The sequence below is a fragment of the Coenobita brevimanus genome, chromosome 54 (genome assembly GCF_032717465.1).
Source record: "Coenobita brevimanus isolate Jiangsu-jjx chromosome 54, ASM3271746v2, whole genome shotgun sequence".
Classification (NCBI taxonomy): domain Eukaryota; kingdom Metazoa; phylum Arthropoda; class Malacostraca; order Decapoda; family Coenobitidae; genus Coenobita; species Coenobita brevimanus.
In genome coordinates, this window is record NC_137007.1 from 13,178,736 (window position 1) to 13,250,824 (window position 72,089).

General features: G+C 41.4%; 1 protein-coding gene and 1 pseudogene across 1 annotated transcript; one reads left to right on the plus strand and one right to left on the minus strand.

Moving 5' to 3' along the window:
* Positions 1-8,813: 8,813 nt before the first annotated feature.
* On the plus strand, positions 8,814-56,882 carry LOC145401034 (cytochrome P450 2L1-like). Its single transcript, XM_080273411.1, has 9 exons — positions 8,814-9,196; positions 47,133-47,266; positions 47,574-47,792; positions 48,909-49,078; positions 50,366-50,483; positions 52,605-52,785; positions 53,750-53,867; positions 53,983-54,127; positions 56,698-56,882. The coding sequence occupies exons 1-9, from the start codon at positions 8,814-8,816 to the stop codon at positions 56,880-56,882; spliced, it is 1,653 nt and encodes a 550-aa protein (XP_080129537.1).
* On the minus strand, positions 50,013-50,131 carry LOC145401164 (5S ribosomal RNA; annotated as a pseudogene).
* Positions 56,883-72,089: the final 15,207 nt, after the last annotated feature.

A 72,089-nucleotide genomic window follows, 5' to 3' on the forward strand; every position in this document is an offset into this window, starting at 1 on the left:
CTACCTACTTACCAATCTACCTAATCTACCCACCTCCACAGGGCACAGTGGTAGTTCCCCACCTAGAGTGCTGCCACAAAGACCCTAAGTACTGGGCCCAACCACACCACTTCCACCCCAACCACTTCATCAACCCAGACGGATCCTTCAATGCCAGGAAGGAAGGATTCGTCCCCTTTTCTGTCGGTACGTACAATAAAAGTCCTTGTTATAATGCAAGTTGGTAAGAGTACAGCATAAAATCGATATGTGATGTTAAGCAGTACAATTTTTCCTCGTTATATGATGGTAGGTACAATATTTCTTCGTTATGTAACGGCAAGTATTATATTTCCTCTCTATAATGAAATGTAAAATTTATCCTCTTTTTGTGATCATCGGTCCAATATTTTCTTGTTATTCGATGGTGGGTACATCATTTCATCGTTATGTGTTAGCAGGTATAATAGTTCTTCATTATGTGACATTTTTTTTAATGGTGAAGGGGTTAGTGTAGGCCAGGGATCGAGGAACAGGGGTAAATTACTCCAAATGGGGGTCTATCTAAAAATTTAGGGGGTAATACGTGAAGTATGGGACGTAATGCGTGCGGTATATTACTGATTTTTCAAACATATGATGCAAGTTTTAATAAACAGGATGTAAAACCATGTGTCATGCATCATGATATTTGTTGCTTAGCTGCCGTCCTATCGACAGATGGGTACATAGACATAGCTATTTTTGAGGGGGGAGAGGGAATATTTTATTTTACTCAAATAAACTATGGGTAATACCCCATAAAAGTTTCTCAACACTTGGTGCAGGGTATCTTTGACCCTTCCCTCTTTCTTCTTTTAAACTCTTTGGAAGGGATTCTTTTTCCTCTTCCTTTCTACCTTCGCTTCCACATAAGCATAAAAAATAAATTCTACCTCTCAACATGTTGGAATTAATGAATCTTCAGTTTGGGGTTTACTTCTTATATACTCCTTAGAGGGGATACTTTTTTCTGTCTGTCAGCCTTTGATTGTATATCACTGCATAAAAGTCAAACTAATAATAAGAGAATCCTCCACTTCCACATCACCAGGTCGACGGTCGTGTCCTGGTGAGAGTCTGGCCAGGATGGAATTGTTTGTGTTCCTGACGGTGCTCCTTCAGAACTTCTCTTTCGCACCGCCACCAGGGCATGAACTCACTATGGACAAGGACCCTACAGATTTCCTCATCAACACACCCAAGCCCTACAGGGTCATCATCACTCAGAGGGTGTGATGTTGAAGTAAAAGTGAGAGGAGGGAGTGGTGAAGTGAAACAGAGAGGGAGTGACTGAGGGGGTGATGAAGTGAATGTGCGAGAGAGGAGGAGTAAAGGAGTGGTGGAGTCAAATAGAGGGGAGGGGGTGATGGAGGGGGATGGATGGAAAGAATCTGAGTTGATGGAGGGGTTAGGAGAAAGCGGTGAGGTGAAATAGAGGGGAGGAGTGTGAAGGAGGCTCTCTCATCCACCGGTTCCCTGGGCATAAGAACCGGCAGGAAAAAATAAGAAGCAAAACATGATCACTGGAAAGGAAAAGCATGGAATTTATTAAAAAAAAAAAAAAAACAGGAGAAAGTAAATAGACAGATGAATAGACAGTGAGAGAGAGAGAGAGAGAGAGAGAGAGAGAGAGAGAGAGATGGTGTTAAAAAAAAAATGGTCCCTGGGGTATTCTGCTACTTACATGCCACTCAGAACATTCTCTATTTATTACTACTCTCTGATTGCATATAAATATGAGTCTCTGATTCATGGACAAAATTTTTCCCACATGTCACGAGATTTTATTTTGCTTATTTACGTGTAGTTTATCAAAATTTTCCTGGACACCTAAATAATCTTTGAAATGTTGGATGGTATTGTATTACCAAGGAATAACAATATATTATCTTAGACATTATTATTTTCAACATCCTTTTTAAATATTATTAAGAAGCGAGATTTGCTAGTTAAGGAGTACTGGAAGGTTCTCAGTCTTCTTGTTTTTTTTGTTTTTTTTTCAGTTGGCAGTTAGCCTGCTGTTTGTGAGTGGAGGTATTTTGTTAGACATTAATTTTTATGCTTTTTTTTTTCTCTAATGTTTTATTTATGAGATTCATTGTTAAATTAAGTAATTTTATCTGTATGCCAAATAATTTAGTGTTATGCAGTGTAAGAAAACTATGGCATGTTTTGGATGTCTCCGCATTGGCAACTGTTGTCTGTTGAGAATGTACTAGAAGATTCGAGTATAATGCAGACTTATGTGGGAATGGAGATGAGAATAGAGCAGTTTCAGTCAGCTTTCAGTTCAGTTTGAGTGTAGTTGAGTGTAACTTGCCGTTAGTGAAATTGTATATCTTCGATGCTTGTTAACCTGTCACGTCCCGAAGTTTTCCGTACCTCCGACATCCCCCAATCCCGAGGTATTTTCGATTTTTTTTTTTTTTTTGCTAAAACCTTCGCTTTTGGTGAGAAACATCGAAAATTCATAGAGAAATCGCTCACCTGAGGTTTAAAATACTCAATCCAGGTAGGAGTTCCTCCTTACCTGACTGGATTTTCTAACATGCTGGCACCAAAGAAAACGAGTTCTATGGGAGGATAACTATTTTATCCACTCATAAACAGTATTTATTTATTTACTTGGTACGAATTTATATGTAGTACAAGAGTATATTGGTTTTTAAACAGTAATATAGGCATTATAAGCATTGTTTCACTCACTAACTCATCACCATTCATGACCTTTTTTCCCACATTATCTGATCATCATTTCTGACTGTTTCTTCCTCTAATGCTATGTAAACTTTGTCCTCCACATTGTCATCGATTGGGGAATTACTCTGGCCCTGAATATCTTTACTGGCCAGGTCACTGGTAACAGGTGAATTGCCAAGACAATGGCGTGAGGGGGGGAGGGGGGAGGTTATGCGGTGTAAGGCATTGTCCCTGCTTGGCATCTTGTAGAGGAATAGAGGAAGGTGTCCCGTGTATACGTACGAAAAATCATGTGCGAAAATTGAAAATTGTGCAAATTAGGGACCTTGCAATTGCATGACGTACCGGTACGTCGCCGGGACTGGCAAATGCAGATCATTGCAACATACCCATACGTTGACAGGATGGGGCGGGTTAAAATAGTGAAGTGTTGTCGGCAGGCATTAAGTGTAATTACTTTGAAAATAAAGCCAGTGAATTTAAGAAGCCAGTGATTATTATGACACTTGAGCTGGTATTGTGTGCTGTATACCGAAAGGCTGACCATTGGATGAACAACTCACTGGGCAACGTTCTCCCTATACTATACTACTGCTGTTGGAGCCTATGGCAGTGTGATATTAGGACATAACAATGGTGTCAGGAGTGTGGATCATTAAGGGCCCCAGTGAGTCTAACCTTTGACATGGAAGCAGAATGTGCTCAGAAAAGAGGCCATGCTGGGCAGGAGGAGGTAAGGCTGGGTGCAATTATGAAACTATTATGAGCACAACTACAAGCACAGAAGGAAGGACAGAAAGAACTCAAAGAACAATTACAGGCTCAAAATGAAGAACAAAAAAATCTAAGAATAATTATGGGGTCAAAATGAAGGACAGAAAGGACTCAAAGAACAATAATTACAGGGTCAAAATGAAGGACAGAAAGAACTCAAAGGACAATTACAGGCACAAAGTGAAGAACAAAAAGAGCTGAAGAAAGAAATCAAAGAATAATTGCAACCACAGAGTGAACAGCTTCAAGATGCACTACAGGAGCAACATAGGAATTACAACTGAGGATGCAATGACAGCAGATGCTTTCATGAGGGAAATGAAGGAAGGACAGCAACAGGTGGAGGAGGAAATATATGTTGAGCTACAGCAGCAGAAGTGTGAGGTAAACAATAACGTGATGGAGTTCAGACAGCATCTAGATTACCAGCTGAGGCATGTAGGCGACCAGCTGAAGATTAGTGAGGGAATAGTGACGAAGTGCAGATAGTAGGTCGACAAATAGCTGAAGCTTAGAAAGGGAGTAGTGATGGAGTGCAGAGACCATGCAGATAACCAGACGAAGCATATACACCCACTGCAAATTGACTTAGAAACAGAATTGCTAAGGGTGAGTTGTCTGTCTTTACTTTGTGTTTCCACCTCTACCAAGTGAATCTTTTGGGCAAGAAGTACCTGGCAACTCTCCTGGTGTTGTCGGGAGGTGGTGAAACACTCAGCACGTCAGTGGTTGCCCAGAAGCGAGAGTGGGAGTATATGTTCCCGTTGCTCCGAGCTTGCACCTCCCTCTTTATTTGTATTCATTACTGTTTGCCCTGTTATTTTCCTAGAGTCGAGTTGTCATGCCTGAAAAGTACTGCTCAAGGGATGAGAGGGTCTGTATAATTGCTTGGAGGCAGGATATTATCCCTATCAACACGATTTGTGAATGTACTGATGCACAAAGTCAACCGTTATGAAGATTCTTAATACTGCACATGGCCTGCTACCTGATGTCGTACCAGAGCACAAGCATGGTGGTGGAAAGAAGAGAACGACCTCCAGTGGTACAGATACGCTTCTGAAGAGGGAAGTAATCAAGAATCCTCGACTGACAGCAGCAGAATTGAAGAGAATGTATCCCCAGCTGTTACAATGTCTCAGTTTGAATTATTCAGCACCGCTTGCCAAGCCGCACCGCAGCCAGGAAACCACTTCTCACTGACCGCATGAAGAAGCAGCACATTCAGTTTGCCAAGAAGTATGCACACTGGACAGCGGATGAGTGGAGAAAAGTTATGTTTTCCGATGAAAGCACATTTCAAGTGTTCCAGGTGCATTTTGCCAAGGTTCATCGCCCTGCCTCCCATAGTTGATATGACTCTGCTTACACGGTGCCGACTGTTAAGCACCCACAATCAATAATGGTATGGGTGTGTTTCTCAGGTGAAATGAGAAGGGGAGGCCTCTACTTTTTTCCTAAGAACTTGATGATGAATGGTGGCCGATACATTCAAGTTATGAAAGATCATTTGTTAAACTTGTTTTCTATTCATGGGTGCGACTTTTTCATGCACGATTCAACTCCATATCACAAGTCAAGAAAGGTGACAAAATGGCTTCAGGATAATCGGATTGAGGTCCTTGACGGCCTGGCAACAGTCCGGATCTAAATCCGATAGAAAACTGGTGGGCAAAGATGAAGAAAATCATGGCAGAGAAGAAGACACCCAATCTGGACAACATCAAGACTGAACTGACAAATGTTTGGTGCAAAAAATGTCCTTAGATTACTTTGGAGATCTAGGTGATTCCATGCCAAAACGCATCCAACTGGTCCTGAAAAAGGGAAACATGATTTCATATTAATGAATGGCATTTCATGAACAAACATTGTGATATACTATAATTTCTGTCTTTTTTACTACCTTGTGCTGGGAGGCCCTAGGTCAATTTGCGGTAGCTGTAGTCGACCAAGTGAAGATAATTAGTGAGAGAAGTGAGGCTGTAGAGAAATACTGCACTGCTGAGCCTGAGGTTAGTGTACAGGGAGCATATGAAAAGAATGGACAGTGTATGGTGAATCATGATGGATCCCAGGCATTTAAAGGTAGCATTACAGGGTTGAATGATCAGAATGTCAGTGATTTAAGCCCTGCCTTTAATAATGATGCCCCAGTTTTTAGAGTCCAAACTAGTAAAGTGCATGACTGTAATGGGGGTCAAATTAAAAAGAACCTCAGGAAATTGATGGTAGAGTATCTTGGGAAGCTTACCGTGCACAGTTTGAGTTACTTGCTGATCAAAATGGTTGTGATGATAGGCAGAGGGCAGTTCAGCTTGCTAGTACCCACAAGGGTGCGACAGTGGAAATACTGAACCAGATGTTAGTAGAGGAGAGGAACAGTTATCAGTCCTTAGTAAAAGTACTGGAATGCAGATATGGGACAATGTACCAGACTGAGGTTTACAAAGCAAGATTCTGGGGCTGTGTATGGGCTCGAGGCGAATCCCAACATTAGCTAGCTCATGACCTAGAGAGTATGGCATACAAAGCTATCCTGGAGCAAAACCTAACCTAATGGGTATTCTTCTTGGGGACCAGTTCAACGATGCTCTTGACAATGCAGAGTTTAAAGTGCAAGTAAAGCAAGCACAACCTAGAAGCATGCAAGAAGCACTAGCCAGGCCTCTAGAATTTGAGTCCTTCATCAGGTCCAGTACTTCCACCTTTCAGGCAGGTTGTAGTGCAGGATTCACGGCAAGAAAGAGGCAGCTATGTGAAGTGGAAAAATTTGTAAGGAAGTTGCTGGACATAGAAAAGATGACTGCTGGAAGTGGAAGAGGAAACAGGAGAAGACCGGAGGAGGTTGCTGGTTGAACGGGAAGCTGGGACAGAAGAAGGACGATTGTTACAAATGAAGAAAGGAGCAGGAACAAAGCAATGTAAGGAAATCTACAATTGTAACAAAAGCATGTTGAACAAGTACTGAGGTGGGACACTTCAATTCTGAGTGCCCAAAAAAGAAAAGGGAGGATAAGAAGAAGGCTGCAGAAGACAAGAAGAAGCAGAAAACTAGTGGAGGCTGGTGCCAAGGGGCAGCCACCAACCGGCTTTTCCCACGTAGCCCCACCACAAAGAAAATGCAAGAGAACTGCGATCGACAGTGTGTGAGTAGACAAAAGAATGGACAGAATGAAGTGTTCCCTGGTGATTGATTCACCCTCAGAGCAGACTTTTGTGAGGCCTGATGTGTTACATCATTGGTATCTGCCTGAGTCATCAGATTGTGTGGCACACCTGGGCACCACGCAGAACTGTAGGGACCCTTGGATTTTTGGACTGAAGTGGCAGGGCAAGAGGCCACACTTCCAGTCTATGTAGCTGTGATGCAGGATCCTTGCCTTCTGGATCTGAACTATCTGATGTCCATGGGATGGGAGCTGGAGTTCTGCTCCATGAAGCTGAAGGTTTGAGGAAGGTCGGCGCCCGTCATGGCAGTGAGATGTACCAGTTCTGGTGGCAGGGTGAGGGCACTCCGCACTAAAGTGATACCCCCAAAATCAGAACCATTGCTCCAGTGCAAGGTGAGTGGCTCTTTTGACAGCTGTGTAGGGGTAGTGGAGCCTGGTGTACGGTGCAAGACGAAGGCTGGGGTGATGGTGGAGAAAACTTGAGTGGAAACAGGTGCAGGTGAAGTGCCGGTTGGGGTGGCCAATTTCTCCCATGAGCCACAGAAGATCAATAAGGGAGAAATTCTGGGACTGTGCCAGACGGTGGACCCTGAATGGCATCAGAGGAAGGCCTGTAAAAGGAGTGTAGTCAAATAAGGTGGGTTTCTGCCAGACCACTTACAAGACCTATTTTCAAGGAGTTCCTAATGCCTGGATGGCTTACAAGTGCTGAAGTTGAGGCAGCTGCAGACGAAGTTTGCTGATGTCTTTTCCACTGGAGACCTAGAACTGGGATGCACTGATCTGATGGAGCATTGTATAGACACTGAGGATCACCACCCAATTAAACAGCTAGCGTGAAGGATTGCGCCAGCTCAGCAGCAAGAAATGGAGAAGATGATGAAGAATATCCAAAGTCAAGGATTGACAGAAGAGTCCAGCAGTCCTTGGGCATCAACAGTGGTTCTGGTAAGGAAAAAGGATGACTCAGTAAGGTGCTGTGTAGATTATCGAAACCTGAATGAAGTGACAGTGAAGGATGCATACCCCTTATCAAGAATTGACGACACCCTGGATGCTTTGTCAGGTGTCAAATGGGTCTCCACTTGGCACCTGACAAAGCATCCAAGGCAGGATACCACCTGGTCAAGGTCTTTTCATATGGGTGAGGTTTATTGAAGTTTAACCCCTAAAAGCCTAATTGCATCAACTGATGCGATTTGAGTTTTATGCCAAAATGTCTAATCACATCAATTGAGCAGGGCCTGTAAAAAACTGTGGACCACTTCCTCCACCCCAATTATCATGTACATGCCTTCAGGCTGATGAGAAATCACCCCTAAGGTGGCATAAGGGAGGATCGGACCAACCCGGACATTGGGGGGCACCCTCCCTCTGGGCTGCATCCTTGCCACCCTCCACTCCCTCACTCCCTCCTTGTCCCCTATCACCCTCCCACCCCTCCATGCACCTACATCTCTCCTCCCACCACCACCTGTGTCCCTTCCCACCCACTCTCGCCCGTCCTCCCAATCTGCTAGCGCTATGTCCCCCCCAAACTCCACCCTATCCCTCCCTCCTCGTCCCTCACTACCCTCCCACTCCCTACAAACCCCCGAGAGGTATCAGACCACCAAGATGTTACGGAACACACTGAAGTGCTTCCTTTTCATGCTAAAAGCTGGTTATTTTTCCAACCGCCGCACCTATAGACCTACTTCCCACAGCTACTTTATCTCCCCACAGCCTAGTAATCCCCCCACACCTACATACACCTATTTTCATTGTTGATGTGACAAAACACTTTGAAATGACCTGTTTCAATAAGAAAAATAGGTAGTTATCAAAATTTTCACGTTTTACATTGTTGTCAACGGGTTACTATTATAAACTTTTTTAACTTTGACGTGCGATTGTGCAATAACCATTAGGCCTATGGGGGTGCGGATTGTGTTGTCAGGTGTGTAAATTCTTTTTTTTTAGCCAGAACACACTTTGCCCATGGTGAAAGTCGCCAAAACACCCTCATATTGCAGCTGGGGGAGGTACCCTGCCTGAAATAATTGTTGTCTTTAGGGGTTAAAGTAATGCCTTTTGCCTATGCGATGCCCCAGCGAGCATCTCATGGATCGTGTACTGGAAGGCCTGCACTAGCAGACAGCTCTCATGTATCTGAACAATGTAACTGTGTTTGGACGGACTTTTGACCAGGAATTGGAGAGGCTGTTAGAGGTGCTCAACAGGATCAGGGCAGTGCACCTCAAGATGAGCCCCAAGAAATGCTACTTGTTCCAGAAGAAAGTGAAGTACCTGAGACACATTGCAGGCAAGGGCGGCATCAGTACTGATCCAGAGAAAGTGGCAGCTGTGAAAAACTGGCTGGTTCCAACTTGTGTGAAGGAACTATGGATTTTCCTGGGCTTGTGCACCTACTATAGGTGTTTTATCAAGCACTCTGCAATGATAATTGTGCCTCTGCACAAGTTGTTGTGGATGAGGCAGAAGTTTATATGGATAGTAGTGACTCAGAAGGCCTTTGATGACCTCAGGCAGGTGTTGGCAAGCTCTCCAATGTTGCCATACCCAGACCAGAGTCAGCCATTTATCTTGGATTGTGATGTTAATGATCATGGTATTGGTGGAGTCCTGTTGCAGAAGAAAGACGAACTAAGAGTATGTGGTGACATATTACAGCATGAAGCTCAGCCCGCCACAGTGAAACTATTGTGTGACCCATAAGGAGCTCTTGGCAGTGATGAAGAGCCTTGATTTCTTCCATCCCTATTTGTATGGGTCATACTTCATGATCAGGACAGACAATGCAGCACTGAAGTGGCTGAAGACATTAAAGAATCTGGAAAGACAACTAACACACTGGCTTGGGAAGCTGGATCAGCACAATTATGAGGGGCAGCACAGTCCTGGGAGGGTACATGACAATACTGATAGCCTGAGTCATCGGCCTTGTGATTCAGAGTGCCTGCAATGTAGTAAAACAGATCACAGCAAGAAATGCAGCCGTACTGCAGTGACAGGGCCAGTGTCAGATGAAGAAGACCTGAAAAGGATGCAGTTGGAGGATGCAAATTTACAAATGGTGCTAGAGTGGCTGCAGCAGAGTACAGTGCGACCATCTTGGGAAGAGGTTTCCAGGTTCAGCCCTGTGACCAAGAGCTACTGGAGTCAGTGGGACCTTCTTCATTTGAACACTGGACTACTGGAGCATCAGTGGGAGACACCCAATGCAAAACAGTATTCGCAACTGGTTGTTCCAAAGAGGATGAGGCCCGAGATCTTGGATGAGTCCCATAACCAGATCACTAGTGGGGACCTGGAAGTGAAGAAAACTCTAAGTCGGCTGAGATAGAGGTTCCATTGGACTAGCATGCGTCAGGATGTTAAAGAGTGGTGTTGGGCCTGCGTTGTATGCTGTGCTGAGAAAGGGCCCAAGAAACGTGGACTCCTCTTTCCAGCTGTACCAGGTGGGTGCACCGATGGAAAAAGTCGCGGTGGACATTGCTGGACCTTTGCCACTCACTGAGAGAGGAAACTCGTATATATGTGTCGCCATGGACTACTTCACAAAGTGGCCAGAAGCCTATGCCATCCCTGATCAAGATGCTGTGACTGTTGCTAAGGTGTTGGTTGATCAGTTTTTGTGTCATTTTGGGATGCCACAAGAGCTACAATCAGACCAGGGTAGAAACTTCGAGTCTGCTGTGTTCCATGAGTGCTGCAGTTACTGGGAATCAAGAAGATCAGGATGACCCCACGAAGGCCATAATCAGAGGGGATGGTGGAGAAATTCAACTGGACCCTAAGACAAGAACTGGCCAAGTACTGTGTACAGGAACAAATGGAATATGACCAGAAATTAACTGCATTGTAGATGGCACATTGATCTGCATCCCAAGAGTCTACCGCCTGCACACCTGCAAAACTGATGTTGGGCCACGAGTTACACTTACCCATTGACTTGCTAATGGGAAAACCACCTGGTGAAGAGCTGCCTACAGATACCTCCAGCTATGCGAAACATCATCAGGAAAGACTGGCTGAGGTATATCGTCAGGTGTGACGAGCCCTAAAGAGGCTCCTTGCATTTGAGGTGATGAAGTGCGATACAATGCCAAGGCAAGTGAGGTGAACTTCAAAGTTGGTGACAATGTTTTGGTTATACAATCCTCAGTGGAAGAAGGGGCAGTCACTGAAGCTGCAGAGCACTTTTGACGGGCCTTCCACTGTGTTGGACTACTTATCAGAAGCAATGTATCGGATTCGGGGAGGCAGGAAATCTCGCCCAAAGGTGGTACACGTGAATCATCTGAGGCAATACCATGGGCCAGGATAGAACAGCTGGGAGGTCTTCAAGGAATCGTGCTCACCCACAGCCGAAGATGTTGAGGAGGACCAAGGAGCTGAAGTGCAAGAGGATAGTGACAGTTTCCTAAGAGAAGTGCATCAGGAAGAAGACCAAGACACTCCAGGAGGAGTGGACTGTGTGGAGGAGCAGGGACATCATCGGAAGCCGCATAGTTGAAGACCTGATAAGTTGAAGGATTATTTTGTGTATAATTTAATGTTTAGTTTGGATTAAGAGTTATGTTTGTGTAGTTTTGTCGAGGTGACAAAGGACTAGGGAGGGGGTTGTGTTAAGAAGCAGGATTTGCTAGTAATGAAGTACTGGAAGGTTCTCACTTTTTTTTTTTTTTTTTGTTACATGTCAAAGTTGCCAGTTAGCGTGCTATTTGTAAGCAGAGGTATTCTGTAAGTTATGCGTTAATTTTTATGCTTTTTTTTTCTCTATAATGTTTATTTATGTGATTGTTAAGTTAAGTAATTCTATCTCAGTTTGTATGCTAAAAAACTTAGAGTGATATGCAGTGTAAGAAAACTCTGGCATGTTTTGGATGCCTCCGAGTTGGCAAAAGTTGCCCATCGAGAATGTACTTGAATATTCGACTATAATGCAAGCTTCTGTAAGGATAGAGAAGAGACTAGAGCAGTTTCAGTCACTTTTCAGTTCGGTTTGAGTGTAGTTAAGTATAATTGCTGTTAGTTAAGTTTGTATATCTTTGGTACTTGTGAAAATAGTGAAGTGTTGTTGACAAGCATTAAGTTTAAGTACATGGAAAATAAAGTCAGTGAACTTAAGAAACCAGTGTTTATTATAACGCCTGAGCTGATCTTGTGTGCTGTACACGAAGAGGCTGACCATAGGAAGAACAATTCACTGGACAACGTCTTTCCTATACTGTACTACTGCTGTTGGAGCCTGTGGCAGTGTGGGATGGGGACGTAACAATATTGAAGTCAGTTCAGCAATAGTGTCCGTTTTTTTCTCTCCGTCTTGTTGTCTCATTTATTCATTTTTTTCCCCTCCGATTTAAGCTGATGGACTCTTTTCTATCATCACATTTTCCTCTCATTAGTTTTTTTTTTTTTTTTTTTTTTTTTTAGGGTGATCGATGGATTTTTTTCGGATCATCTACTGTACAATTATGTAGTAGTAGTAGTAGTAGTAGTAGTAATAGTAGTAGTAGTAGTAGCAGTACAAGTAGTACTAACAGTAGTAGTAGTAGCAGTCGTAGTGGAGGTAGTAGTAGCAGTAGTAGTTACAACCCGAGGCTCATCAGGACGTGAACCTGGTGGACTGCAGGCTCAAGTCCCCGTTCTCCTGCAGTCCGCCATCCACCTTTCGGAGGATGAGGAAAGAGTTGAGGGACGCTTTTACAACCAGGCAGAGGAGCCGTCCAGCTATACTGGTGCCACCGCGTGAAGGCATCCCTCTCCAGCACCAGGGTGACCAGGTAAATAGACAACACACTTTGTCCAAGAGTCTGATGGGCGGGTGGAGTTAGAGGATGAATCACGCATATTTTCTGTTAGAGAGAGAGAAAGAGAGAGAGAGAGAGGGGGGGGGGAGGTAAAAAAGGGAGGAAGATAATGAAGGGAGGAAAAAGTAGTCCATGCATAAATGGAAATGACCCTAAGTTGCCTAAGAGTTTGCGGAATTGCAGTGGTGGGGATGGTGACGAAGATGTTGTCAGGGCTGTTGCTGTTGCTGCCATACTTCGCTCTTAGGAGCCCACCCGGGAAGCCCCGTCGTTAGTACTGAGGCTGTTGGAAGGGTGAACTGTTGGCGGTGTTCTAGAAGTAATCAAAGTGACCATGAAAATACAGTAGTAGCATCTCTTCATGGCCGATTTCATCCTCTCTCTCTCTCTCTCTCTCTCTCTTCTTTGCCTGTTACACCTTCAAGTCCTCTTGTGTGTATGTCACTGCGACATACACGGGCGATATATATCAAATGATTATCCCGTCACTAACATACGAAAGGATAGTATGATATAGTGACTCAAACATAGCGCTAAGGAAGACATACTTACAACACCCTTTTCTATGCCACCCATAACCATATCTTAGGTAGCATAAGACGCCTTTTAGTGTCTTCCGATCCACCTTAAAATCAAGCCAACTCTTCCTTAATTCACTGCCCACCTCTTCACCAAATTTTATATTAATCCGATATCAGGTTTTTGACCTATATTGCACACAATGCTAAAAAAAACATTGCACGGGTTGCACGGATGTGGGTGCTGCCGAGGGTGGGTCAGGTGCCTCACTGACACTCATGTTGTCGATAGGGCCTTGTGCTTGTACCATGTGTGCCTGCAGGGATCTGGGGGCTGCCGGGGGTGGGCTGGTTGCCGTCGGGGTTAGTCTTTCTCATCGACCAAGTGATGAACCTCAGGAATGTGTATGGCGATATTGTAATGTGAGTACACACACACACACATACACACACACACACACACACACACACACACACACACACACACACACTTTTCCATGTATGTGTCCTAGCTGGATTACATCCCAACATTCCTTTAGGTATATTGAACAATAATATATTTAAAAATGAGTTATTAGCTTCAAGGGCTAACTATGCTGTTACCATAGCAACTGTAAGATACTAGAATGCTTGCACTACCTTCTGGATGGAAAACTCTTTTCCTCAGCCTTTTTTATATCTATATTTGAAATAGGAACAGGGATTGCAAACTTTATGGCTGCAAGCGATGGTCAGGTGAATGATATGGGCTAGGGAATATTGCAACGTCTGCCTTAGTTAGTTACTTAGACACTTTGTCAGTTTGTTAGTTAGTTCAATCCCAGGATCATCTGAACCTAAAGCCATTGGACTACAAGCTAGTTGCCCTCCTCCCATTGTGCACCATCCTTCTTTCGGGAGTTCGGGAGGTAATTGAGGGACACTAGTACAAACAGGGAGCTCCACCACCCACTCACATCAGTGTACCACGTGAAGGCATCCCTCTCTCGATTCAGGTCCACCTTAATGACCTTAATTTCATATATAGCCTATCATTAAAAACAGATAAATGCATAAATAAATAAATAAATAAATCTGTAAACATCTGTCTTCTTCGTCTTCGTCTCCTTCTTCTTCTTCCTCTTAGGCGGCACGCCTTCCTCTGTAACGACGACCTGCTCAAGAAAGCCCTTTGCAGACCCGAGCTATCAGACAGACCAGAGTTCTTAACCTATCGAGTTTACGGAGACTGGAAGATGCTGGGTGAGGATGTGGGAACCTCCTTAAGGACATACGTATTCTAGGTGGCGTGGGGAATTCTCAATATATTTTCCTCAGCGACTTATTTTACGTATTGCACCTTTACATTGTCTTATATGGTACTTAGGCTATGGGAACCCCTTTAGGGACATGCATATTCTAGGTGGCATCCGTAACATCATTTCGTCCTCCAAGTCTTACCCAGATCTCCACTCTTGACCAATTTGCAGGGTTGCCAGATTTTTTTGATCGAGTTACGTACTGATGTTTCAAAATTATCGTTTTTCCACCGAAATTATCGTAAAAATATATCGGATGCCTGTGAAAATTATCTTATATTTTTTCTGCTACTACTACACTACGCTCTACACTGTTACAAGTTGCAACTAGCTGCAAGCAGCACTAGTTCACTGTCACAATGATCGAAAACTGTCTGCTATAGTTCTGTTTTAGGAAATGTATTGCATGCTAGCAGCCAGTCACACAGTGTTTCCCTATGACAGTAACTAGTTCCTATCAACACTACCTCATAGTGACATACTCACATTAATTGAAAAGTTTGTCTGCTCCACATATATAACACAATTTAAACTTAATAAACTAAGTCAATAAACCATGCATTTTTTTTTTTACCCTTCCTGATGCTGCATTGTGGGTAAGGGGTACGTGACCAATACTGAAAGACTTCAAGGGGTACATAAGACTAAAAAGGTTGAGAACCCCTGTTGTAACTAGTAACAATGATAGGTAAGTCACTGTGTGTGTGAATAGCATAAAAAAAAATAATAATAATAATAATAAAACAGAACTAAATCAGACACATTTTTCCAATAACTGTGACTGTGAGGTAGTGGTGCTATATACAGCTTATAACTAGTTACTCATGGGGAAATTACTGTGTGCGTGACTAGCGTCACTAGCATGAAAAAAAATTAACAAAATAGAATTAAGAAGGCATTCTGTTCCACTGACTGCGAACTAATGCTGACTGTTAAGCCTCGCATCTAGTTATTAGTAACTAGTTACTTACTCATAGGGAAGTCAGTGTGTGTGACTGCATTAAAATACAAGTATACTGTATACTAATTCAGTGAGATGGTTGGGCCTGTTTCTTTGCTACCAAGTCAATCCTCGGCACAGTCTTTGAAAGAGCCACTCTTATGTCGTTTTTGACTGCAAGACGTGAACGTAACTTGTTTTTAATGAAGCACAGTGCTGAGAATCCCTGCTCACAGCGGTATGTAGAAGGAAACCATTACCAGTTATTATGGCTGTAGTGTAGGCACATGACTTCGTAGCCGCAAGCAAAATCCATGACAACTTAAACGAGGAAAAAAATCAGACTACAAATACACTGGAAACCATGAAGCAGATCTCAATGTACCTGAGGGTGAGGGTAGTGAGGGAACAGTGGTGAGTGGGTGACAGTGAGAGGCGAACAGTGCGTCTCACTTTGATACCTGTTCGGTACGCTTGAGGAGAGATGTGATCGATAGAAAACGAGCATGGGTGACTACTGTATTATGGGTTTGCAAGGTTGTGTGGCAAGTGTAGTCCAAGAGAGCTTTCTCTCAAATGACATAACTCCAAGAGTTTCCTTGTTAACGTTGTCACTTAGTGTCCTGGTTCTAGTGAAGGACACATCTATCCTAGCATATGTAGGCCACTTTCTACAAACAGGTTTGCAGTTATTCAAAACCGAAGTATTTTGAGAAACCTGTCACGTGCCCACAAAATTCCTCTTACGTACCCCTGGGGGTACGCGTACCCCAGGTTGAGAACCCCTGTTTTATGACATGTCGGCGGGTCGTCTGGTAGATCAGAAAAGTCTGCTTTTCATGAAATTCAAATCCTTAAACTGTTCCTTGCCCCAGCGGGGATTCGAACCTGAGTCCCTTAGGACTGTAGACCACCTCTCTACTGATTCAGCCACAGCCTTCCCCAAACACCATAAGAGCGGAGTATATTTACTTCATATTAAGTTTATATTCCCCCCCTCCCCCCCAGGCTTGATATTCAGCAGTGGATCCAAGGATCATTGGTAGACATCAGGATGGCATCCGGTAACAAAGTGCTACACGCTGCAAACCAAAGTCCTCCACCTAAGGGCAATGCCTTAGCCCTTATGAAGAAAAGGGGACACGGTGTAAAATTTTATATATATATATATATATATATATATATATCACTTAGTTTTTTTCCTCGTTTAAGTTGTCATGGATTTTGCTTGCGGCTACGAAGTCATGTGCCTACACTGCAGCCATAATAACTGGTAATGGTTTCCTTCTACATACCGCTGTGAGCAGGGATTCTCAGCACTGTGCTTGATTAAAAACAAGTGAGTGTAGCCTATACACTGTATATACACTGTATATGGCTAGTGAGGGAGTGATCGCCCTCTACCTACACAGATCAAAAGCCCTCGGGAGCAGGGGGGTGGTTGCTTTCTCAGGCAGAGGAACTCCTTGAGAGTGAAATGGCTGGGAAGCATGCCGGCACGTGACTGGCTACAGCATAGCTGGGTCTTTCGGGTGTGGGCAATCGGGCAAGTTAGCTGCCTACTGCGACTGCAACACAATGGCGAGGTGTTCAGGAAGTTAGCCAAAGAAACCTTGATGGACTCTGAAAGAACAATAATGGCCCCCAGTCCCGTGCAGCCCTTAAATGGGCAGGGGGTGCTAAGAATCTCACGGTTGCCTCAATTACAATCTAATTCCTTTGTCAATGCAAAAAATACAATTAAAATTGGTAACTGGAATGTGAGAACGCTAAATCATGACGGTAAAATCGATGAGTTAGTGAAGGTTTTTCAAAATTACGGACTTGATATTTGTGCTCTGACAGAAACTAGATTAACTGGAGTCGATAAGTTGGATTTGGAGGATGGTATACGTTTGTTGATATCTGGCCGACAGGACGGAATGCATTATCAGGGAGTAGGATTGTTGCTGGGTTGTAAAGCAAATAAGGCTTTATGTGAGTGGGATCCTATAGATGAGCGATTGCTATACGCACGGTTTAAATCAAATCATGGCAACATCAGTCTGTTTGTGTGTTATGCACCTACTAATGATGCACTCGATGAAAGGAAAGACACATTTTATGAAAAGTTGCAAGAAGGAGTAGGAAGGGTACCTAGACATGATGTTTTGATCTGCGTTGGAGACTTTAATGCAGTAATGGGCTGTTCAAATGAGGGATTTGAGGCATGTATGGGTAAGATGGGAGTTGGTAGTAGGATGAGTGAAAACGGAGTGAGGTTTGGAAGCTTCTGTCTAGCAAATGACTTAGTCATCGGGGGCACACTCTTTCAGCATTGCAATATACACAAGACAACTTGGGTGTCGCCGTGTGGAAAATATAAAAATCAGATTGATCACATCGCTATCAGTAGGAGGCATAGAAGTTCTCTGCTAGATGTTCATGTTAAACGGGGAGCGGATATTGGTAATGACCATCAACTCAGCATTGCAAAAATAAGGTTTAAACTTAAAAATCAGAAGAAGGAAAAATCTGGTGTTGGTAGATACGATATTGTTAAGCTTAGAAGGGAAGGAGAAGAAAAGGAGGAATTCAGATTAGAATGCAGAAATAGGTTTTTGGTGTTGGAAACGTTGGAAGAGGGGGAGAGAAGTGTAGATGAGATGTGGGAGGATGTGAACAAAGTTTTGCATGAGACTGCTGAATGTACGATTGGAAGGAGACATAGATTCAGGAGAAAGAAATGGATATCAGAGGAAACGTGGGATATGATAAAAAAGAGAGGTGACGCTAAACTGAGGAGTGAGATGCAATGCGTTGATGAACGAGAGATTGAATTAGCAAGAGCTGCGTACTGGAGTTTGAATTCAGAAGTAAGAAGGTTAGCTAGGAGAGATAAAAGAAGATGTGTGGATGAAAAGGTTGCAGAGACTGAAATCCTAATAAACAAAAATGATGGACAGAGTCAAAGAATAGCATATGAATCGATTAGAGAACTGAGTGGTAATGCAGGTAAACGCAAGGAAATACCAATTAGAGACAGGGAAGGAAATTTATTGACCAAAGATGGAGATATTAAAAATAGATGGAAAGAGCATTTTGAGACAGTTCTTAATAGACCAATACCACCAGAAGAGGATAAACCGTCTGCTCAGGAAGATTTAAATATAGAAACAGGAGAGTTGAGGCTTGCAGAAGTGGAGAAAGCAGTAAAACAGTTAAAGAATAATAAGGCACCAGGGGAGGATGGTTTATTTCCGGAAATGTTTAAAGTGGAGGGGGATAGATTAATAATGATCTTGACCAAGCTATTCAATAAGATATGGGTGACGGGGTTACTACCATCAGTTTGGAAGAATGGTGTAATTGTTAAAGTTCCGAAGAAGGGAGACCTGAGTGAATGTGGTAATTGGAGGGGAATCTCTTTGTCACCGATAGCTTTGAAAGTTTTCAGTAGAGTGTTGTTAAATAGGTTGGAGCCGGTGGTTGAGGGTATTCTGAGGGATGAACAGGCTGGTTTTAGAAAGGGACGTGGTTGCAGTGATCAGATCTTTATAGTTAGGCATTTGATGCAGCAAGTTAATGAAATGAGAGTACCGTTAAGTCTTTGTTTTGTTGATTTTGAAAAGGCTTTTGATTGTGTTTCGAGAGAGTCTATGGGGAAGGTCATGAGACATTATGGAATACCAGAGGAGTTTGTGAGGGTCATTATGAACATGCATGAGGACACATTTTGTAAAGTGATGGTTGATGGTTGTCTGAGTGATTCGTTTGAAGTCAAGTCCGGAGTAATTCAAGGTGGTGTTCTATCGCCTTTACTATTTATATTGGTCATTGATTACATTATGAAACGTGTTGGAACAGAAACCGGTGCAGGTATACTTTGGGGAGAGAACAGGAAACTTTTGGATTTAGATTATGCAGATGATATAGTTTTGATTTGTGATGGGCCAGAAGAGATGCAGAGAGTGTTGGACTGTTTGGTGAGTGAAGGTCGCAAGGTGGGTTTGGTTATTAATTGTGGAAAAACTGAAATAATCAATATGAATATGGAAAATGCGCAGGAATGTGTAATTGGAGGTATGGTTGTAAAGCAAGTTGATAGGTTCAAATATTTAGGTACTCATTTAGCCAAGGATGGTTCTTTGAACTTTGAATTCGAGGAAAGGTTAAAGAAGGCTAATCAGGCAATGGGAATGCTTAAAAATATTTGGAATAATAACAATTTCTCTGTGCATACAAAAATCAAACTTTATAAGGTAATGGTTAGGAGTATCTTAATTTATGGACACGAGTCTTGGTACAGCACAGTGACTATGGAAAATAAATTCTTGGTGTTTGAAAATAAAGCACTTAGAAGAATATTAGAAGTTAAGTGGTGGGAAAGGATACCAAATAGTAGAATTAGAGAAATAACGGGAGTGCAGCCGATCGATGAATATGTTAGATTCTCACGATGGAAGTGGCTAGGACATGTGTATGGGAGACAGGGAATAGTACGAGGTACACCAGGGTGGGTGACACCTGGTAGGAGAGGTAGAGGAAGGCCAAAAGAGACGTGGGTGAGGACAATGAGACGGGAAGCTGGAGATGAGTGTTGGGGAGATCTTGAGGAGTTAGCACAAGATAGGATGTGGTGGTGTGAGTTCATCGAGGCCCTATGCATCCCCGAGGGTGCCACAGGAAATGATTGATTGATTGATATATATATATATATATATATATAAATATATATATATATATATATATATATATATATATATATATATATATATATATATATATATATCATCAGCCGTTTGAGTATCCACTGCAGGACCGGCCTATCCCGACTGAAGTCGGGACGATACAGCCAATGTATCTCTACCAAGTGGCTTAGGCTGTCTAGTAGAGATTGTATGTAGGGTGAGAAGTGCTTGTAGGTAGTGTTGCAGTGGCTTTGGATGTGTGTGTAGTCTGTGAACCAAGTGTAGTCGGCCTGCGCAAGCCGACTGGGTTCAAGCATACTTTGTAGTAAGCGACACTGGTTCAACCACAGCACCCCTTGTGTCCGCCAAAGTAGTACGTGGCTGGGTGAACACTCCCAAAGTATATTACCCTGGCGGGGCGCGAACCCTGGCTCACCCGAGTACGAAACGCACACTCTACCACTGAGGCTTACATATATATATATATATATATATATATATATATATATATATGATTGTATCTATTTATCTATCTATCTATCTATCTATCTATATATCTATCTATCTATATATATATATATATATATATATATATATATATATATATATATATATGTATGTATATATATATATATATATATATATCCATCCACCATCCAATCCTACGTTGCCCCATAAGGAGCGTAGGAGCCCGGGGCTAAGCAAGTTGGTCCTGACATTTAAGTTGAGAATGACCAGCCTCACTCATCCCTGAGCGGCATTAAGTGAGCAATAAACCCCAACCACCCCTTGGATATAAATCTTCACCAGTTCAATCCGATTGGAGCCTTCTGAAATTCGTACGTGCACTGCTTCGGTAACTCATGAACTTGTATGTGACAGGGATGTGACCAGGTAAAGGAATAAACAGACATTATCAATTTCCCTCATCTATGCATATGTGACCGAGATATGACCAGATTAACATGTGATTTAGCAATGACACATCCCTTCACATTGCATTTATGATAGAGATGTGGCCAGGCTAGCTGTCGCACTGGGTGTGTGGCATATCCTTAAACCACGCATATGTAGTAGAGATGTGGTCAGGCTAGCGTTCGGACTGGCAGTGACACATAGCTTTCACCCAGGCATATGTTGTAGGGATGTGGACAAGCTAACGTTTGCTCTGGCACTGACACATCCTCTCACTGACAAATATGTTGTAGGCTATAGAGAAGAAATTATTGATATGAATACTTATCTGAGCAGACAAACTCAGCTCTTTAGCTTCAAGCTTTGGGATCACAGTCCATGACGGAGATTGCAACCTCCAAATTCAGTGATATTATCTCCACGGTTATCTGACATTAAAATTACAGTGTATGGTGAAGAACAAACATAATGTATGAAATTCGGGGACTGAGATGATAAAGGGAGCATTTGCATTACAACGCAACTCGTACAATGTTGCGTAACCGTGCTACTCTAAAAATTCTTGTATTTCATGATCATTATGGCGCCATCAGTGAAATGCTAAAATTTTGAGTAAGATATTCAGACGATGCATTATCTAAGACTTATTGCACATAAACATGACACTGATATAGTTACACGTTTCAAATATGTCATTATTTATTACTCTTCTGGAGGAACATGAAATACCTAACCATGAATATAAGAAACAATAAACGAACGGTAATGCAGAAATTCATATTCTGTGAAAATGTCACGAGGCACGTAATGCAGTATTTCTATTGTACAGTGATCTGCAACTCTAAGCCTAACAGAAGTATAACATTCATCTTTATATTAGCAGTAAACTGCTGTTTTAGGTATAACATTATCATCCCCACTGTAATATATTTTGTTCAGTAATAAGTCATAAAATCGGACGTAGATTATGCATCTTTTTGTCTGACGAGGTCATCGAGGTCAGTTATTTTACAAATCTCGTCAGAACAATGAAACCATAATAATTCTAAGAATTGTCCCTATTTCACCATGATGTTGTAGCCTACCTCGAATATACACATCATGAAGATATGTCGGCTTTAAAATTTAGCAGTCTCATGTGAATGACAATTTATTTTTAACCTCAAGATGTTTATAATGTACTGCTGAGTACATGATTAATTACTGGTCTTTCCGGGATGTGTACCGACATGGCAACTACCAGTCAGTAATGTGACATTAAATTTTTATACGAAATGTCACAGGTTAGGGTGCGAGGTGAATGTTATAATAATCACTTCAACGGAATGCTTTGAATTGTGTGGAGGGAATAGTTGTGAATCATTGGCAGATACGACATCGCAATTGTGTTTGCGCATCCACCCATCATGTTTTAATGTGAATGATAGTTGCTACATTGTGAGTGTTCGACATTAGAGTATCTACTGAGGTCAAAGGGTTTGCCACTCGCACCATGATGCGATTATTTAGTATACAAAGCAATATTATGAAAAGCATTTTCGCACACGGCATAATTACATTAGTTCATCTGGAAGTGAAACTAAATTCGAGTCTGGGTTCACTCAAGCATTGTATTTCAAAGCCCAACTCGAATCATCTGAAGTTGTAAAGGTTACAGTGTTACCCTCACGAAACGCGGAGGGGTTGACAAGCTAGGTACAGTACAGTACATGATGGTGGTAATAAGAACGCTTTTCGTAATCGCGATCATGATGCCGACATAATGAAAATTTAATTGGGTATGATTTTTTATAAGCAAATTGGGATAAGTGTGATTAAAACACAAATATATAAAGAATGATTGAAAACTAAATAATAAATGGTAAGACAACGGTAACATTCACTCTGTGTAGTGCGTAGACTCTGAAAAAGAAGTTGATTGTCTGGAGATGAAGGGTCCGAGGTAACGCTAACAGTCATTTGATCGTCTTCGGATTCATCAACTTCTACAGATGATGCCAGGTTGTTGATAATTTCATTGAGGAATGTGAGTTGGTGCTGTGCAACATACTCACGATGGACTTTCATGTCGCTGAGCTTCTCGTGCGACAACTTTACTGGTTCACTGTACTTTAGGGGAAGGGACATTAGGACGAGATTAAAGGGCTGGTTGTACACAGTAGACCTGCTCTTTTGTAACCGAAGTTCCTTGACAGCCATAAACGAATAAGATGAGGAGATGGTGAAGCCTTGCTTGTAGGTAGCATCGTACATATTTTCCCATCTTTGAAGTTTGCACCACGCAATTTTTTTTTTTTTTTTATCATGTTCTGTCGTACACTAAAATCAAGGACCTGATAAGCATCCTTCAAAACCACAATGAAAGGTTGTGTTGTTCTTGACGTCTTCATTATTTGCAAATGGTATTCCTGGGAAGAACACGTCAATGCCCTTCTCTGTGTAATCAAAATCACGGTCACAAGGAAGGTAAGAATGTCCAGGAATCATAAGTATGTGTTCAATACGGTTAAACCTACAAGCACGGGTTTGCCGAAAACAAGCCTAGACAACATTGTTTTAGTTTTGTCCACCACAGTTATTACTTTAAATTAACAAGTTTTTTCATATTGGTATCAGTTTCATTCAGATTAAAGGTTTAGACAACTTGCGATCTCTATAGACCCATGTTTTGCAATAGTTTCATTCCAGACATACATCGAAGCTTTTCTTGAAAGTACATTTTGAATACCAAGGTTGTACGTCTACAACTAACGGCGGTAGTATTGCACACCTGCAAGAAGTTTGAGTGTGGGCAGAGCCTGTGTAGGTCCATAGCAATCACTGCAAGTGTCTTTGGGTCACTTTATTCTTTGTGGATTTTTTTTAGCATATCATAAGCTGCTTTAGCACGCCTTCAGTTTCTAGTTTCTAGTTTCTAGTTTCTAGTTTCTAGTTTCCGTAATTGTTCACTGTCCATTTCACAGTCTAAACCACTTAATTCGGCCTTCACTTTATCACAATAGTTGCACGTATCACGCTGAGGTGCTTCAAAGCCTACATTGAAATTTCTATTAAAATAAACTGCGGTAGTATATCCTTTCGCTTCCTCCTGGCCAGGGTAATATTCCTTTAACCAGTCACAGTACAAGGTGTACCTTTTTTTTTTTTTTTTAACAGGCGAATACTTTTTGTAAGGGCTTTTGGCGCAACTGTAATGGCTTGATACAGTGACTAATGATGTTATGTGTTCTCTCACAGCATCAATCCTTTGAAGTGCCAACTTGGCAACAGGTTTGGAACCACGTTTGTCCTTTTCTGCTGTCCTAGTCGAGGCCTTTTTATCCAGCACGACACGCACACGCCTCCCTGCACTGCCGTGAATATTATGAAAAGCACCACCACACATGCTGTACACTGCATTTTCGTGCTTAACACTGTACGAAATATGGCGATTGGTACGAAGAGGACTATCCTTTACTCCACTTCTTGACTTGTCATTAATGATGAAATATAGGAAATTTGTAACTCGTAATTACCGCGCTTACAGAAATTATCAAAGATTTCACAAATCTTTACCATTTCCACTTTATCAAAACAAAGCATTCGAGGTCCAATCTTTCGTTCTGGCACTTGCTAATATGTTGTTAGTCTGGGGCCGGACACTCAAAACAAACCTTTAGCCACGACGCCAATTGACGGAGGGTCAAAGGCGCCTATGATGGTACCCGATTCCCATAACCAAACAATTTTAATGGCGCCTTTGGTGTGCCTTTCCGCGGAAAGGCAACTTTCCCTCAGAAGGCGCCTTTTGATACCCCAGCCAATATAGCAGCTTTATCGTAATACACTTCGGAAGTGTTTGCCAGTCACAAAGCAGCATTTAGTATCAGCTGACGGAGATAAACAAAACATGAAATGAGGGTGGAATGCAGGAGTCCCAACATATTTCCGTTTTCGTAGTGAGATTTTGTGGGAATGGATAATAAACATAAGCTGGAATTCAATCCCACTGACTTCAAAGCCATATGCAGGATCAATAACTAACTGGACAAAATAATATGCGGTCTCTTCATGTGTGTACCTTCAATAACACCTTCCTTTAAAATTACTACACACACACACACACACATACACACACACTTTCTAACTATCTGTCTATCCATCTTTCTATATCTACCATATCTATATGTATTTATCTATCTATCTATCTATACACAGTATATATATATATATATATATATATATATATATATATATATATATATATATATATATATATATGTGTGTGTGCGTGTGTGTGTGTGTGTGTGTGTGTGTTAAAGGAAATTTGCCTAACCAGTAATTTCATGAAATCACTAGTGAATTCGTGAAATGAGTTTAAATTAGGATGGCTTACCGGAAACTAAGGTTAGGTTAATCTATGCTGCGGTGGGTTTAGGCCGAGGTAATCTGGGTTAAATTTAGATTTGTTAGGTTACGTTTATTTAAATGAATGCTTAAAATATTATAGCATTTATCTAACCTAGCCTAACTAACCTAACCTAACCTAATTCAAACTTAACCTAGACTATCCCAACCTAACCTAACTGCAACCTTAAAAAAACTTAACCTGAATTAACCCAAACAAAGTTAAACTCAGTCCACGAATTTCATATACATATAACAATATATATATATATATATATATATATATATATATATATATATATATATATATATATATATATATATATATATATATATATATATAAACAAGGTATTTGTCTGTCCACTATTCCTCTTTTCTAAGCAAGAAAAATAGTTGCTATTTCATTTCCTAGACCTACTGGTGGATCAACATCTGCTATCCATAGGAGAGAAATTACGGTAGGTTTAGATGGGAGAAACACCAGAATTACTGCATTTCATTTTCAGGACAAATTTTCCTTCATTTTGTTTGCGTTGTTGTTTATGGACTCAGCTACAACAGCAGATTTGTCTCATGCACAACATTTTCGTAATGCTGTATCTTTTCTCTCATAAATGATTAAGAATAATTAGGTTAAGTTGTTTTGACTGAGTTCAGTTGGTATAACATAAGAGGAAATATGGGGGATATTTTTGTAGTTTTGGACGACAAACCTTGACATAACCTTCTAGTATCCTAAAATGGTCTAACCTATCATAACCTTGGCTATCCAAATCTAATCTACAGTATTCAAAGCGTAATAATGGGGCAACCCGCCATGGATGGATTTTCCACTGCTGCATATTAGTGTAAGGGCCATTGCACCTCCAGTTTAGGTGCTGTGCCCTGAACACAATGAGGATTTGGTTTAATGCTCAAGGGATATAAACGGGGTGACGTGGCTGACCAAATAAAAATGACCTGAGCTAGACAAACCAAAGTTGGACTGCCATAATCTTCATTCCTAACCACATACATTACAGTACTTATTTAACAACCAGAACAACAAGAAACAGTAGGTTATAGCCTATAATGTTAAGGGAAATCTATGAAAATAGTCGTTTTGTGAAATCACTAGTTAATCTGTGAAATGGATTTTTAGATCAGGATGGTTTTGGCTAGATTCCAATTAAACTCGTTAGGTTTGGTTTAAATCTGGCTAGGTTTGTGTAATTAGATTAATTCAGATATATATATATATATCTTTGTTACCATAAGCTAGTCATAACTTTAATTAAACAAACCTATACTAGCTACACCTAATATCATTCTAATATTACCTAACCTAACCTAACACTTCCATAATAAGTGATATTGTATATTAACCTCACCTAACTACAACATTCATTTTTACTACTATAACCGAGATCAACCCAACGGATGTTGAATAAAACCCACTTCACAGTTGACTAGGGTTTCATTAAATAACATTTTCCACACGTTGTCTGGAATATAAAATTTACCTGTGAATGGGCAACCTGACTTACTTCAGGAGATCAGCAAGTATAAGAGTTAAATCTGAATATACCCACTAACTAGTAAAGGAAGTACAATATCGCTAGCTGAAGCAGATGGGTTAGGTTTACACTAGGAATGACTGGACCTACAGAAAACACACTGATTTGTTCATATATCGCTGAATATAATTCCTGTATGTATTGAACAAAGAAATGAAACATTAGACACATACTGGGGCAGTATGAATTGCCATATTATGGCTAAACGTATTGAAGAAACAGCTTTCAACAGTAAGTGCCTCTATCGCTGAGTTGTCACGCATATTTCCAATTTACGTCATTGTTACTGGAATATGAGATCTTGCTACCCATTAACTAATTTTCATGCAAACCATTCCACTCAAAACAAAGAAATGAGGTTGTAATTCATATAAATAGGAGCGATCAGCACCACACACATAATCCACGAGTTGCTGTTGTTGTTCATCAAAGGCGCCTTTTGATCACAAGGGCTCCTCCAACTCCAAAGACAGTATAATAACATGCCGGGACACTTGCTGATAAGAACGCGTCCGTGCTGCACATCATGTGTTATGACGTCACATGGCGGTTTTTAAACTAGTAGCTCACGTGCCACTGTGAAGGATGGGTGTGCATGAACTGACGTCGTGATATATATATATATATATATATATATATATATATATATATATATATATATATATATATATATATATATATCAGAGGAGAGATTGAGACAGTTGGTAGGGGAGTTTGGAAGGGTGTGTGAAAGGAGGAAATTGAAAGTAAATGAGAATAAGAGTAAAGTGATGAAGTGTACGAGGTTGATAGATGGTAGGGGGATGAATATAGCTTTGAATGGCGAGTTGCTTGAGGAGGTAGAGTGTTTTAAATATCTAGGGTCACATGTTGCTGTGGATGGATGAATAGATGCAGAAGTGAAGTTTAGAATAAATGAAGTAGGAAAGGTGCTGGGAGGAATGAAAAAAGTGTTTAGATGTCGTTTGCTTAGAATGGATGTAAAGAGAAGGTTGTATGAGGGTGTTGTGGTACCGACTGCGTTATATGGGGCTGAAGCATGGAATATGGGTGTAGCAGAGAGGAAAAGTTTGAATGTAATGGAGATGAGGTGTCTGAGGAGTATGTGTGGAGTGACGCGTATGGATCGAGTGCGAAATGATGAAGTACGAAGGAGAACTGGAGTTGTTCGGGAGATGGCTGGTAGAGTTGAGCAGAGGGTGTTGCGATGGTTTGGGCATATGGAGAGAATGGATAATGAGCGATTGGTGAAAAAGATAACTAGATCTGATGTGAGAGGTGTAAGGCTGAGAGGAAGACCACTAATAGGATGGATGGACAGTGTGAAGAGAGCACTGGATGCGAGAGGGATGTCTGTTGAGCAAGGAAGAGTGGCTGTGCATGACAGAAATAAATGGAGAGAAATTGTGAATGAATAAGTGATGATGCAGCCCTGAGGGAATATTCTCCCGCATTTGGTCTGATCAGCTAGTCAGGTCAGGTGCGGGTAAGGGGATGGGTCTGTTATGATGTGGCAGGGGTAAACCAGCTCTGCTGTTGGGCCCTGCTGCGGATGTCACTGACTGCATTGCGCAGTTGACCCTTGTGCGGTGTGGTGCGGTGAGGATCTGTTTGTTCTCCCCTTGGGGCTAAGATGTGAATGAATGTTTGAATGGATGAGTAATTGGGGAGTGTGTCGTCCTGTCTCGGCTACCTCCCTTTCCTTGGGGGAAGCAGCCTAGGTATATATATATATATATATATATATATATATATATATATATATATATATATATATATATAATACTCACATGCACTCAGTATATAAGTCTGATAATGCAGTTAATAATATCTCATTTTGTAATAAACGATTGGATGTAAAAATTTTTTTCTTTAATTCCTTCCTTTTTCTTCATATTTACTGAATAGTGTAACTCGTGCCCCAGTTAGGAAAAAAATCCTTCATCAACCTCTTTCCTACTTTAAACCAACTCCTCGTCAACCCTTCATAAACTTGTCAACTCCTCATCTCATGAGTATCAACCTTTTATCAGGCTTTCACCAGCATATTATCTACCCATCAGATTATTAGAAATAGTGATGAAAAAGAAAACGAAATAGAAAATTTATATTTATATGCTTGCACGGTAATTAACCCGTCACGTCCCCAGCTATTTCGCACCTCCGACACCCCCCAATCCCGAGGTATTTTCGATTTTTTTTTTTTTGGCTAAAACCTCTGCTTTTGGTGAGAAACATCGAAATTTCATAGAGAAATCGCTCATCTGGGGTTTAAAATACTCAATCCAGGTAGCAGTACCTACTTACTTGACTAGGTTTTCTAATAGGCTGGCACCAAAGAAACGAGTTTTATGGGATGGTAACTATTTCACACCACTCATAAACGGTATTTACTTATTTACTTGGTACGAATTTATATGTATTACGAGAGTATATTGGTTTTCAAACAGTAATATAGGCATTATAAGCATTGTTTCACTAACTCATCACCATACCTGACCTTCTTTTGCCACATTACCTGATCATCATTTCTGACTGTTTCTTCCTCTAATGCTATGTAAACTTTGTCCTCCACATTGTCATTGATTGGGGAATCACTTTGGCCCTGAATGTCTTTATCGGCCAGGTCACTGGTAACAGGTGAATTGCTGAGACAATGGCATGTGGAGGGGGGGGAGGTTATGCAGTGTAAGGCATTGTCCCTGCTTGGCATCTTGTAGAGGAATAGAGGAAGGTGTCCCATGTATACATATGAAAAATCACACTCGAAAAATGAAAATTTTGCAAATTATGAACCTTGTAATTACGCGACGTACCAGTACGTCATCGGGACTGGCAAATGCAAAATGTTGCGATGTACCCATACGTCGACGGGATGCCTCGGGTTAATTACAGTTCCAGTTCAAATATCGTGGGATCCATTTTCTGTGTTAGCGTTAATGCCATGTTACTTCACGACTGTATCTCCCCCCACCCCTCAAGTGCATGTGTCCCGACCTTTTATTATAAAGGCGAATTCACACTGGATGCTATGCGAGCTATGCTAACTACGCTAGCCACGTGGCTGTGAATTCTCTTGTGTTATTTTCATCAGGATTGCCTAGACCAGATGCAATGCTGTGTAAGCGATGCTTGTGATATTGCGGGCATAGCTCTGAAGATCGCTCCTCTGGCGATTTTCCTTGCCATAGTTAACATCGCGCATGCACACTAGTGGCCATGCCGACGCCAGCCCAGCCCCCCACGTCAGTCTCACGCCACTCAGTCTCCCTGCCCTTTGGACGCGTACAGTACGAACAGACGGCTGCTGCAGGACGCAGTGGAGCAACTTATTGAAGAGGTACAGAAATATCCGTGCTTATATGACATGACTTCCGAAGATTATCGGGATGTGGTAAAGAAGGACTGCTGTTGGCAGGAGATTGCTAAAGCCATTGACAAAATACATATCATGTGGCATATAAATGATGTAGCGTATATAATAAGTTATGTTGTATAACATAAACCACATTCTCTGGCACATTCCATACATGAATATAAATACAAGGTAATGTAAATGATTCTATCAACTCACTAGGTTTACCTTTATGTATGCTCTCTCTCTCTCTCTCTCTCTCTCTTCACATTAGTCTCGTGTACCCATTTCCTTTTCCTTTTTATAGAAAGGGCTAAAGTAAGCAATAATAGCTCCTCCTCCTCCTCCTCCTCCTCACAGAACCACTTCGTACTCTCCTCCATAGCTGCAGTGAACCAAATGTCAAAATCAACTGACCGTGACCAGTATCTTTCGTAACTTTGTGACGAAGCTAGCTGGCATGGCTTACAATGTAAACAGTCAAATAGCAAGCATAGCTAGTGTGCGTCCATAGCATAGCTCGCATAGCATCCGGTGTGAATCCGCCTTAAGATGCTATTGAGGAATGTTTTCCAATATGGCCGCACTGATTATTAGTCTTTCACGAAAAGGCGATGCATAAAGGCGCCTTTGGCACAAAGGTTGCTGTTAAATGGTTTGGGTATGCAGCCCCTGGTGTAGGATTTGTCAAGATTTCTTCTCCTCTTTGCCTTGTTTTTTTTTCCTCTTGCCTACATTTCATACCCTTTTCCGCATGTACCGTGTGGTACTAGACTCTGTCTGAATAGCACTGGTACTCATTACTGAAAGTATTTGTCAAAAAACTGATCCAAAAACAGAGCACTTTCTGTTACACGTGTGTCACACGAGGGTAATGTAAACACGCTGCCAAGATGGTTTGTAGGCGAGGTGCTTATTGGCTGCTACAGCCTGCCACGGTTGCTGATTAACTGGAGGATGTGTGTACGCTACTGGATTGGTCAGCCGGCCGGAAGCAAATTTGCTGTTGTGGTGCAACATGGGACCCCAAGATTTATCACAGGCTGCGGCTATTCCGGCGGTTTTTACACCATAGACTTATCCACAGATATTGGGTAAAAATATTGGGTATAGTCAGCCAAAGAAGTCGTGTCTTCTTTCCGAATCCAGCAACTCTAAGTCTACTAATACCAAGTCGGTTCACTTTCCATCAGGGCGGAGGGAGGCGTGGCTTGTGTGTGACGTCAGTTGGCTTAAGTAACAGAAAATGTACTCGTATAAAACCGCAGACTCAAATTAAACATTTATAACAAGGGAAAACGAAGCAGGGGAAGAAGTGCTTCTCTCACCCCCTACACCTTCCATCACACCCCCACACCTTCCCTCACACATTTCAGTCCCTTCCCTCACTTCACCAAACCGAAAAAAATGTCATAGTCTGAGTAGTGGAGCAAACATCCATCCTCCATCATGGTCAGGAGTCAACTGAGCTGGTGTAGTGGTGTTTCGTGACAGAGCCAGTCGACGTCACTCCGATGCTCCACCCCCTGCGCGAGCTTGGAGCCGTTTTACAAGGAAGTGAATCGACTTGGTATTAGTAGACTTAGCCAGCAAATATTTGAACAGATTGGTCGAAGCAGCAGAGACACCTTCACAAGTCTGGCAACTGTGTCAGACCAGACCTTGGTGGGGGTGAGTGGTTTGAGGGTGGTAATGGAGGATGCATGTGCTGTAGTTGTTGTTGGCAGTGTAGTCTATCATTACACCGCAGAGTAAAGGTGCTAAATGTGATATTACACCTGATTTAATACCTGTAAATAATGTAATATATCGTCAACCTGAAATAATGCCTAGAACGTGTAGCCAATCATGCGTTAGATGAAATGACAAGGTGCAACCCCACACCCTCCCCACTTTCCTGCCACACCCCCTCCGCCGGGTATCCTATCAACTAGCCACATGACATAGGAATAAAGGACAGATAATTGTGTTTTTACTGTATGTTTATCTTCTGAACACGACAGGATATATTATATACTATGTGTGGTGTGGCAGAGGCATGCGGTGCTTACACAGTAATAACGAGAAAAGCATTTCACAATAGGTTAATGTTTTGGTAAAGGGGTGAGGGAAACCTAGCCACAGTTTTTTTTTTTTTTTATAACAGAACAGAGGGTGAATAATAAATGAATAAAAAAAATAATCCATACAACAGATTACTGGTGTCCTCTGTTCATAAAATATCTGTAACAGTTAGATTTGAACAGCTGTAGTTTGAAGTTTGAAGGGAAACAACTCTGGGGAAGCGAGTTCCAAAGAGATGCAGTACGGGGAATGAAAGAATTCTGATAGACAGAAGTTCTGCAATATGGCTGAGTGACATTCCAGTCATGAAAGCTACCAGATGCCCATGTAGCACAATGGAAGGCATGGAGAGGTGGCACCATGGACGCAACTTCGTCTGAGCATTTGCCATAAAAATATCTAAAATAATGCAAGGGAGGCAACATTCCTTCTTACTTGTAGGGGAGCTAGTTTATTAGTAATAGCAGGGTTGTTAATAATTCTAACAGCCTTGTTCTGAATTTTGTCTAATTGTTTTAATGCAACCACTCCACATCCATTCCACAAGGGTGAGCAATATTCAAGCTGAGAGCGCACATGTCTCTTATAAATTACAGCTAACTGCTCGTCAGTGAGGAAGTTACGGACTCTGTACATAAGTCCAAGTTTCTTTGAGGCGGTTTTAGCAAGTGATCTAACATGCGAGGTCCAGCTGAGGGCATTGTTAAGTGAGACGCCGAGAATTTCAATACTTTTGGAGATGGAAATGCTAGTAGTGCTGAAGGTAATATACGAATCTGGCAATATCTGTCTATTAGTAAATTGTATATACTGTATTTAGTTTTACTAGCATTAAATGAGACAAGGTTGTTTTATCCCTATTCACTGATCGTAGATAGGTCTTGATTTATGGGGATGGCTGTACTGATTTGAGAGGTAGAGATATTTGACTTAGTAAACGGGTGTCTGAGTGTGAATGAACTATGTAGTGTTGAGTCATCTGCATATGAGTGGATGGGATTGTGGGTGACAGATAAGAGATCATTAATATGAACCAGGAACAGGGTTGGCGCTAGAACCGATCCCTGCGGCATACCAGCGTTAATTGAGTGGCAATTGGAATATATATCATCTACTTTTACTCTTATTTTCCTGTCACTGAGATATGAGGAAATCAATGGAACAAAAGACGTTAGTCCATTGCAAGGCAGTTTGGACAGCAGGGAACGGTGCCATACTCTGTCAAAAGCTTTAGAAATATCAAGGGCTGCTGCATGAGTTTCTCCATGTAGGTCAATTGATTAATGGATGGTATGAGTTAGGAGACTGAGTATGTCAATGGTGGATCTTTCGTGGCGAAAACCATATTGTCTATCACTAATGAAGTTGTAGGATTCAAGATGTTTAATAATGTGCTTATTAATTAAAGTTTCAAATACCTTACCAAGAGATGTGACTGCTATTGGTCTGTAATCAGAGGGGTCAGAGGAACTTCCTTTCTTGGATATTGGCTTCTTTCCATGAATTTGGGAATGAAGTACGTATGCATAGTCTGAATAATGTATTTAGAACAGAGACAAGTTCAGGGAACACTTTTTCAAAACAATTGGCGGAATTCCATCTGGGCCTGGAGCTTTGTTTGTAGGTAAATTGTCTAGGATGGATTTTATGTATCTTGTCTGTATTTTAAATGGAACAATTTCGGGAGAGTCAAGTTCTAGTACTGGGACGTTCTGGCTGGCATCCTCTATGGTAGAATTTTTGACAAATGTGTTATGTATGATGATAAAACCAAGATACTGTATATTTCCTCCAGTTTATAGTCATATCATCACATTCAGGTATCAATACTGGGCGACAGGAAATACAGGGGAGATTCTAGTTATCATTTATAAACGCTGTTTTATATTATCATAATCATGACGTTTCATTAAATTCTAAACACTCGTTATGAAACTTATTCCACCGTTTTTCCGTCCTCTGAAGTATTCCAAAAATCAAATTGAATTGAACATGACAACCCATGTGTATGAATCTGCAGTATATTTTGATTACATGTAAATATGCATAATTGTGTAGACATTTAGTGAAATAATAGTGATAAAAGTTTACTATAACCATATTACCCAGTATGTTATTCCCAACAATTTCCATCCGACAGTAATACATGGCATCCCAAACCACTCACTCCCACCACGGTTTGGTCTGACACAGTTGCCAGACTTGTGAAGCTATCCCTGCTGCTTCGACTGATCTGTTCGAATATTTACGGGGTTCAGAACGAAGACACGACTTTTTTGGCTGACTATACCACAAGGGTGACCCAACCATCAGATAGCAGAGATAATGGAGATTTCAGTGATGTAGATAACGGATTTCCGAGGGGGTGGCGAGTTCAGCCTTGTGGATGTTTACACCTACTCCAGGTGAATTCATTCGTGTTGTGGGAACGGCTCAGTCAGAGTTATCAGTGTCTAACCCTGCATCATTTCTTCATTTCCTACTGCTACTGCCACACCAGTGCCCAAACCAGCAGGCAGAACCTTCCCTGCAATAAACAAGAAATGGTCAGTCAAAGGACCATTTAGAGGTATGGGGCAGTGCCTATAAGTCTCTCTCTCTCTCTCTCTCTTATGGAGGGGTTAGTGGGACGAGCAGGGGTTTGGTAAAAAGAAAACAGTGGATGATACAGGAAATGACATTAGAATACAGGTGTACACTGTAGATTACATGTTATTAGTGTTTGAGTTGAGTATTTTTTCTCAGCTACCTCTCTTACCCCTCCCCTATCCACCATCTTTACCTCCTATGGCACCATCTGTGGAGAGAATGTCAAATTAAGTCAATGGCATTGATATTACCTGTTGGGGAATTTCGCAGTTAGCGGAAAAGGCGCCACGAATTTTTTTCCGCAACAGTACTAGGATGTTTATGGGGCATTGCATTTGTCAGCAGGTATGTGAGGGATACTGTTGGTGGGTCAGGTGCTTTAATGACGCTCGTGTTGTCGATAGGTGCTAATAATTTTACCTTGTTTGCCTGCAGGGATATGAGGGCTGCCGGTGGTTGGCTGGTTGCTGTCAGTGACAGTCAGTCTCAGCGACCAAGTGATGAAACTCAGGAAGGTGTATGGCGACATTATTATGTGAGTGCACACACACACACACACACACACACACACACACACACACACACACACACAGAGGGATTCAATCTAGGCAGACGTGCGTCACCGGCGCTCCGTACCAAATCATCACGGCCAGTGGCATTACCTAAATTTGTATCTTTGTATGAGTCAAGCTCAGTACCAGGTTAGACTAAATGATTGTTCATTATTAAAAGGAAAAAAATAATAAGTTTAAACAAGACTTGTTCAAACAGGAAATAGAACCAAGACGAAAGAATATGCTGAGTCATCTCTGAGGTTTGTTTAGACTACAACAACACGGAGATTGTAAGTACATGCCCTGCACTTTAAGTATTGCAAAATGGATACATACTTTAGTAAAGCAAATTTGGAAAAGAAAAGGGATAAAGGTAAAAAGCAAAATGGTGATTTCTACCAAGAACTGGTTAAAGTAGAGACTCACAATAGACTGGTCGAACGTGTAAACAAACTAGAAATGGCTTTCAAAAATGAAATTGATGAAATAAAGAAGCAGATGCACTTGCAAAAGGAAGAAATAGAAAAACTAGGAAGGGAGGCCAATAAGAAAGACACAACCATCAGTGAACTAACAGTGGAATTGAGTACACTTAGGAAGAAAATGAGTGAAATGGCAAGTACTGTACAGTAGTCAATCACGAAAGTGTTATGGAAGAGTTCAAAAATGACACAGAGACAATTAGGCACGTTAGCAGTCTTATTGACCAAAGCAGTGATAATGAGGAGAAGATAACACAAGTGAATGACGCTGTGCAAAGCTACAAAAATGATGTAGAAACCACGTATGCTGAAATGGTGAAAGTAAAGAAAGACTTAGAAACAAGGGTGGAGGAAAAAAGCATCAAAAAGGAGGTGAAAAGAATAATCCAGAACAATCCAAAGTTAGTCAGAGATTCAGTAGAGATAAACAAATCAATAGTAATCACTGGTATAGAAGAGGAAGAAGTTAAAAACAAGATCACAAGAGACAAAAAGGAGATGACAAATGTAATGAACTTACTGAAAGAAGTATCAGAGGAAATCTGTAGTAAAGACATAGAGGAACACAAAAGGTTAGGGAAATACGAGAAAAGCAAGACAAGACCTCTAAAGGTGACTTTCCAGAGTGTAAACACTGTGGAAGAGATACTAAAAAATGCAAAGAATCTTATGGAAAAAGGAGTGTTCAAAAATGTATGGATAAAAAGTTGCCTGACACAGGAGGAACTGGAATTACTGAAAGAGAAAATGGAGGAAGCAAAAACAAAAAATGAGGGAAGATCAGAAGAGGAGAAGAAGAATTTTTTTTTACAAAGTAATAGGATTCCAGGTACGAAAGTGGTACACAAACAGGATGGAAGAAAAAGGAGGAAGGTAGTAGAACCATGTCATGACAAGTATATAAACAAGATGATAAAGTTGATGTACACAAATGTGGATGGAATGGTATCTAAATTACTAGAGATGAATGATTATGTCAGAGAAAATGAACCACAAATAATATGCCTAACTGAAACAAAATTAACACCAAGGATATCCAATGACATACTAAACTTAGTGGAATACAATATATGGAGAAGAGACAGAAATTTAAAAAAAGGAGGAGGAATTATAATATTAACTAAGAAAAATCTAAAAGTCAAGGAAATAAAGCTAGATATACCATCACAAGTAGAACTGATTGCAGTAGCGATCGACACATCTGAAGGTAAAGTAATTGTAGCCAATTTGTACATGCCACCCAGATCAAACACATGGGAAAGAGACGAATATGAGAACCTGGCAGAGAGTACAATTCAGCGTATAAGATCATTGTTACATAAAATGGAAGAGAAATCGGAAAGAATTACACTAACTGGGGACTTCAATACAAATATAAATTGGAATACTCTAGATATAAATAGCCAAGAAAGCTGTTGGGACCAAAAGCTCCTGGATCTCGTACAAGAGTTTTTTTTTTTTTAACGCAACATGTGAGGGAAACCACCAGAAAAAGAGGACTTGATGTACCTTCAGTGCTAGATCTAATATTTACTAGGCAAGAAAATGATATTGACAGTTAAATATATCACCCTCCACTCGGCAAAAGCGATCATGCAGTACTAAATTATAACTTCAGGATAGCATATGACATAGTAAACAGCAATGACAGTTACAAAAAGAGCCTAAACTATAAAAAGGGGAAATTATCAAGACCTAAAGAAGTATTTCTTAGAAGTTGATTGGGAAAATGAGCTTAGAGGACAAGATTTAAATGCTGTATATAAAAAATTTTGTGAATTTTATGAAATAGGAGTCCAGAAGTACATCCCACAGCACAAAGAAGCAGATAAGAAAATACAGAAATGGTTCAATACAGAATGTAAAAAATCAAAAGAAAGAAGAGATTTGTTGTGGAATAGATACAGAAGACACAATAGTGAAAGGGCGTATAATAATTACAAACAGGCAAGAAATGACTATACAAGAATAAGGAGGGACGCCCAAAAACAGTTTGAGGAGGATATAATAAATAAAAGTAGTGATCAACCAAAGCTGTTTTACAGCTATATCAGAAGCAAAACCAAAGTAAAAGATATAATACAATCCATTACGGACGAGGGAATCACTTATACACAAGAGAAAGATATTTGTGAAGCACTAAATAAGAATTTCCAATTAGTTTTTATAGAAGAAAAAAATTTTGAGAGGGACTATGTGGAACACGCATGTCCACACATACTACCAGATATATAAATAGCAGAAAAAGTAATACAGGAGGAGTTAAGTAGATTAGACAGAGGAAAAGCAAGTGGTCCTGATGAAATTTCATGTTGGGTATTATGAGAATGTGCAAAGGAGTTAAGTAAACCATTATTTTTAATTTTCAAGAAATCCTTGAATCAAGGTAAACTACCTGATATTTGGAAAAAAGCAAATATTGTCCCCTTATTCAAGAAAGGAAATAGACAAAATCCACTCAACTACCGACCAGTATCACTGACCAGTGTTGTAAGCAAGGTATTAGAAAAACTTATAAGAAAAGCTTGGGTAAATCATCTAGAAGAACACAGTATGATAACAGAAAGACAGTTTGGTTTCAGAAAAGGAAAATCATGTGTTACTAATCTGTTGAGCTACTATGACAGAGTAACAAACACAATACAGGAAAGGGAAGGATGGGTGGACAGTATCTATTTAGATTTCAAGAAAGCTTTTGACACAGTACCACACCAAAGACTTTTATGGAAACTGTACCATCAAGGAGGAATTCGAGGCAAACTGTTTTGTTGGATGCAAGACTTTCTCATAAAATGAGAAATGAGGACAGTACTAAGAGGAAACTACTCATCATGGAAAGAAGTGACTAGTGGAGTACCACAGGGTTCAGTGCTGGCACCAATCATGTTTTTAGTGTATATAAATGATATAAACAGTAACACTGGAAATGAGAGCTATCTGAATATGTTTGCAGATGATGCAAAAATACAAAGGAGAATTACTAACACAGACTCTTGTAAAGAGCTACAAGAAGAATTAAATAAACTTCATGAATGGAGTAGTACATGGCAAATGGAATTCAATGTGGACAAGTGTCATGTAATTAAGTTTGGTAAAAGTGGAAAAAGACCTGATTGGGATTATAAGTTAGGAAATAAAACCCTATACACATCAGAAAGAGAGAAAGACCTAGGTGTGATTATCAATAACAGACTATCTCCGGCTGACCACATGAGCGAGAAGGTACGGAATGTCACGAATCAAATTCGCGACATTTCCCTTTTGTGAGAAGCCACAAACTATTAGTGGAAAACTCACTGTGTATCGCTCAGTTAACCGTTTCTCTCTCCACTTCGGTGGTATACTTTTCAAAACATTCGTCACTGTTTCAAAAGTGACCGATTTAATGCACGTCACTAAGTGCTCTACTGAGCGATACTATTGTTTCTTTATTGTTCGCCCCTGCTTGCCTCGACCGTTAGAAAAATGCGGCTTAGTGCTCTGCGTTTCTTTCCCACGACTTACTCAGTCGAGTGTTTGTTATGACGGAGAGAGGTCCTGTGCTCCAGCAGTGGAGGGTAGAGAGAGGTCAGCTAGCACCCAAACTCCACTAGACCACGGTTCCCCAGTGCTCCCACCTTAGTGGTGGTACACAGCATTCATCGACCAGTATTTCTTTTCCTTTCCTAGTCTTAAGAGTTTAATTAAGGTGTTTTTCCTAGGCGTAAGAATTTAGCTCGTGTGTGAGTGAGTGAGTGAGTGCGATCTCATTAATTTGATTTGAAATGTAATGTTAAATTTATTTTTGTAATCAATAAATTTAACAGTTCTTTTCCTTGAGCTTCATGTAATGTAAACTCTTGTTTCATTTCTCCACAGTTAAGCTTATTTTCCATATAGCTCCTAGCTTGCATAAACGTTTTGCTATTCATAACTGGTACTTAGGCCAGTCTTGTTAAATCCGTTGTGCCTCCTAGGAGTTAAGCACCAGCAAGAACCTGATACTATTATTAGTATTTGTTATTTATTGTCAGGGGTGATGTAACTTTCTCCAGAGGCTAACAGTAACAGCAATCGAGTAATTAGTCTCTGCTGTGTACTGTTGAGAAAGTTTATAAATTCTCGTTCTTAGAGAATCGCTTGAAGAAGTCAGCGTAAAGTAATCGTTGCTTGAATTAGTAAGACGATCATTGTCCCTGCTCTTCAATATTATTGAATATTAATATCAATTAAAATAATATTTAGCATTTATTTTAAAAAACCCGTGATATTTTAAAAACCCCGTGACAATTGGAGACCTCATTCCAGGATATTAACTCCTAGCTCTAAAGCTATTCACGAGATAGTGCTCACTCGTTCATATTTAGGTATTTATAATTAAAGTTTATAGGCACAAGTTTACTGGTGTTTACCGTTAATTTAGCAAGTGAATTTTTGCTTTATCACTTCATAGAGTACTTAACTCTATTTAGTACTTTATTTTTGGTAACGCTAGACGATTTTATTCGCTCCTGGGTAGCCGCCATACCCATAGCGTTAATTATTGAGTCTTCTCAGTTATTGGCATTTTTGCTTTATTCTTTTCCAGTTAACTAGATAAGACTGGTCACCACTAGCTTGTGTCTGTACTCTTTACTTGTGTTATTAGCATTCGTTGCGAAGCAGTCAGTACTCAGTGTCGGTTTGTTTAATAAATTAGCGACATGGCTACCACCATATTTTTACAGGAAGCCAAAGATATGGGTCTTACAGACCCAACTGAAATTAAAGAGTACATACTCTCACGGCATAATATGGACCAGCAGCGCGAGAATGATGCCCATGAAGAGCGTAAGATTCAGCGCGAATAAGAGCGAGAACAGCGTGAGGAACGCGAAAAAGAACGGGAATACGAGCGGGAACAACGTGAATATGAACGTGCCGAACGTGAGGCACGAGAAAAACATGAGCTTGAGGTTTTGAAGCTCAAGCGAGATTCCTTGGCTTCAGGCACATCTGCTGCAGCCAACCCAAGCTCCACTTGCGTTCTCCCTGCACATGTCCTGGCGACCCCACGCATCAAGCTTCCCCCATACAAAGATGGCGAGCGAATCGAGCCATACATAGCTCGATTTGAAGACATGGCTCAACTTTACCAGCTCGATGATGCAGCTAAGCGGCTTCAGTTTCTTAGCCTATTTGAGGGCCCTGCCCTCGATATTCTCCACAGAATTCGTGGAGACAATCTCACATATGAGATGATGAAAGCTGCACTCATTAAGGCGTATGGTCTCACAGTAGACGACGCCAAAGTTCAGTTCATGCGAGCTCGTCTCCAAGACAAGGAGACAGCCGTTCAGTTCCTTGATAGTTTCACAGCTTACTTAAATGAGTGGATGGAGAAAGATGAAACTCTTTCCACGCGTGAGGGGATAAATGACCTTATGCTGCGTACACAGCTAGAGAGGTCGTGGCCTGCTGAGCTCATAGCACAGCTTAAGATCTGCCAGGTGAAAGATGCCAGCCAAATGGCAGAAAAGGCTGACGCATTCTTTACTGCATACGGGTATCAAACTCGTAAGCAAAACACCTGGAACAGAAAACCTGATAAATCTGGGAAATTGTCTCAGACTGAATCCCAGCACCAAGGCCGTTCTCAGAGTAATGGCCAAGGTCCAAGCAAACCGCAGAAGGACCAGGGGCAAAACACTCAGAAACCTGAGTGGAAGAGGTACAACAAGTACCCTAACCAGCAGCAGTATCAGCCACACAACCGACCGTCGGGACAAACTTTTTCACCACCAGCTCAAAAGAGGCAGGAAGCGAACGCAGCCTTCATTCCTCAGCAGCAGCATGGTGGTCACGTCCCTACCAGTATGGGTACTCCCCCACAGTTCACTAGTCCCACAGTGACAGTGAACCCCCCTCCACAGATAGCCAATGTTCCATCTTCCCAATATAATTCACAAGGCACAATGTTTGCCGCATCAATTCAGCAGCCTCATGAGTGGCTAGCTGCTTCCTCCACAGGCCCTCCCACAGGTGACAGTACCTTCCTTGTTCAGCCAGGGGTTGTGGGAGGCATTCCTGTGAAGGTCCTGAGAGACAATGGTTCCTCAGGTTGCTCTGTTAAGCAGAGTTTAGTTCGGCCTGAGCAGTACACAGGTCGACAGATCCATGCAAACCTTATTGATGGATCAGTGAGATTGTTCCCTGAGGCATGTATCCAGGTGGCATCTCCATTTTATACTGGTATGACACTTGCAGTTGTCATGCCAGAACCTCTATTTGACCTCATTGTAGGAAACATTCACGGAGTAATGGATAGTTGCTCTGATGATGACGCTACTCAGACTTCGGCTGCTGCGGTAACACGAGCCATGGTTGAGGCTCCAGACTGTGTCACCCCAGTGATCATTGAATCTCCGCAAGATCTGATGTGTAGTCAACTTGTTGTACAAGAACAACATTCTGACCCGACACTTGCTACCGTGCGGAACAAACAAAAGGGTCGAGTGATAAAGTATTCACGGGGAGGTCGAGCCAAGCTCCTTGGTAAACAAGGACGGCTCTGCCGTGAGTCACGAACACCCGAGGGCGAGGTTCGACTGCAGTTTGTCGTTCCCGCCAAGTACCGCCTAGCAGTGTTACAATGGGGTCATTGTTCAGCCTCAGGAGGTCACATGGGCAAAAGGAAGACCCAGGGCCGTATCCGAGCTGACTTTTTCTGGCCAGGGATGGGACGGGACATAGATAGTTATGTCCGTTCCTGCAGTGTGTGTCAAAGTAACACCACTAATCAGGGATATGTCCTTCCTGTGCCGTTCATAACCACACCTGTAATCTCTGAGACAGTTGAGAGACAGGGTAGTGGTGAAGTGGGTGCAGACCTGACGTCTCGCCCATTGGCCCCACAGGACACAGTATGTCCAGGGCCTGTACATACATATTATGTACCGTAAGTTAAGGGGGAAGTTGAGAGGCGACTCGAGGCTATGGAAGACCTGAGTTTGCACAAGGATTCTCAGCTCTCCGATACTAATATAAGTATTGTAGGTTAAGGGGGAAGTTCGAGAGAGAACTCCGCAGAGGCGACTCGAGGCTATGGAAGACCTGAGTTTGCACAAGGATTCTCAGCTCCCCGATAGTAATATAAGTACTGTAGGTAAAGGGGGAAGAGAGAACTTCGCAGAGGTGACTCGAGGCTATGGAAGACCCGAGTTTGCACAAGGATTCTCAGCTCCCCGATATTAATATAAGTACTGTAGGTTAAGGCACAGGTTGAGGACCCATGTGCAGTTCGAGGCTATGGAAGACCCGAGTTTGCGCAAGGATTCTCAACTTGCTGACAGTAATCGTGTGCTATAATTAATGGTGACCTCGAATGTACGAAGCTTAGGCTGTCACTTGTATTTTTCAGCCAGAGCGTACTTTTCGTAGCATGTACTGATTGCTAGGCAGAGAGAGTAATTGTAACGTAATAAGAATTTTGTCTAATTGACACTTTTGATGCTTCACCTTAATTGGTTTTGCAGGTACAGCAATGGGTGTAGCAGTTTTGCTGTGCGGGCCAGCTGATTGTCTGCCGCACGCTGCTGCCTCTTCTCCTCTGCCTTCGTCATCGCCATATTATTATTTACTGTGTCATTTTACACGTACGTACAGTTACACTACAACTGTCACACCTACACCGTGTATTACATACACCACGCTACACAACAATTAGTTGTCAGTGTAAATGTAGCGACTTTTTGCTCAGTTTGACCTGAGTACAGGATTTTCATCGTCGTCACGGAGTTTTTCCCTCAAGCTTGCTTCTATTAATGTAAATACGAGTTTTTTTTTTTCACTCACTGGCGACTGCGACTTTCTCCTGTAGCAGGATAGCACACACACCACAGTGTGAATCTTGTGTGACTGAGTTAGGATATGTACATATATATATATATATCCACAAATTTTTCCCCATAAGGAAAAAATTTAATTTTGTAGGGGCGTAATGTCACGAATCAAATTCGCGACATTTCCTTTTTGTGAGAATCCACAAACTATTAGTGGAAAACTCACTGTGTATCGCTCAGTTAACCGTTTCTCTCTCTATTTCGGGGTATACTTTTCAAAACATTCGTCACTGTTTCAAAAGTGACCGATTTAATGCACGTCACTAAGTGCTCTACTGAGTGATACTATTGTTTCTTTATTGTTCGCCCCTGCTTGCCTCAACCATTAGAAAAATGCGGCTTAGTGCTCTGCTTTTCTTTCCCACGACTTACTCAGTCGAGTGTTTGTTGTGACGGAGAGAGGTCCTGTGCTCCAGCAGTGGAGGGTAGAGAGAGGTCAGCTAGCACCCAAACTCCACTAGACCACGGTTCCCCAGTGCTCCCACCTTAGTGGTGATACACAGCATTCATCGACCAGTATTTCTTTTCGTTTCCTAGTCTTAAGAGTTTAATTAAGGTGTTTTTCCTAGGCGTAAGAATTTAGCTCGTGTGTGAGTGAGTGAGTGCGATCTCATTATTTGATTTGAAATGTAACATTAAATTTATTTTTGTAATCAATAAATTTAACAGTTCTTTTCCTTGAGCTTAATGTAATGTAAACTCTTGTTTCATTTCTCCACAATTAAGCTTATTTTCCATATAGCTCCTAGCTTGCATAAACGTTTTGCTATTCATAACTGGTACTTAGGCCAGTCTTGTATTAAACTTAAAATCCGTTGTGCCTCCTAGGAGTTAAGCACCAGCAAGAACCTGATACTATTATTAGTATTAGTTATTTATTGTCAGGGGTGAAGTAACTTTCTCCAGAGGCTAACAGTAACAGCAATCGAGTAATTAGTCTCTGCTGTGTACTGTTGAGAAAGTTTATAAATTCTCGTTCTTAGAGAATCGCTTGAAGAAGTCAGCGTAAAGTAATCGTTGCTTGAATTAGTAAGACGATCATTGTCCCTGCCCTTCAATATTATTGAATATTATTATCAATTAAAATAATATTTAGCATTTATTTTAAAAACACCGTGATATTTTGAAACCCCCGTGACACGGAACATGTATACACTGCTTGCAAATATGAGAATAGCATTCACATACATAAATGAAGTCATGCTAAGAAGGATAATAACATCATTCATTAGACCAACCCTGGAATATGCATCAGTAGTCTGGAGTCCTCATCTCAAAAAGCATATAGACAAGATTGAAAAAGTTCAAAGGGCCGCTACAAGATGGATACCAAGCTTAAGGGACCTAAGCTACGAAGAAAGACTAAATAAACTGAATCTACCAACTTTACAGGAGAGAAGGAAAAGAGGTGACATGATAATGCTATATAAGTGCATATCAGGAAAGGAGAAAATAGACATAAATGATTACTTAACATATGGAGAAGCATCAGCAAGAGGACACTGCAAAAAACTGCATAAGAAGAGAGGAGATAAAGACGTAAGGAAATTCAGTTTCCCAAACAGAGCAATTGATCAATGGAATGCACTACCAAATGAAATAGTGTGTGCCAAAACAATTCACAAATTTAAGGATATGTACGATAAATATGGTTTACGACACGGGACAGTACGAGCTTGACTCATTCCTGTAAAGGTACAATTAGGTAAGAACAATTAGGTAAGAACACACACACACACACACACACGCACACACACACATTGCATTTCTTCACGACAAGCATCATACTGTAATCTAGTGTTAATCTCTTGTTACAGCTCAGCATTCAAGATGGCGAGATGGTAATTTTAGGCCAAGTTGGAAAGAAAAGAGTATGGTACCATGTGCTTGTGTTAATCCTTTTTTAACCCGCCTCGTCCCGACCGATTGTCCACCATGACCCCCCCCCCCTGAATCCCAACCAATTTTGGATTTTTTTTTTTGGCTCAAACCTCCGCTTTTGGTGAGAAACATCGAAAATTCATAGGGAAATCACTCATCTGAGGTTTAAAATACTGGATACAGGTAGCAGTATCCCTTACCTTACTGTGTTTTCTATCAGGCTGGCCCCAAAGAAAACGAGTTCTATGGGAGGGTAACTATTCCACACTACTCATAAACAGTATTTATTTATGTAGTACGAATTTATATGTATTACAAGAGTATATTGGTTTTCACACAGTAATATAGGCAAGATAAGCATTGTTTCACTCACGAAACACATTAACATACCCGACCTTTTTTGGCGACATTACCTGATCATCATTTCTGACTGTTTCTTTCTCTCTCTAATGCTACGTAAACTCTGTCCTCCACATTGTCATCAAATGGGGAATCACTCTGGCCTTGAATTTCATACCGTGGCGTGACATGTCTTTACTGGCCAGGTAACTGGTAACAGGTGAGTTGACGAGACAATGGCGTGTGGGGAGGGGAGGTCTTGCGGGGTAAGGAACTAACCCTGCCTGGCATCTTGTAGAGGAAGGTGTCCCGTGTATATGTACCAAAAATCATGCGCAAAATTTGAAAGTTGTGCAAACTAGGGACCTTGCAATTGCTGCGTGTTTATATACGTCAACGGGAGTCACAGTGGCAAAACGTGTGGACGTATATATACGTCAACAGGAGTCAGCGGGTTAAAGTACAGCATTCAAGATGGACAGATGGCAATTTAACTCCTAATTAAAAGGAAGAGAGCATAGTTTTAAAGGATTCTCCTTTATAATATTATTACTAGAATGACTTTGCTTCTGAGGTGTTATAACAGGATAGTCCAATTGCCCTTCTCTTTCACCCCTCCGGGAGATTTCTTACATGTCGCAAGAACAGCTCATTCAGCATTATCAGTGTCTACCCCGCATCATGTATTTGTTTCCAACTTCCAAAGCCACACACCCGCCCACACCAGCAGACTGAGCCGACCTCATCCCATAAGGTACAATCAGGCAAGTTTTAAATTGAGAGCTCTTTATGGACCACCCTATATAATTTGAGACCTTTTGTCATTTCTGTAGATGATTACTTTGCGATTGTGATGTGATTAAATGTGTTTAGCGAAATACTTTTTCAGATGGTTTGGCAATGTGGAGGGGATGGAGAATGAGAACGACTAGAAGAACGTATGTAAGTGAGGTGAAGTGGAGAAGAGAGGGAGAGACCAAGGAAGAGATGAAGGGAGAGATCAAATGGAGAGATGGATGATAGGGTGTGAGCAGGAGGGAGGGCAGCCAATTGACAAAGGATGGTGTGACGTGGAGGCGAATTGTTTGTTGCCACAGCTTATGGGATTAAGGCGTCTGACAAGAGATAGCTAGACAGATAGGTATATGGACAGATAAACAGCCAGACTGATAGATACATAGATAGGTGGATAGATTACTGTGTGACTCGTGACGTTATAAATTTGGATTACTTTCTTACAGGTGGCGTACGGGATGTTTAACCACCGTCTTCCTCTGCAATTACGACACGATGAAAACTGCTCTGAAAAGATTGGAACTCTCAGACAGGCCCAACGTCTACACTTACACTGTGTTTAGCCATGATGGCGCGTTAGGTAAGGGCAGATAGACAAAGGAACAGATAGACAGACATAATCTGTCCATGATGTGTAAGAATAAATGAACAGATACACATATAAACAGACGTCTACGAATATTAACCAGAAAATTACACTTGGTATTCCAAAACTAAATTCTGTAACGTGGTTCATAAAAAAAAAAAAGGGAGAAAAAGAAAACAATGATTAGCCAGTATGGTGAGACTGAACGGTAATATTCTGTGACTACATTCAGCTCAAGCCATTATACTGAAGAATGGACTGAAACTTTCTCCTTATATTTTCTTTACTATTTCCACCTGAGGCTTGGTATTCAGCAACGGGCTCCTGTGGCAGAAAAACCGCCGCTTCATCCTCCGTCAGCTGCGGGACCTCGGCATGGGCAGAACGGCGCTGGAGGAGGCGATGCAGGAGGAGGCGCGGCAACTTGTGCAGGACTTCAGGAATCACACGGGCAAGGACCAGCCACTGCCTATGTCCCTGGGTGTGGCTGTTCTTAACATTATATGGACGATGGTGGCAGGTGGGTTGGGGTGGGGGCAGGTTGGTTGTAATGGTGGCAGGTGGGTTGTGGTGGTGAGTCAGGAGGGTTGATGTGACAGGTGGTTTGAGAGGGAAACAGGTGCATTGATGTGGTTGAGCTAAAGTTCGTGGAAAGGGAAAGCTTTAGGGAAGAATGATGTAATTTATTTTCAAAAGTAATCTTTCAAAGTCAAGGTCACAGGGCAAAGTCAGATATTGGGCCCTTAAACTAGTTGGTCAGCGAGGGTGTTGTACTTATTGAGTCCTTCTTGTTATTATTGTTAAATGGGATGATCTATCTATCTATCTATATACCTAGGCTGCTTCCCCCAAGGAAAGGGAGGTAGCCGAGACAGGACGACTCACTCTCCATTTACTCATCCATTCAAACACATTCATTCGCATCTTAGCCCCAAAGGGGAGAACGGACAGATCCTCACCGCATCACACCGCACAAGGGTCAACTGCACAATGCAAGCAGTGACATCCACAGCAGGGCCCGACAGCAGAACTGGTTTACCCCTGCCACATCATAACAGACCCATCCCCTTACCCGCACCTGACACTGGATGGACAGTGTGAAGAGAGCGCTGGATGCGAGAGGGATGTCTGTTGAGCAAGGAAGAGTGGCTGTGCGTGACAGAAATAAATGGAGAGAAATTGTGAATGAATAAGTGATGACGCAGCCCTGAGGGGATATTCTCCCGCATATGGGATGATAATTAAACAAACTTTCCCTCAAATTTCCTATCTTCTAAGTAATTGGAGACAGTTTCCCTTGCTCGAAGAATTATTCTTTCTGAACTTCCCCCTATTAACCATTCTTTAAAAAATGAAACAAAAAATAAAATAAAAAAAGGAAAATCACGTACACTTCCCAGCCGGCTGCGGCGATGGAAGACGTTACAGGAAAGTATTTTGTGACAGTATTAAAACACACACACACACACACACACACACACACACACACACACACACACACACACACAAAGACTACGAGAAGGAAGGATGTGAAGGGATCAGAAAAATGAAAGGGAAGAGTGATGGCTGGGGACAGTCTTTGACCATTTGCCCGCGATTGTACCATGTTTTCAGTGAGCTTACTTCGATCTTATAGTTATCTTCTTTCTGCTCTACGATCTCCAAAGTGTTTCCTTCGAGAATATAATTTTTTACTCTCTGTTCTACAACTTGCTGACGGCTCTACCAGACACGCGCCATGAACTGGACGACCCGATAGCCCACGACTTCATAAGACTCATCCACAGACCGTCAACGGTCAACAAGGCCCAGTTTACCTACTGAATATCTTCCCGTGGCTTGTAACTTTGGCTCCAAAGTCTCTCAAGAAGAAGCTTGATTATTATGTTATCAATAACGATCTGAAGAGCATTCAGGACACGATGAGAGGATGTAGTAAGCAAAGGTTAAATTAGGCTTCGTCTGGTTAGGTTAGGCGAGGCTAGGATATGGCTAGGTTACGTTAGGTTAGGCTAGGTTAGGTTAGGTCAGGCTAGATTAGGTTAGATTAGTCTAGGTTAGGTTAGATTAGGCTAGAATGGACTTGATTATGCTAGGTTACATTAGCATAGCTTTGGTTAGGTTAAGGTAGGTTAGAGATTAGGACAGATCAAGCTTTTGTTAAACTATAAAAAGACGATTGATGTTTCTGTTCTCTCTCTCGCTCTCTTTTATGTATTTATTTTTTGTGAGTTTTACGCCGTCTCCTCATTTTTCCATAAGGGCCAAGGCATTGCCCCTGAGAAGAGGACTTAGGTTTGGAGCGTGTAGCATTATATGACCGGATGACCTTCATGTTGTCTATCAGTGACCCTTGGGTGGACTCGAACCTCCAACCCTTCGGCCAGAGCGGAACGCTCTAACCCACTGAGCCAGGGGTGCTACATTCTTGTGGTGACGGGAGAGTGCTACCTCTCTCAGCAGGGTGGCTCGGGCACGTTGCGAACTCACGACCCTTCGGTCGCGAGTCAGCCGCACTACCACTGAGCCATCCTGTCTCTCCAATGTTTGTCGGAATAAATTCCCTAAGTGTACTAGAAACAAAGAAAGATTTGGTTGGGTGTATATATATATTCATCATTCATTCATTGCCAGACGCTATGTATCCCAAACGGGATGACCAAGGGCTTAGAGTTAATTGTTTTACAGGGAGGGGCACTAATCCTCCACCAACCCCACTTGACACGTAGGGAGAACGTTATGCCAACAGCATCTGGTGTTTCCAGGCGGTCACCCATCCAAGTACTAACCAGACCCAACGTTGCTTAACTTCGCTGATCGGACAGGAAGCGGTGTACTCAACGTAGTATGGCCGTTTTATATATATATATATATATATATATATATATAATCACTCATCTTAAATGTCGGGACCAACTGCCTAGCCCCGGGCTCCTACGCTCCTCATGGGGCAATGTAGGATTGGATGATGGATGGATATATATATATATATATATATATATATATATATATATATATATATATATATATGAACAAACTGAATAAAGTCTTTTCATGTCACCCTGAAAATATAAGCGAAACCCCGTGTTGCAGGAGTTCATCAAGCAACACAAAGCAACACTGGATCCGCCTCATCCCAGGGACCTCGTCGACTTCTATCTAACTGAGCTGCAACAGAATAATGATTCCCCTCAAGACGATGCTTTTTCAGGTGAGGCCACGATGGAAGAGACAATATTTATAGATGGGAGGCGATCAGGGTATGCGATATAGGTGGGGAGTGCCATGATATATTACCCAAATGAAGCACCACTGAGGGCTATAGGTAGGGTACTGTATGCCTAATGGCATAATCATTATGAAATATATATATATATATATATATATATATATATATATATATATATATATATATATATATATATATATATATATGTGTGTGTGTGTGTGTGTGTGTGTGTGTGTGTGTGTGTGTGTGTGTTTATGTATACTCTCATCACTTTCAGTTGGTATAAAATGGATATCTCTCCACCTTGAATGCTTATCTGTAAGAAGAGATTAAACAAATATTATGGTACACGTAATTGCCATGGGGAAGTGCTGCGGAAAGGATTTAGAACTGTAGCATTGTCTTTTTCTGGCACTTAGCTGGGGAAATAAGCTACAAAAGGACGAAAATTTCCGCCAAGTAAAAGTTAATGAAGTTTAGACGAGTAATATTGACAGCATACTCTACTCATTTCACTTTAATTTGGCCTAAAATCGCCTTCTCTCTACTTTGAATACTGAACTGTAAAAATATACTAAAACGAGAATATGATGCTGGCCATATTATCTCCATTTCAGGTGGTTCCCTAACACTTCTTCCTTAGTGATTTATTTTTGTATGCGGCGGGTAACTTGCACGTTATATATGCAGAGCAGTGTGATGATAGAATCCTTTATGTAACACAGAAGAGGATAGCAAGGTGTAAGAAGCAAAATAAATAGCTTAGGATGAGGTGTTAAGGACCTTCCCTAACTGACAAGAATGCTAGCATGAGTTTGACCCCTACAGTCCGAAAAAAAAAAAAAAAAAAAAAATCTCCGAAGCTGAATAAGATCGTTTGGAGTAGCCAGAATAACGTATAAAAAGACGAAATCGGACTAGGGAAAATGATAATAATAATAGTGATTGTTGTGGGTAGGGGCGCTTACCATCCACTCTTTCGATGCAATGCTGCTTTGGGTGTCTGCCCTTTCCTTTCTTCCATCCTTCCTCTTCTGTCATTCTTTCCTTCATTCTTTCCTCTTTCTTCTCCCTACGGATGACTTTACACTACCTCTTCTGTCTTTCTTTCCTTCTTTCTTTCCTTTTCCTTCTGCCTGTGGGTGACTACACTGAGTGATAAGCCAAATGGTTTCCTGTACACTAGGAAACCATGTACTAGGCTGGGTGGTAACCATATAACCAATTTATGGCACCTGATGGTTTAGTAGGTTAATTAAAGGTTATATCGAAAGGGTGGTTTGGGTTTATTGCTCACGTAATACCACTCAGGGATGAGTGAGGCTGGTCACTCTCATCTTGAATGTCAGGACCAACTTGCTTAGCCCCGGGTTCCTACGCACCTCTGTCGGGCGACTTGGGATTGGATGATGGATGGATGAATAATAATAATAATAATAATAATAATAATATTAATAATAATAATTCTGATGATGATGATGATGATGATGATGATGATGATAAACCGGGAAATAAATTCTCAGAGGCGGATTTTATGGTGATGATCAGTGATTTTTAATGATCCTTTCTAAATTATGAAAAATCTTAGAAAAAGAAAAAAGTAAAGGAAGTTCATATTTGAGGGACGAGTTTAAAAGTAATGATTAGTGATTTGCCTTAGTTCTTTCAGGGCAGTAAAAAAAAAAAAAAGTACGAAAAAGATTTGAAGGTGATGGCTGGTATATGAGTTCTTGATATTGATAAAAAAATGGGGAAGAGGGAATGATTATTATAACAAATGGATTTCAAGGTGGATTTTTTACTCGTACTCGTCACTTTGAGGCAGTAAAAAGGCAAAATATTTTTTTTTTAAGGTCCAGACATGGATAAGATAGTTATCAGTGACTTTTATTAGTCTTCAATAATTCGACAAAAAAAAAAAAAAAAATGCATGTTTTTTCAGAGAAGGATTGAAGTTGATGACCAGGGACTTGCATTGGTCTTTTTGAGGCAGTAAAAATCAAATAATAAATGTCTCTTTATATTTTAGAGAATGATTTGAAAGCGATGATCTGTGACTTACCTTTACACTTAAAAGTTGAAAAGAATGTATCCATTTTTCAGAGAAGGACTTGACTCAGGCGACGACCGAATTGTTTTTGGCCGGCGTTGACACCACGACGTCGACCCTACGCTGGCCGATCAAGTACCTGGCCAAGTACCCGCAGGTGCAGGCCAGGTTACAGCGGGACATTGACGCCGTGGTTCCTAAGGGCGGCTTCCTCTACTACCACGAGAGGAGCAAGTGGGGAAGAAGTTTTTGCTCGCTCTCTGTTTGTGTTCTTAATTATCTGTGTTTATGTTTTTGCTTTTTTGTTTATATCTGTACTATACACAGGAAAAATCATGTAACATATTGCCAATATGCCGGGAATCGAACCCGGGACTCTCATGTGAGCCAGGCAGCATACCACTACACCACGACCAGGTAAAAGGTATCTCACATTGTTCGATTCCCGGGATATTGGCAGTATGTTAGATGATTTTTCCTGTGTACAGTTCAGGTGTCTCTCTTCATTCTGACTTGCCTTAAGTGCTTGGGACATTAAATGCATCTATTTGCTCGACTGCCAGGGGGTTGTCTAATCCTCTCGGGCACACAACTGGGAGTCATAGGAACATTAGTTACAAGACTGTGACAGTGTGAGTCAACTTTTACTTGGTCGTGGTGTAGTGGTATGCTGACTGGATCACACCTGAGAGTCCCGGGTTCGATTCCTGGTATATTGGCAATATGTTAGGTGTTTATATTTGTTCATCTTCTAAATTCTTTATATATTCAATGCTGTTTTGTCTGTGTCTGTGTGTATGTTTCTTTTTTTAGCTTTGATTGTTTTACTGCATTTTTTCGTAGCTGTGTCAGGTTAACTTCTTAACTCTCTGCTTTTCCTCCTGCCTCTCAGTATGTGATATTGTTTGCTGTCTGTCCGTAATAGACCATAAATTTTATTGGTGTTAGAGGAGGTTATGAAGTTATAGGGAGTTTTCCCGTTCTTTATTACGATGGTGATGTTAATGATGGAAATGCTGTTTATGATGAAAGTGATGATAATGATAAAAATGATGTTGATGATGGGCGTGACGATGACGATGGCAGTGATGACAATGATGAAGTAAAACTTGCAAACACACACACACACACACACACACACACACACACACACACACACACAGTCTCTCTCTCTCTCTAAATCCTGCCCATCCCCCAGACTGCCCTATCTGGAGGCCGTCATCCACGAGGTCCATCGCTGCGTTTCCCTTGTTCCAATGGCCGTCGCACGCTCCGCCTCGGAGGACACAGAGATCGACGGCTACACCATCCCCAAGGTTAGTGCTTTGCCTCCTCCCCCTCTCTGTCGGTCTGTCTGTCTGTCTTTATACCTGTGGGCCTGTCTGCCTTTCTACCTACTTACCTACCTACCTAATCTTCCCACCTCTCCAGGGCACAGTGGTAGTTTCCCTCCCAGAGTGCTGCCACAAAGACCTTAAGAACTGGGCCCAACCACACCTCTTCTACCCCAACCACTTCATCAACCCAGACGGATCCTTCAACGCCAGGAAGGAAGGATTCGTCCCCTTTTCTGTTGGTACGTACAATAAAAGTCCTTGTTATGATGCACGTTGATAGGAATACAGCATATATTCATTTTGTGATGGTAAGCAGTACAATTTTTCCTCGTTATATGATGATAGGTACAGTCGTGGCCATAAATAATCATCTACCTTCCTGTACCCCGTGCCTCAGGCTGGTTTCTTTATGCGCGGCAAGTCACACAGGAGTAAGAGGGGCAGAGAGGGAGGGGCCAGCCAGAGAGAGAAGGGAAGGTGGGAGGGTGGATGAGCGATGGTGTTTGGGTGAGAGAGGAGAGGGAGGGTAGGTAGGGGAGGGAGAAAGAAATGCGAAGTTGTGGCCACATAATTTGTCTATTTTCTTTCATTCAGGGCATCATATAAAGAAGTTACTAATCGGTAGATAAAGCTGCATTATACCTTGTGTAGCAGCGTCAGATAACAAACTTTAGATAGGAGGTGATATCAGGGACTGGCTCGTGAGAGGAATATACTGACGTGACAGATCAAATATTAGTGCAGAGCCATCGAGATTGTGCAAGCCCAAATTGTCAACGCGTGGAGGCCAGAGAACGAGAGGACACGGGCCCGCCACCTCCAGCACACGACGGACGAGTGGGAGCTTTTTTTTTTTTTTTTTTTTTTTTTTTTTTTTTTTTTTTTTTGTGACCGACTCTGGGCATAGGCTTCACAGCCTGCTTTCAAGGCCCAGTAGTCCTCCTACGTACCGCACACCTCTACATGTCACCACTTCGGCGCTAACACCCACCGTCCATACTGAATACATGCTAGGGCTGTCTCATACAGGACTGGTGTATTGGTATTAGCTGTTCAGACGAAACTAGCAAACCATCAACAACATTGTTTCCCCGGTTCCGTGAAGCCTGCATGAGGTTTTTAAGGCATGAGGCCACTGGACTATTTACTAAGGAGTTCCTGGTTGCTTTGGCTTGACCAGTGTCGGTAAACGCTCACACAGATATATTTTGGGAGTTTGTGTAGCATTTTGTTTCCTTTTCCCTCGAACAGATTATGAGAGATACCGTTATCATACCCACCCATTAGCACAGATATCAAATTTATTTACCTTTTCTCCCTAGTTATTTTAAATAGCCTTTTCACATAGAGATGTCATTAAATAATTATTGAACTGACGTGATGGTGACTGTATAGACGGAGTGTATACCGCAACGGTGATCATACTTAATGCGGACCTAGCCATGTCAAAGGTTGCATATAATATTTAGTTCCAAAAATTAATTACATGAAAGGGTTGAGGACGTTTCTTACACAAACATTACTGAAGTCAAAGCCATCCAGATTCCATTCTGCGTCTGAAGTCAAAATACATGGATAGATACAACTATCTGGCTCCGCACTAATGTTTGACCTGCCTCGTCAGCATATTTCTCTCACAAGCCAGTCCCTGATATCACAACCTATCTAAAGCTTGTTATCTGACGCCGGTATACAAGGTGTAATGCAGCTTTATCTATCGAATAGTAACTCCGTTATATTATCTATCGAATAGTAACTCCTTTATATTATCTATCGAATAGTAACTCCTTTATATGATGCCCTGAATGAAAGAAAATAGACAAATTATGTGACCACAACGACGCCTTTCATTCTCCCTCCCCTACCTATCCTTCTTCCCCTCCCTCACTCCACCCCCAACACCATCACTCGTCCACCCACCCACCTTCCCTTCTCTCTCTTGCCCCTCCCTCTTAGCCCCTCTTACTCCCGTGTGACTTGCCGCGCATAAAGGAGCCAGCCTAAGGCACGGGGTACAGAAGGATAGGTGATTATTTATGGCCACGACTGTACAATATTTCCTCGTTAAATGATAGCAAATATTTTATTTCCTCCTTATAATGGAAGGTACAATTTTTCCTTCTTATGTGATAATAGGTCCAATATTTCTTCGTTATGTGATGGCAGGTATAATAGTTCCTCATAATGTGACTTTTTTTTTTTTTTTTATACTGGTGAAGGGGTTAGTGTAGAGAGATCGAGGGACAGGGGTAAATTCCCCGAATGGGGGTAAATCTAAAAAAATTAAGGGTAATGTATGCAGTATGGGAGGAAATGCGTGCGGTATATTACTGATTTTTTAAACAAATGATGCAAGTTTTAACGAACAGTATGTAAAACCATGTATCATTCATCATGATATTTGTTGCTTAGTTGCCGTACTATTAACAGATGTGTACACAGAAGTACCTATTTTTTTTCTTTTTTTCTAGGGATAATTTCATTTTACTCAAGTAAACTTTGGGTAATACCCTATAAAAGTTTCTCGACCCTTGGTGTACTGTAGGCCATCTTTGGCCCTTCCCTTTTTCTTCTTTTAAACTCTTTGGAAGGGATACTTTTTCTTGTCTTTCTGCCTTTGCTTCCATATATGCATAAAAAAAAAAAAAAATCTCTCGACATGTTGGAATTAATGGATTTTGAGTTTGGGATTATTTTCTTATATAGTCCTTAGAGGGGATACTTTTTTCTATCTGTCAGCCTTTGATTCCATATCGCAGCATAGAAGTAAAAATAATTATAAAAGAATCTTTCACTTCCACATCACCAGGTAGACGGTCGTGTCCTGGTGAGAGTCTGGCCAGGGTGGAATTGTTTGTGTTTATGACGGTGCTCCTGCAGAACTTCTCTTTCTCACCGCCACCAGGGCATGAACTCAACATGGACAAGGACCTTACAGATTTCCTCATCAACACACCCAATCCTTACAGGGTCATCATCACTCAGAGGGTGTGATGTTGAAGTAAAAGTGAGAGGAGGAAGTGGAGAAGTGAAACAGAGAGGGAGTGTTGGAGTGGAGTGATGAAAAGAATGAGACGGTGGAGGAGTAAATTAGTGGTGGAGTGAAATAGAGGGGGAGGGAGTAATGGACAGGGATAGATGGAAAGAATCTGAGATGATGGAGGGGTAAGCAGGGAGTGGTGAAGTGAAACAGAGGGGAGGAGTGTGAAGGAGGCTCTCTCATCCACAACTTCCTTGGGCATAACAACCGGGAGGAAAAAATAATAAACACAACATGATCACCGGAAAGGAAAAATTCAGTATGGAAACTGTTATTAAAAAAAAAAAAAAAAGGAGAAAGTAGATAGATAGGTAGGTTGATAGGCAGTTAGACTGAGAGAGAGAGAGAGAGAGAGAGAGAGAGAGAGAGAGAGAGAGAGAGAGAGAGAGTGGTAAAAAAATTGGTCCCTGGGGTATTCTGCTACTTATATCAAGCCACTCAGAACATTTTCCATTTATTACTACTCTCTGCTTGCATTTAAATAAGAGTCACTGATTCATGGATAAAATATTTAACAGATACCACGAAATTTTATTTGGCATATTTATGTGAAGTTTTTCAAATCTTTCCTGGACACCTAAATAATCTCTGATATGTTAGATGGTATTGCGTTACCAGGGAATAAAAATATATTATTTCAGACATTATTATTTTCAACATCCTTTTTAAATATTGTTAAGAAGCGAAATTTGCTAGTTAAGAAGTACTGGAACGTTCTCAATTTTGCTTTTTTTTTTTTTTTTTTTTTTTTTTTAAGTTACACATCAGAGTTGCCAGCTAACCTGCTATTTATGAGCAGAGGTATTTTGCAAGCTATGCATTAATTTTAATGCTCTTTCTCTATAATATTTTACTTATGTGATTGTTTGTTAAATCATGTAATTTTATCTCATTGTGTATGCTAAATAATTTAGAGTGTTAAACAGTGTAAGAGAACTCTGGCATGTTTTGGATGTCACCACGTTGGCAACTGTTTTCCTTTGAGAATGTGCTCGATGATTCGAGTATAATGCAAGCTTATAAAAGGATGGAGAAGAGACGAAAGCAGTTTCAGTCAGTTTTCAGTTCAATCTGAGTGAAGTTAAGTGTAACTGCCGTTAGTGAAGTTTGTATATCTTCGGTACTTGTGAAAATAGTGAAGGGTTGTTGGTGGGCATTAAGTGTAATTACTTGGAAAATAAAGCCACTGAACATATGAAGCCGATGTTTATTTACGACGCCTGAGCTGATCTTGTGTGTTGTACATTGAAAGGCTGACCATGAGAAGAGCAACTCACTGGGCAACGTCCTCCATATCCTGTACTACTGCTGTTGGAGCCTATTTCAGTGCAGTACGAGGATGTAACAGTGGTGTCAGGAGCGTGGATCATTAAGAGCCACAGTGAGTCTAAGCCTCAACGTGGAAGCAAAATGTGTACAGACAAAAGGCCAAGCTAGGCAGGAGGAAGTAAGGCTGTGTGCAATTATAAAGCTATTATGACCACAACTACAAGCACATAATGAAAGACAGAAAGAACTCAAAGAACAATTACAGGCTCAAAATGAAGGACAGAAGGAACTCAAAGGACAATTACAGGCACAAAGTGAAGAACAAAAAAAGCTCAAGAAAGAAATCTAAGAATTACGACAAGCACAGAGTGAACAGCTTCAAGAGGCATTGCAGGAGCAACAGAAGGAATTACAACTGAGGATGCAATGACAGCTAGTTGCTTTCGTGGGGAAAATGAAGGAAAAGCAGCAACAGTTGAAGGAGGAAGTATACGCTGAGCTACAGCAGCAGCAGTGTGAGGTAAGCAATAACATGATGGAGTTCAGACAGCACCTAGACGACCAGCTGAGACATGCAGACAACAAGCTGAAGGTTAGTGAAGGAATAGTGACGGAGTGCAAACAGTATGTACATACCCAGTTGAAGCATGTAGTCGACCATGTGAAGATAATTAATGAAAGAATTGAGACTGTAGAGAAATGCTGAACTGCTGAGCCTCAGGTTAGCATACAGGGAGCTTATGAAAAGAATAGACAGTGTATGGTGAATCATGACAGATCCCAAGCATTGCATTACAGGGTTGAATAATCAGAATGTAGGTGATTTAAGTCCTGGACTTAATTATGATGTCCCAGTTTTTTGGCCCCAAACCAGTGAAATGCATGGCTGTAATCGGGATTCAGTTAAAAAGAAACCTCAGGAATTTGGTGGTAGAGTATCTTGGGAAGCTTACCGGGCGCAGTTCGGGTTACTTGCATGTCAGAATGGTTGGGATGATAGGCAGAGGGCAGTTCAGTTTGCTATTAGCCTCAAGGATGCCACAATGGAAATACTGAGCCAGGTGCTAGTAAAGGAAAGGAACAGTTATCAGTCCTTAGTAAAAATACTGGAATGCAGATACGGGACCATGTACCAGACTGAGGTTTACAAAGCAAGATTCCGGAGCCGTGTACAGGCTCAAGTCGAATCTCTACAGCAGCTAGCTCTCAACCTAGAGAGTATGGCATGCAAAGCATACCCTGGAGCAATGCCTAACCTCTTGGCTATTCTTCTGAGGGACCAGTTCATCGATGCTTTTGATAGTGCAAAGTTGGAAGTGCAAGTAAAGCAAACACAACCCAGAAGCACGCAAGAAGCACTCGTTAGGCCTCTAGAATTTGGGTCTTTCATTAGGTCCAGTACATCCACTTTTCAGGCAGGTCATAGTGCAGGATTCAAGGCAAGAAAGGGGCAGCTATGTGAAGCGGAAATATTTAAAGGAAGTTTCTGGTTCTGTGAAAAACCAAGACATAGGAAAGGGGACTGCTAGAAGTGGAAGAGGGAAGAGGAGAAGACCGGAGGAGGTTGCTGGCTCCACGGGAAGCTGGGACACAAAAAGGACGACTGTTACAAATGAAAGGAGGAGCAAGAATAGAGCAGAGCAGTGCAAGGAAATCTACAATTGTAACAAAAGCGTGTTGGACATGTTCTGACTGCCCAAAGAAGAAAAGAGAGGATAAGAAGAAGGCTGCAGAAGACCAGAAAGAAGCAGAAAACTAATTGAGGCTGGGGTTATGAGACAACCACCAGCCAGCTTTTCCCAAGTAGCCCCACCACAAAGAAACTGCAAGAGAACTGCGATCAACAGTGTGTGAGTAGACGGAAGAATAAACGGAAAGAAGTGTTCCCTGGTGATTGATTCAGCCTCAGAGCAGGCTTTTGTGAGGCCTGATGTGTTACATCATTGGTATCTGGCTGAGTCATCAGAACAATTGTGTGGCATAACTAAGCACTGCGCAGACCTGAAAGGGCCCTTGGATGTCTGGATTGAAGTAGCTGGGCAAGAGGCCATGCTTCCAGTATGTGTAGCTGAGATGAAGGATCCTTGCCTCCTTGATCTCGACTAACTGATGTCCATGGGATGTGAGCTGGACTTGTGCTCCATGAAGCAGAAGATTCGAAGAAGGTCGGTTCCTGTCACGACAATGAGATGTACCAGTTCTGGTGGCGATGTGAAGGTGCTTCGCACTAAAGTAATACCCCCCAAATCAGAACCATTGCTCTGGCACAAGGTGAATGTCTGTTTTGACAGCTATTTAGGGGCAGTGGAGCCTGATGTACAGTGCAAGACAAAGGCCAGAGTGATGGTGGGGAGAACATTGGTGGAAACAGGTGCAGGTCAAGTGCTGGTTGTGGTGGTCAATTTCTCCTGTGAGCCATAGATGATCAACAAAGGAGAAATTCTGGGACTGTGGCAGGCGGTGGACCCTGAGTGGCATCAGAGGAAAGTCTGTAAAAGGAGTATAGTCAAAGAAAATGGGTATCTGCCAGACCACTTACAAGACCAATTTTCAAGGAGTTCCTAATGCCTGGATGGCTCAAGTGCTGAAGTTGAGGCAGCTGCAGACGAAGTTTGCTGATGTCTTTTTCACTGTAGACCTGGACCTGGGGAGCACTGATCTGGTGGGAGCATTGTATAGACACTGGGGATCACCACCCGATTAAACAGCCAGCGCGAAGGATGGCGCCAGCTCAACGGCAAGAAATGGAGGTGATGGAGAATCTCCAAAGTCAAGGAGTGACAGAAAAGTCCAGCAGTCCTAGGGCATCAGCAGTGGTTCTGGTAAGAAAAAAGGATGGCTCAGTAAGGTGCTGTGTAGGTTATCGAGCCCTGAATGAAGTGACGGTGAAAGCTGCATACCCATTGCCAAGAATTGATGACACCCTGGATGCTCTGTCAGGTGTCAAATGGTTTTACACCCTAGACGTAAAGGCAGGATACCACATGGTCAAGGTTACAGAGAAGGACAAGGAGAAAACAGTCTTTTCGTATGAGTGTGGTTTATTGAAGTTTAGAGTGAAGCCTTTTGACCCATGCAATTCCTCAGCTATGTACCCATATTATATTACTATAATCATGTAACCATACTTTAATACCTAAACCTATGTATGTAACCAGTAGTTTGTGTTCATCAGCAATTTTCATTATTTGTTGACCTAAACTAAGGTTCCAGCCCCTGTTTCTCACTCACAATTCAGTCGGGGGTTAGCCAGCATTCAGAGCACATCTATAGTATTCCTCCCTCAAATAAACCTCCATTATACATCGCCTCAGATCTTTGAAATTAACCTGAGTGGGGAACGAGGGGGTAGTGAAACAATTTGGTAGCAGCAGTGTGTTGGATCTCCCTCTCATCTCGCCTCCACAGTGATTTCAGTGATAACCGAACTCATTAGCGCAGGTGTTCCAGTTTACACACCTGCCACGCACCTTGCCATTCACCTGCCTTGTGTTTGTGTTGACTACTTCTTCCTTGGTGAGAACTTCCTACCTTACTTCCCTGAAGGTTTTACCACTACCGACCTGCAGACTGCATCGGTTCTTCACGACAGCTGCACAACTAACATTCAGTAAGGAACTATCAGTGACAGTTCTCACGCTCCTCCTGTTTTAGACAATTATAAAATTAACACACCACACCTCAACCGCTCCCTCTCAATCCCACGTTGCAAGTTGGAGTTATCACGAATACTAGTTCATGCTCTAGCCCGCCAGGTGTCCATAGTGTCGCTCTCAGAAAATGGGGACAAGGAGTGGTAGAGAGTAATCAGTTACAGATTTTTATTTTCTTTGTTCCTTAGCTTAAACTATACTTGAAAGTAATTTTCGTTATTCAACGTATATATAAAGATGTAGTATCTAATATTAATAAAAGCATGTCATCCTTGTGTGAATTCTGTAAAATTTGTAAGGAATTTTAACAAATACCAATTTAGGGCCCTTTCACACATTCTGGAACAGCCAGTGGTTACTGAGGTGACTTATTATGTACCCAAAAACTATGGTAAGATTGTAAAAGGTAATATAAACGCATGTCACTGTCTGTGAATACTAATATATATTGGCCAAGATATGAAATGAGGAATCTCTGGCATTTTATGCAAATGCACGCCACGCTGCCAGGCGCACGATCAGAGTTGCCAACTTAGCGCTTTTGGTGCTAGATCTAGTGCTTTTCATAATAATTTAGCGCCAAAAAATATTAGATTTTCTTCTATATCTAGCGCGTTTTGAAGTCAAATTTAGCGCGAAAACTTGAACTGTTTACCTATAGTTTAGCGCGTTTTAAAGTTGAGCTTAGCGCTTTTGAAGATTTCTGCTTGGCAAGACTGCGCACGATTATCATCCTAGGGAGTCTCGGACCGTCAACATAAACACTGCAATTCAGGCACTGAATTGAATTGAAATATTTGTTGTTGTAAAAGGTACAGAGTGCTAATACTAAGCAGTATCCTTCTATGGCTGAAGTTAGAAGCTGGACGAAATTTCCCTCAGCTAAGAACCAAAATGACGAAAGCTCTGGGAAAATAGGTGTAAACGGAATGGAGGATGAAAGACTACGAGATTTCATGCAATATGCTTAAGACATTTTACTGACTGAATAGGAAATGGGTTATCATCCCAGTTTGTTAATAAATGGGGATTTGGGAACACCAATATTTTCCCATTAACACAAACAGTCCGTCTCGATTCACCTTCACTCTTGCCGTCGGTTGGCTCAACTTGATCCAGAAACTTGGGATGATCAAGAGTTTCTTACTAGCTGTATTAGCTTTACTATATCCCAAATGAGACACTGATCTTTGTCTTAAGTATTGCTTAAGCTGTGCAGCAGTCCATTTTTCAAATGAATTTGCCTCCATACTGCACAGGGTGAATCACGCTGCCGGTGTCTTATGCACGGAGTGACTTAAGCTGGAAGTTACCTTTCCCTTCTCTTTAGCCTAAATTAACCTAACCTAACCAAACCTAAGCTAACTTTGCCTAACCTAACCTAAATAAACTTAAACTACAGTAAACTAACCTTAATTCACGAAATGATTGACTTCACAGTCTGCCTGTAACATACATATACATAAGGCGTTTTTTGTAGCACCTCGGAAAGTCAAAAGGGTTTGAGATTCCGCTGTTGGAAAGTCAAACTCCTCACCGAGGAGTTTGCCTCTGCAGTGGTGCATACCCAAACTACCAATCAGCGTGTTGTGTAGCGGAGTGTAGCCAGTTAGGGAGTTTAGCATGGTGTTTAATTCGCAATACCAGAAGATAACTATTCATTTTTTATATTATAATGCATAACAAATAACCATGTTAATGACTATATGACAATAAGGAATTCTAACAATGTACTTTATTATGAAAATCAATCAATTTAAATGTTCCGTCTCGCACCAGCTCGCACCTCCAGCCTCAAAATGGCCGACGCGTCCAATGAATTGACTGTGGTTTTGGCTTCGTTCCAACGAAAGTACAAAATTACAAACTTCTTACGTAACGTCTCAGTCAGTCATAAGTATTTTCATGTTATGTGTTTTTTGAGGGATATAGATGCATTTCCAAATCGTGAAATGTGCTTGGATTCCAAAATTTTGCAGTTTATCATACGTCTTACCGCAGGAACTGCAGCCATTGAAACAAGTTCACAAATCCACCGCGAGGTTGGGCTTACTTGAAAAGAATAGGAGAGTAAATGGTTTCTACTGGCCTTAATTTCTGCTTCGGAATGGAACGAAAATTGTAAGTAATGCTCCTACGTTTATCTTAGGAGCATAAAATGTCATTATGAAAAAGTTGTCATCTCATTTCCTTGCAGACTGGCTATGTACGACAGTTCTTCCAGGGCTCACAGTGCTCGTTCGTCTGGCTGTGCTATTGCTTAGCGTTCTGTAAACTCCAACAGCGGAAACCCAAACCTTCTTGACTTTCCGAGGTGCTACAAAAAACGCCAATACTGTATATTTATCTATATATATCTATATATCGACCTATAATTACCCATAGGTCAGTAAGACATCCAACCATATTCCTGACGCATGCATTTCATAAAATGATGTTGATAAATGGCACAATACTTGAGATAACATGCGGATAATTTCAGCAGTAACTTCCTGCATATCACTCCATGCAGACGACGCCCGGTGTAGCGTAGTCCCTCACTAATCGTGACTCCTTGCGTTCATTGCGCATGCACCGCCGGCTGCCAGACGTACGACTCATTCGCAGCAGAAGCCCTGCAAAGAGAAGAACTAGCGAGATGATTTGTTATTTCGTACGTCAGTGGACTCGGGAATTTTTCCAACTAAATCCGTGCTGATTTCACAGTTCAGTCCCATAATTTTTACCACTTACTCTTACCGTTATCAGGTCTCTTTCTCCTCTGAACCGTGTACAATGAGCCTAATTCGGTGGGCCAAAAATAAGTTAAGGACGAATCCTCAGTAAACAAAAGTAGTTGCGTGTTGAGGAAGACAGGTTACTCACTGATATTTTCATTTTGAGTGTAGTTTGCCCCTATTAAAGCTGTTACAAGAGATTTATATGGCTTACATGTAGTCTCTTCGAAATTATGTGTGAATGTAATCAGTGGTTTCGAGATGGTTAAGCCATTGCCAACGATAACAAAGTTGCATAAGCTGTTGATCATGGTGAAGCATTTGTAGAAATGTCAATATATACGAAGTAACAGAGACAGGTTACATATAGTGTATATTTAAATGGAGTTCCAAGAGATTTTGTTCAGAAACCATTTGACTGTCGATTCAGTGACTATAATTGTGGGAAACGTGCAGAAACCACGAGAGATTGCACTGTTGATAAAGTATAATATCCAGTGAGTTTTCTTGTCATTGGCTGCCATCCCTCCAACTCACACACCCAATTTATTGTATTTCTCTCCATTCCATCCCTCCAGCTCATCCTTGGTCTCCCCTCTCATACTCTCCAAGTCAGACTCTCAACTAACTTAACCTTGGCCAAAACATCTCATTATTTTTACTATCATTTTCGTTTATATATTCTTTGTTGCAGGTAAAAATAGCAACAGTTATACGTTTGGAAGGCCTCTTTATTTAAGTTGAATTGAACAGGTAAGAACCATTCTGATTTACCAGAAGTGGGTTAGTTAAATAGATGTGGAGTTTAAGTTGAAATTCATGGTTAAACACTATTACTAGTTATAATTTTTTATGGTGGTTGCATTTTATAAATGAACTATAAGCCATTCTTTGTTTCACCTAAAACAGCACTCTGCTGGTAGCACTGCTGAACTACAACCTTTCAGCATAGACTATTCACTTCTGGCCAACATTTTAACAAAACCAAAGAAATATTGGAGATTTGATATGGTAAGGCACACCACTGCTTGCTTTTAGATTAAATGAAGGTCCAAAGAGTCTAGTGAATGAAGGCAGGAGCTGCAGGAGACAGGGAAGAACATACAAGAGTGAAAACAAAAAAAATAAGTGGAAGGAATCAGACAAGAGTTTTGAAGTAAATGGAAGTGTTGCTTGATAAATAATGTAATTATCTGCAGATGATACATCTCTTTCCTTGGCGATGGTAAAATAACAGTGCTTGGCATGAGCTTTAGGAGCTGTATCTGAGAATCAAATTTGACAGTGTAAGAGAGCATTATTATTATTTTAGAGGAATGAAATTACTGACTGTCCAGTGATTCTGATTGACCATTCAGAGGAATACATTGAGAATGGAGAAAAAATGAGCAGATGGAGAGAACACTTTAATGAATTGTTGAACACAGGGAATGAAAGTAATGCGAGTAGCCTATAATTGGCTGGGGAATGGCTGGGAGAAGGAGAGAGGTGAGGAGACAGGAAGAAATCAGTAAGATGGAAGTTGTGGAAGCAATGAAGAAAGTCAAAATGGGGAAAGCCCCAGGAATTGATGGAGATTGGCCTGGGAGGAAGGTAAAGTCCTGGATGATTGGAAGTCAGGTATAATTATTCACTTGTATAAAGGGAAATGGAAAAAAGAAGTGTGTCGTAATCATAGGGGCATTTGTCTTCTTAGTGTAATAGGAAAAGTGTATGGTAGAATACTTATTGACAGAGTTAGGAAAATAACAGAGGAATTAGTTGGAGAAGAACAGGGAGGCTTCAGGAAGGGAAGAGGTTGTGTAGATCAGATATTCATTCTTAGATCTTTAGTGGAAAAGTTTCAAGAGAAGGGAAAGAAGTTGTTTGTGTCCTTCATGGATTTGGAGAAAGCATATGACTAGGTGGATAGACAAGGGTTGTGGAAAGTATTAAGAATAGCCTACATGGAGTAGATGGGAAGTTGTTGAATGCTGTGAAGAGTATGTACAGTATGAGGGTGCTAAGGCTGCAGTGTGTGTGGATAGTGAACTGAGTGTTTTTCTATTTGAAGGTTGAGTTGAAACAGGGATGTGTCATGTCTCCATGGTTGTTCAATCTGTAAGTGGATGGGGTTATAAAAGAGATACAAGGTAGGGCACTGGATATTGGAGTGGCCTTCATAAGACAGGGCAGTGTTTGGAAACTCCCTGTACTGTTGTTTGCAGATGATACTGTGTTGTTAGGTGAAGACGAAGGGAAGCTGCAAGGCTTGGTGGATGAGTTTGGGAGAGTGTGTAAGAAACGGAATCTAGAGGTGAGGTGAATGTAGGGAAGAGTAAAGTGATGGTCTTCGAGAGAGGTGAAGTCAGTGAATGTACAGTGAGGTTGGATGATGAGGAAATGGAAAATGTGAGTACGTTTAAGTACTTGGGTAGTGTTATGAGTATGGATGGAAGTTTGGAGGGCGAAGTGCCTGAAAGGGTACAACAAGGAAGAAAGGTTGCTGGTTCCTTGAAGGCAGTGATAAGAAACAGGGAAGTGAGCATGGATGTGAAAAAGTTATTACATGATTGTATTGTGATACCAACTCTAACGTATGGAAGTGAAGCTTGGACGTTGTTGGAAGGACACAAGTCAAGAGTGAGAGCAGTGGAGATGAGTTATTTAAGAGGAGCCTGTGGAGTCACATGGAGAGACAGGCTGACGAATGAGGATATAAAGGAGCGTTGTGGTGTGGATGTGGATGTGATAGGAAGCGTTATGAGGAACACACTGAGGTGGTTTGGCCATGTGGAGAGGATGGAGGGTGAAAGACTGACGAAGAGAGTGTATGTGAGTGAGGTGGAGGGGGGAAGAGGGAGGGGGAGGCCGAGGATGAGATGGAGGGATGGGGTGGAGAGGTACCGGTATATGAGAGAGGGGTGTGTGAGTTGGGAGCAGGGCAGTGAAATGGCGGGGGACAGGGCGACTTGGAGGCGATTTGTTTGTGGCCACCCCAAACGGGATTGCAATAGATAGATAGATAGTCGAATGGGAGCCATGGTAATGAGTCATATGAATTAGGTTGTGATTTAACATGAATATGCCTAGGCAAACCAATGAAGTTTACAGTGTTATATTGGCGTGGAAGCTTCAGAAAGATCCGCAAGGGATGCTTTGACGTGGTTCAGCAATACAGAGTAAACAGAGGGTGATTTAAACTAGGAGACTCTATGAGTAAAGAGGATGGATTAAGAGGAACAGAAATACTAATGATGAGGTGGAGAGATGGAATGGAGAGGTATGTTAGAGAGATCTAGGACACCTAGATGTGGCATCCGCTGACTGGAGACAGGTTGGGATGGAGAGAATTTAGCTGAGACTGCTCATCAGAGATGGGGCATCCGTCTGTAGATACAGCTGGTGAAGTTTCCCATTATTTCCCCAATAAGAACTTACAAGGGGAGGTCTGTTTATTCTGGTGAAAGCTTGTACTGTATGAAGATGCTCTTTTGTTGGGTGTAATATAAGTGGTACCTAATTTCTACATAAGAAGGGAGAATTCCACTGTTGTAGGTAAAGCCTTCACTATGAAATAAGAAAAATTATTTGCAGGACATAATTTCCACTTTAAAGAATCCATTGGTAATGCAAGGTTCCGTGCTACACAACGATGAGTGATGTACCATATCTGTTGACCTTCAGTATATATTATTTAGCTGTAGTAAACACTACTGGAAGTTTCATCAGTCCCATATAATTAAACTTCCATTATACTGTATATATTTATATCTTATTTTGCTATGGTACACACTAGTGGATGTTGTACCAGTGCCATATCTTTACACTTTCATTATATTATATCAGTATTCACCAGGCTTCAGGACTTGTTCCACACCATCTCCCTTTGCTGAAACTTTTCAGTGTTTTCAGTAACACAGAGAGTAGGCCAGCATACACTCATAAACCAAACCTCTACTCCCCACAGCCTCCACCACAATCCATGCATGGTATGAACCCACATCTATTTCCTTCCCCCTTTATTTTTATGAATGGAGGACACCTGTAAGTTGGTGATGGATTATTTTTATATTAATTTATTTTCCTTTCTTTGTTCATCTTCTTAAATATAGAAGTAATACTTTTATTTTATACACACAGTTGGAAGTTGTACCAGTCCTACATCTTTCTGTTTTCATTAAATACATTATTACACTCCCTCTTCTGTCTCTCACCTTCCTTCTGCCTATGGGTGACTCAACACTGAGTGACAAGCCAAGTGGCTTCCTGTACACCAGGAAACTATTTACTATTCTGGGTGGTAACCGTATAACCTAATTAAGGCACCTGATGGTTTAGTGGTTCATTAAGGCGCTCCAATTGGATTAAGCCTGTGTAGGTTTATATCCAAGGGGTGGTTGGGGTTTACTGCTCACGTTATGCCACTCAGGGATGAATGAGGCTGGTCACTCGTCCTAAATGTCAGGACCAACTTGCCTAACCCTGGGCTCCTCTCCTGATGGAGCAACATAGGACTGGATGATGGATGGAAATACATTATTTCTTTGCTTTTGTAACACTAGTGGAAGTTGTACCAGTGCCATATCTTTATGCTTTTATTAAAAATTTTCATTCATTCATTGCCAGACGCCATGTATCCCAAACAGGGTGGCCAAGGGCTTAGAGTTAATTGTTTTACAGGGAAGGGCACTAATCTTCCACCAACCCCACTTGACACGTAGGGAGAACGTTATGCCAACAGCATCTGGTGTTTCCAGGCGGTCACCCATCCAAGTACTAACCAGACCCAACGTTGCTTAAAAATATTTATATAAATTGCCCTAATAACCACTTGTGGAAAGTGACCAATTCATATAGCCTAACCTTTGGTTAGGTTGTTATGCTAGGTTGCTTTACACTGGAGTGTGTAGCCTATGACTGGGTGCCTCCATTCTTGCCTATCCCGTTTGCCCTGTAAGTGTATTATTCTTTAATTAGGCCTGTTATCTCAATTTCAGCCATCTTCATTGTTTTTTTCTGGTACAAATTCTGCCTGATTACCATTTTGCTTAAACCTTTCCTACTATAATTGTTTTCATTTCTGCAAATACTCATGCTTGTAAATAAAGGCATACTCATGCCATCTTTCTATTCTCCTTAAGTAGGGTACAAATCTTTAAACTAACAGGTCATACTCATTCCTCCAGACAGTCTTTTCAACCTGAATCTGATAATGGAAGAAGGGGAATAACAGTTTCCCGGGGCTACCCCCTATCAGATCATATAGCCCTCGTAGGTGACAGGAGGGTGCTACCCCTCTCGGCAAGGCAGCTACTGGGCATGGCTCCAACTCATGACCCCCACCCCCCAGTTCTGAGCCTGATGCACTACCACTGAGCCACTCTGCCCCCAAATAATGGAAGAAACTTTGACCGGAAAACCAATTGCCATATTGTTCTAGTCTTAAAATGGGGTCAGTTCCATTAAATTTCCAAACTGGGAAAGTACAGGGAGACGATAGTAAAACAAACTTCATATTCATAATTATTTTTATTTATCTGTGACTTAAGAAAATGTATGTGACTACTCGAATGTTGAATTGAGCAAGCAAAAAGGAATAAGGTTATTGGAGTAGATGCATGAACAGAGGTACTGATATACTACCCAAGCACAATACCAAACAGTGCACCCACGCTGCCTCCAAGTGGTTGCTGGCATACAAAATAATGGTCCTCCTACTGTGCAAATCCCGAAATATCAATTTCCCAAATGTCGAAATGCTGGTTTTCCTAAAATTTTTTGATGAAATCAGTTTACTCAACATAGTTTTGTACATACAGTATCATATGTATCCCCCCCACACACAGACACAATGATAACAATAATAATAAAAATTCCTTGCTTTGGCTTCCAGTTTGAACACTGTATTGGCAAAGAGTTCCAAGCCAGCTTAAACTGGACTCATCTGAATTATGTGGCTTTGTTCATAATTTTTTGTTGTGTGATTTTCTCACCCCAAGAAGACAACATTTTCATTGTTTACTGATAAATTTTCATACCAGAACCATGACTGTGAGATAAAGTACAGTATAGTATATATAATGTGATCTGTGAAAGGAATGCCAAGCAATTGGATGTTTATACATAGAAGTGATAGGAATGATTGAGAAATAGTTTTCCAAGATTTTTAAATTTCCATAAGCCTCTTGATCCTGAAAATGTCTGAATTTGGGAATTGCATTGTAGTACTGTATTAGTCACCACAATATCATAACCATGTAGAACCTCATCAACCCACAAATTATAAATAAAGTGTACTTTTTTTTTTTTTTACACAGAGCAAAATGCATTCCATAATTTCATATTCATCACACTTGTCAAACTCCCTTCTTTTTCCAAATAACTCCACAAACGTCATAATCTCTGAGGTATATATTCCTTCAAGATGATCGTTTTTTTCAAGTATGACTTGTATGAGAGAGAGAAAGAGAGAGAGAGAGTCTTACACACTCTCCCAAACTTATCCACCGAGCCTTGCAGCTCCCCTTCTTCTTCACACAACAACACAGTATCATCTGCAAACAACAGTACAGGGAGTTTCCAAACACTGCCCTGTCTCATGAGGGCCACTCCAACCCCATCCATATGCAGATTGAACAACTATGAAGACATGACATCCCTGTTTCAACCCAACCTTCAAATAGAAAAGCTCACTCAGTTCATTATTCACACACACACTGCAGCCTTAGCACCCTCATACATACTCTTCACAGCATTCAGCAACTTCCCATCTACTCCATATAGGCTATTCTTAATACTTTCCAAGACCCTTGTCTATCCACCCTGTCATATGCTTTCTCCAAATCCATGAAGGCCGCATACAACTTCATTCCCTTCTCTAGAAACTATTCCACTAAAGATCTGAGAATGAATATCTGATCTACACAACCTCTTCCCTTCCTGAAGCCTCCCTGTTCTTCTCCAACTAATTCCTCTGCTATTTCCCCAACTCTGTCAATAAGTATCCTACCATACACTTTTCCTATTACACTAAGAATATAAATGCCCCTATGATTACCACACACTTCTTTTTCCCCTTTTCCTTTGTACAAGGGAATAATTATATCTGACTTCCAATCTTCCAGGACTCTACCTTCCTCCCAGACTAATCTGCACATCTTCCACATCCATTCTACTACTATCTGTCCCCCATGCTTCAGCATTTCACTACACACTCCATCAATTCCTGGGGCTTTCCCCATTTTGACTTTCTTCATTGCTTCCACAACTTCCATCTTACTGATTTCTTCCTGTCTCCTCACCTTCCTCCTTCTCCCAGCCATTCCCCAGCCACTTATACTCGCATTACTTTCATTCTCTGTGTTCAACAATTCATTAAAGTGTTCTCTCCATCTGCTCACTTTTTCTCCCTTCTCAATATATTCCTCTGAATGGTCAGTCAGAATCACTGGACAGTCAGTAATTTCATTCCTCTAAAATAATAATAATGCTCTCTTACACTGTCAAATTTGACTCTCAGATACAGCTCCTAAAGCTCATG

Coding starts and splice junctions, on each gene's coding strand:
- LOC145401034 (XM_080273411.1), top strand. CDS start 8,814: ATGTATCTGAACAATGTAACTGTGTTTGGACGGACTTTTGACCAGGAA. Junction 49,079..50,365: donor GACCGTCAACGGTCAACAAG/GCCCAGTTTACC, acceptor CCCGTGTTGCAG/GAGTTCATCAAGCAACACAA. Junction 53,868..53,982: donor ACGGCTACACCATCCCCAAG/GTTAGTGCTTTG, acceptor CCACCTCTCCAG/GGCACAGTGGTAGTTTCCCT.